Here is a 68,869-nt window from a genome sequence, read left to right on the forward strand (position 1 = left end):
CATCCCTTCACGAGTGCACATTTTCCACCACCAAAATACCCAGTATGCACCCCCTATCCAAACCTTCCCCTGCCTATGTGGCAGACAATCTCTCTACTTTGACTACATTCAGTATTTCAACACCAGTCCCACCATCATTATTTGGAGTTTTCCTGCCACCATTCAAAGCTGCCGAAAAGGCAATGCTAGGCAATTTGTTTTGTATTGCTTGTTATGAATAGCATATGATGTTGTGCGGCCACTCTCACTCCTGGAATTCTAAAATTTCAATTATAGGGTCTGGAGAGATCTCTGTAGCAAGCTATATGGTCCCAAGATTCATTTGTGTGTCTCTGGGATCATGGCAGTTAAGGAGCTTAATAAGTAGCCAGGAGCAGTTCATGGGTATCATCTCAGGATCCCATCAGAGTGGGGGACGAGAGGGACCAGCTCCTCCTCTATCCCGTGAGGCCTGGCATTTGCCATTACTGCTCCCGTGTACCTGGGCTTTTCACTGAGTTCTGGAAGCCTTCACAGAGGCTCTCCCAGTGGCCGCCGGGATTCCTAGGGGGCAGGTGGAGGGACAGCACCTGCTCCCATCTGGAGTAGCCCAGAGAAAGTGGCTTATTGCAAAGTCCACAGGCATCTCTGCAGCGAGCTACTGGGTTCCAAGATTCATTTGTGTGTCCCCATGTTCTCTCTTGAGCACATACTTCTCTTTGTCTCTCCTCCTCACTTCTTTATAAATAAGTTGTCATTAAAAACTACCTTATTTTGCAAAAATAAAAGAGGGCTTTAAAAAATAGACAATGTAACTGTATATCTCATGGTGATTCAATAAAAATATATATTAGCATATTCTTAGCATATCATATGATGATACATTCACATGTTGAAAGAAAAAAGACTATAAACTAAAATTTCTATTTAGCATAGCTGTCACTGTCATCCCATTGCTCATCAATTTGCTCAAAGGGGTACCAGTAATGTCTCCATTGTGAGACTTGTTGTCACTGTTTTGGCATATCAAATATTCCACAGGTAGCTTGCCAGGCTCTGCCATGTTGTAGCTTGTTGGGCTCTCCGAGAGGGACAGAGAAATCAAACCCAGGTCGGCTGCACGCAAGGCAAATGCCCTACCACTGTGCTATCGCTCCAGCCCCTACTTAAAAATTGAATTAAGATATCAAAATATAGAAAATTGGAATAAAGATTAAGAAATACATATGTATAAGCTAAAATGTCCACCTACCTGCATTTGAACCATCATGGAAGAGTGTCCGAAAGCAGGTACAACATAAAGGAACAGGTGACCTCATCAAACTTCTCCACCAAGGCGTCCAGCACAGCAGAACAGTAAAGGAAACTGGGAAAGGCAGGAAACAAGCCACAGAGACCTCCCCCAATGGGAAACCTTGGCTTTTGATCTCCAGATTCCCTGTGCATTGACTTTATATTCCATAATCTTTCTGTGTCATTTCAGAGGACCGAGGAGGTAGTTCACTGGAAGAGCACATCCCTCAGATGTGTGAGGCCCTCGCTCTGACCCTTAACACCACATACATACACACAAAAAACAAATTTTCAAAGTTTCCAATTAAATTTTATAACATTTTGTCCACTTTTCACAGTTACATGGACACACCAGCAAGAGGGGCCACAGAGGTTCTCCTGGTATCCCACTATTGGGGTCCATGGATCCTGTCTCAAAGCTGAAGGTCAAAGGTCCTCGGGGACTGGAGAGACAGCTCAGTGCCTGCTCTGTATGCAGGAGCTCCGGGTTCCAGGAGCTCCCAATCCCCTGAGCACCACCAGAAGCAGCCCCAAAGCAGGGAGCAGGGAGTAGACCCTGAATACTATCATGTATAGGAAAAAAAATATTTTTTTAATGGTACTGGGGAGGCTTCATAGTCATATAGTTGAATCCCAGCACCTCCGCACCAAGAAAGAAAATGCTGAGACAGAGCGTGGTGGGGAATATTGCAAGATTCTGGGAGTCATTTGGGGTTGATGCGAGAGGTGCAAGAAGGCACCAGAAGGTCTGAGGAATGGGGTGGCCCTGGTCCTGAATATATAAAAGTGGCCTAATTATAGGCACCACCTGGTCTCCCCTGCACCGCAGGGAGCAGCACCCCAGCCTCTCCTGTGGGTTTGGCTGCTGGCCAGGGCTGTAGTTTTATTGACAACTTATTGGAGTCCTTCACCCCCCCACCTCACGCTTTCATGGCAGGACTCAGCCAGAGTCGCAGATCATGGTCCTTCATCTGCCACCTCCAAGGCCATGATCACCGCTTATTATAATGCCATTCAGATGAAAAGTCCCACCTCAGGACAGTAAAACCAAATTTTCTTTGTTTTCTTCCAAAGCAATTAAAGAGGAAAGACTAAGTGGGTCCGGAGGCTGAATCACAGAGGCTGCAGAGGAAGACTCAAGGCTCAGCGCTGGCTGTCAGGGAAGTTTCTTTCTCCCTCTCCCTGGGCCTGGAGCAAACGGAGGGTCCGCAAGCTGGAGGGTGAACATCTGCTGCTAGGGAAGAGCACGGGCCTGCTCCCAAGTCCCAGCCTTCCAGCGATGAGCTGCTCCCTCATCCCGCCACCTTCCTCCCACTGGGGAGATTTGCCCGGGAGCATGGGCTCGAAGCCAGCAGGCAGCCTTCTCCAAGTTCTCCGCTCTGATCTACTAGCATGGCCGCAGGGAAGCTGTGGTCCAAGGACAAGGTCTAAAAGCGGGAAAATGCACGGAGTGGGGCCTCCAAAGAGTAGACACTGAATTAGCCTGCACAGCCCGTGACAAGGGTGAAGAGCAGCGAGCTGGAAACAGAAGAGAGGCGTTTGCAAAGAGAGAGAAGAACATGAAGTGATAAGAGAAGAAGGAAACCTCATGCATTCTCGGCATCAGGCAGAAACTAGCCCGTCTTCAAATAAGAAAGTCTGGAGGGAGCAAAACAGACCGGTCAGGGCAGCCTGAACTCCTGTGTGGACAGTGGCCTCCGGCTAAGTATCCTGGGAGAGTCAACAGAGATGCTCGGAAGAGATCCACAGCCCCAAGACCCGAGAAAGCAGTGACCCTGCTCCCAGCAAGCCAGGCCTGAACCTTCCCACCACCGTCTAGCCTGATGCTGGCATGTCAGAGGGTTTCTGGACTGCGCTCTGCCCAAGAGCGGGACTTGTGCTCCCCCATCCTACATGACTCTGGAAGTGAAGACAAAGGATTCCGGAGTCAGTTCTAGCTTCTAGACAGTCAACAACCACCAGGCAGATGTAGCTAAGAGGGAAAGTTGGGAGTCACGGGGACCCCTGAAGATTCCTTTCCTCCTGCCTGGCTGCCTGCAGATGATGCTACAGCGGAGAATCAAGGATGGAGACAGCGGACCAGGCACCGGGCAGGTAAGTGCACGCCTTCCCCTGTGTCGCTCAGGGCTCACCTCCCGGCTAGAAACTGGAGGTCATGTGCTGCTGGGGTGAGTGGTGAAGGGCACAGGCGGTGAGGGGCGAGGAGCAAGCCTCCCTGAGTCCTGATCTCATTTGTGGGTATGATTCTTTCTGAGAGAAAGCAAACAAGTCAAGGGCCCGTGAAACCCACATTCTGTGGCTGGTTGCCCATCCAAACCCACATTCTCTGGCCAGCTCCATTTTACTCATCTCTGGGCAGGGTGTGAGAGTAAACTGAAACTGGAGAATCCTAGTTCCAGTAGCAGGTGATCTTGTCATGGGCAATTCAGGCAAGCGCAGGTGCCAAAAATAACAAAAATAATGAGAAGGGAAGGAGTTGTTGAAAGATGTGAGATGCTTATGGGTGCTGATTGCCTGGAACCTAGATAGAAAGCTGCAGGGGGAGTGGGAGGATCATGGGGGGGAGGGGACTTAAGGGCAGCTGCTGTTTTATCTATCAAGTGCCTTGCGGAGCCCCAGGACTAGAAAATGGGGTACTGGAGTGATGGAATGGGCCCAGGAGACCCTTGTTTTCTCCAAACCCTCGGTCCTCCTTGACACACCGACCCCAACATTGGTGATATCATGGGGTGCTTCACCTCCTCATGTTCTCTTTCCCCCACCTCCACTTCTGCTCACGTCTTTTCCTGCCCCAAACTCCTGCCAGGCCATGTGTCCCCCACGCACGTTCCTAATCCAGGAGGTGAGGGATGGGACCATTCCAGACTCTTTACCTGAATCCCCCAGGAGATGTATGGGTGACGGCTGGGTGAAGATGAGTCAGAGGTAGGTGGCAAACCACTGATCTCATCCGAATCCTAATCCTCTGAGAAGCTGCCCTCCCAGAGGGGTTGGTAACTAGTTATTCGGGTATTTGGCTCCTGTTGCTTTGACTCCCATAGACAGGGATGGGGGCAAAGTTCTGTCTCCGGTCCCTGAGCCCCCCCCAACCCCTGTAAATAAGTTATAAGTAAATAAGAGCAAGTGAAGGAGGCTGCCAGGGGAACAGTCCAGAAGGTCAGGAAGAGCCAATGCTAAGATAATCAATGGTGAAGAAGGAGGAAGGAATGAGAATCAAGCGAGGGGACATGTGGGAGAGCCGAGCCCTGGGTATGGGCTCTCATAGATTGCTGTGAGTGACTGAGACTCAAGTTCTGAAGTTCCAATGCCAGGCAGGAGGAAGACAGAAGCCTGGCTGGGGTGAGGGGGGCCTCAACTGCAGGAGGCTGTGAATGTGATGAGGGAGATGGACTTTGCCTGGGTGAAGAGTCACCAGGATATCCACACCAGAGAGAGTCCCCGAACCCAGATGCCTCTGGGTGATCAAATGCCCCCCCTCCCGCAGGGACTCCTGCCCCAGTCTAGGAGAATGGATCTGAACATGGGGTCTCACCTACGTGTCCCTCCATAGAATCCCTAGAGGTTGGAGCTGGCTGGAAAGAGAAGAGGTGGGGCGAGGGGAGACCCTGGGGGTGGCGGGTATTCTCTCTGCTTTAGCTCCTACTGCAGAGTGGGTAGTGGGGAGAGAAACCTGTTCTGGTGCTCTCCGGGCTGGGGCAGGGGGATCCCCAGTGGAATGGCTCACACATATGGAATCCCTGCGCCCCACCATTTGTGAACAATGTAGCAGTGAGGAGGTATCAGGGGCACTGAGGTAAGGGGCTTTGTTATGGCACCAGGGAGATCCACTGTCCCAGACATGCAATTGCTGGGGTCCTCAGGCTAGTTGCAGATGCTGAGAACTTTCACTCTTTCCAGTGGCCTTCCAGGCCTGGATTCTCTAAGCATAGCATAAACACACTCTCCAGTGGAAATGGTGGGTAATTACGGTTCTGTCCCACTGCTGGCACAAATCTGAGACCTGGCCTGAGTGGTGACGAGCAGGGTTGCCGGAGACAGGCTGCCTGGATCTGCAACCAGGCTTCACCTCAAGCTGTGTGACGCAGGGCAAGTCACTTAACCCCTCTGAGACTTGGTTCCTCATCTGCAGTATATTTAGACCATATGGCCTATTTAGACACGTATCGCCTGGTGGAGAACTTAGCTCAGTGCCTGACTCAGAGTCAAAGCTCCACAACCACAAGCTTTAATGACAGCAATGTTTGTGAGGAGGATGAAGCTGATTTAATGGTGGTGATCGTCATTATAAGATTTCCATTTCCAGGGGATCCCCAAACCTCTCCCAAGCATAAAGACCCTGTCTACCCAGCACTTGCTTCCCAGGAGTCTAAATCACTTCACACATATACAAACACACACGCGCATGCACACACACACACACACACACACACACACACACACATAAATATCATCTCATCAAAGCTAATCTCTTTAATTATAAACGACAGCCAGGGCATTGGATGTGAACTTCAGAAACACAGGTCAGTCACCCCAGGGGCCCCACTGACTCACTCGGTGTCACCCGCAGAATCCTCAGCCACTGGCTGACGCACCTCCTTGCCTGCCCTTGAAAGGGAAGAGCAGCGTTGCCTACTCTGACGTGGTGCAAGAAGAAATGGGTTAATTTGGTTAGACAGCTTTGAACTTGTTGGATGAAAGAAGCTATTTAAGTACAAAGGAGGAGGCAAAGGTGTTTGGGTCAGGTGATCTAGACTGTGCTTTCCTACCAGAGTCACTCTGTCACTTGGGAAAGAGCAGAGGAACCACAAAGGGGAATGGATGTGGTGTGTCAGTCTTGACCCTTCTGGAAGGTTCTATGATGAGTCTCCTGTTGTCTTCCAGGTCTATCAATCCTATCTGTATTGAGAGGGGTCAGCAGGTGGGAGACTGGTGTGAAAGTGGCACAGCCTCCAGGTATGGGGACAAAGCTCTCTCCACTGGGGGTTGTTCAGAGATGTGGTCACTCCAGCTGAGGAGGAGTTAGACTCAGCCTCTCTTGGCTGAACTGTGTAAACTGTGTAAACTTGCGAGCAAGTGACTCTGATTCAGAGGGAATACCAGAACCCTGTCGGAGAGTGGACATGTTGGCTTTCCTTGAACACGTGTGGCTTCACAGGGAGTCATAGAATTGAGGGGCCAGAAGACCCTCTATTGCCATTGCATCCAACACCACCAGGTACCCAGAGTAGCTCCTCAACATCTTCGCTAAGAGGTTGTAAAAGTCCTGCTTGAATGTTCACAGAGACGGCGAGCTCACTGCCTGTTGTGAAAACTCTGGCATGGCTTACTACTGGTATGCATTCCCCGCCGTGGCTAATCTGGACACCCAAGAGTCCAGGCTGGGCAGCAATCAGAGGACTATCCATTGGAGGCTGGAATGGGATGGAGCAGGTGGGGGTAGTTGCACGAAATCTGTGTGGATGAATTTGACTTTCCTACACTGATTATTCCGAAGAGTGACTTTTAGACTTGAAGACAGTACAGGGGGTAAGGTGTATAACCTATATGCAGCTGCCAGGGTGACCCCAGTAATTCCAGCACCACAAGCCCTGAGCAACATCATGTGCTCTGTCCCCTACATGAACCATTGACCTAACTGGCCAAGAATCACCTCGAGTGGCTCTTGGGCCCCCCTAAGCACCTCTTATGAAACCCAAAACGAGAATAATTTATTGACCATATTTAGAGTTTCAGAACTGGAAGGAGAAGGAATCCTCACCCTGAGAGGGTAAGGCCAACCCTTTCTGCCAAGTGTCCAACCAATCAGGGGCTCACTCTCCAAATAAGCCCCCAACCCAGTGGTTCTCAAAGGCGCATGTGCAGGACTAGAGTTATAGCACAGTGGGTAGGGCATTTGCCTCATGTGCAGCTGGCCAACCCGGGTTCAATTCCCAGCATCTCATATGGTCTCCTAAGCACCATCAGGAGTAATTCCTGAGTGCAGAGCCAGGAGTAACCCCTGAGCATCCCTGGATGTAGCACCCCACCACCACCACCACCAAATAAAGCCAAAAAACAAAAGGTATGTGTGCATAAAATCTACTCGAAGTCTCCATAAACCTGATTGTCTGGGGTTAGAGAGATAGTAATAGGAGACAAGGCACTTGCCTGCCACCTTGCAAGACGCCCATCTGGTCTATCCCCAGCACTGCATAGGGTTCCCGGCACCACCAGGGGTCACTCCTGAGCACTGCAGAGTGTAGCCCATAAACCAACCCAAAACAAAAAATTACTGTCTGCTTCTGCAGAACCCTCTGGGGTGGGGCTCCAGAATTTGAGTTTCCCAAGAGTTCCCATGATGCCCCGGGTCTGACAGAAGCCCACACTCTGCTCTGCACAGCTGCCCTCCACCTCCGCACATGCCCTTGGTTTCACCTCCCAAGCTCTCCACGTCTGGGCCTTGGATCTAGTTCAAAGATATCGAGGCTTAAGTCTGAGAATAACAGCCACTCCCTCTTCGCAGGTTTTTATGGGGGTGCTGGGTCATGGCGCCCTGTTTGTGGGCATCTGATGAGTCTCTCTCATCATGTCCTGTGACCTGAGCTCTTCCTTGCACCAAGATCTGATGGACTCTCCCAGATAAAGGGGTGGGACTGCCTCGTGTCTGTCCTTTAAAATCTTCGTAAATCTGACCTGCACTCACTGACTTGCATTGAGAGTAGAGTGTCACTCGGGTGTACTGTTTTGCTGACATCCGTGGAAACCGTGGTCCTCTTCGAATTGCCATCTCCCAGAACCAATTCAAGTGAATGAGCCCCAGCCCCTGCGTCTGTGAGCATGGTTGGCTCAAGAAGCCCCCCGCTGTGCTCACTTGCACTCCTCGAAGCTCCCCGAACAGCAGGCTGGAGGGACTGAGTCCAGCCGGCTCAGGGACCCTAATGCAGCTGACGTGAAATTTATTAATAAAAATAAAAACAAGGTCCCCTGCCACATCTCAGAGCAGCCAGGAGGCCAGAGGAAGGACACTCTGAGGAGAGCAAGCACAAATCTGGGGCACAACCCACTGACCAAGAAGAATTCCTGGCTTTCCTGTCCATCAGGGTGGCCAAGGAACAATAGCCTGGGTGGCAGGCCTGGAAAGGGGTGCCCAGGAGACTGGAGATGCTTCCCCTTCCGCACCGAGATGATGGGCCCAACCCACAGGAAGCCATGGAGGCCCAGAGAGGCAGGGAGAGCAGGAGGTACAGGCTACAGGGGCTGCCTGGGGGTGCTGGAGGATGAGGTGGCACATGGGTTGCAGGGGAGCCTGTAGAGAGAAGTATAAGACAGTGGGTGAGAATGGCACCAAACAGCTGGAGGTGCCAAGGGGGTTTTCAACCTTAATGCCCCACTTCCCCTAGGCCTAAAAGGAGGCTGTGACATGCCTGAGTCCACAGCAGAGCTGAGACAGAGTTCCGGGTACCCCTGTGCAAAGCCCATGTTCCCCCCAACCCACCCACATGCAGAAGAGCTGGGTGGTGTGAAAGGCTGGCAGAGCCACCTCTTTATGGTGAGACAACACTTGGTTTCCATCCTCATTGCTTGAAAGATCCGGTCATCCAATGAGCCCTTTTCACAGTGCTACCAAGAGCCAGGCAGCAGTGCAGCAAATCTGTGGCAACATTTGTATGCACTGTGTGTGTGTAGAATCTCACACTCAGGTAGACAATGGAGCTGATCCTAATGGAAGTGATTTGCAACCTGGCACCTAGTGTGTATCTCTAAAAGTTCTCCTACACGCTCTCCTCTAAGTCCAGGTGGCTCACCAGCCAACAAGACAGTGCACTTGTCCCCAAAGATGTTTTCTGCAAGACCGGTCCCTTCTCGGACATTTCTACAGGTGCCTGCTTTGCACTTGATGTTGACACAAACATCAGGGCACCTACTTGCAGTCCTCACTCTCCAGAAGGTTCCGGTACGTGGCGATCTCCGACTCCAGCCGCGCCTTGACGTCCAGCAGCACCTGGTACTCCTGGTTCTGCCGCTCCAGGTCACTGCGGATCTCGGCCAGCTGCTCCTCCACGGTACTGATCAGACACTGCATCTGGGCCAGCTCCGTGCCAAAGCGGGCCTCGGCCTCACACAGGTTGTTCTGCAGACAGTCTTTCTGGAAGAGCATAGAGAGAGAGGAAATGGCAGGTTTAAAGCAGGGATCTTTGCCCTCGACCAGACCTTGACAGCCCCAAGGCCCTGCCAGCCCCAAAGAACAATGCAGCTCCTGCAAGCTGCCTCCAGCTGGACAAACTATCTCTGCACTACTTATATGCATCAGGGACCTTAGGACAAAATTCAAGCCTCTCCTCTGGCAAAATGTCCTCTCCCAGGGCCTCTACCTACTGCTATGAAAAAGTTCTTGAAAAGGGAAGGACATCAAGGAGTTGGTTCCTGCTCTGTTGAAGCCAGGCATAGCTGAGCTCAAGAGCTGCCCAGGGCAGTGGGTACTGCTCCCCAACCCCCCAGACTTGAGACTTGCTGCATGCACCAGCCTCACCAGGTCATGCTGGGCTTGAAGCTCCACCTCCAGGGCGTTCACTGTGCAGTGCAGCTCCAGGATCTCCGACTGGCAGCACTGCAGCTCCTCAGAGCACGACGTGGCCTGCAGGCTGATGCCCTCTGACTGCAGCACAATGACATAGAGATACCATCACCCCCTGCCCACAGGAAGTGGGGGGCTCACCTGCCCTGTGGTGCCCACCTCACCTGGGCCTGGAACCACTGCTCCACATCCTGGCGGTTGGTTTCCACCATGGTCTCGTACTGGCACCGCATCTGCGCCAACACCCTACCCAGGTCCACGGTGGGCTCCGTGTCCACCTCAATCCGCAGCCTGTCCCCCAGCTGGCATCTCAGAGTGTGGACTTCCTGTGGGCATAGGAAGAGGACACCCGATTCCTGGGGAACTCTGTTGCTCTCCACCCAAAGCTTCATCTCTTCCTGCCCTTCTACCCCCAGCAACTTCTCATTGCTCCCCCCAAGGAGGCTGCACTGCCTGAAACCTCCTGGAAGCTTTCAGAGATGGTGGGTTATGTGCAGGTGCCCCCCAGAAAGCCAAACAAAGAGAGCCTTTGTGATTTGTGAGATTTCTCCCACGACCAAGCCTGCAGAGCTTTGAGCTGGAAAAAGGGGCTCCCCACCCCAAGAACCCTGGGTCCACCCCTAGAGAAGTCTCCCCCCATCACCCAAAGGGCCACGCACCTGCTCGTGATTCTTCTTGAGGCAAAGCAGCTCCTCCTTCAGAGACTCTACTTGGGCCTCCAGGTCGCACTTGGCAAGCGTGAGGTCATCCAGTGCCCGGCGCAGCCCACACACATCCGCCTCCACCAGCTGGTGCAGCGAGTTCTCTGCCCGATACCTTCCCACAGGAGGACCAGCAGGGGGGTCAGAGCCACGGGGGGAGATTGAGGGGGGCCAGAGCACTCCCGAGTGAGATTAGCACTCTGGTCTTCCCTCTGCAAATGATTGTGAGCTCCCAATCCCTGTGCCCTGGGCTGAGCCCAGGAGGTGGCAGGGTGGCACCAGAGTGGCTGCTGAGGATACCAGAGTGGACATGTAGTCAGCACATGCCCTGGTAGGCTGAGGGCAAAGGCAAGGCTAGAGTAGACCATCCTCCTCCTTGCCCCCAATGCTGATGGGTTCTTTGATTAGAACCAAGGGGCCAGCACGAACGAAGGACCCGGCTTTCTTTAGCTCTTGGCAGAAGCTTCGGCCAAGCCTGGGGGAGAAACCAGGGACATGCAACTCCCCTGCCTGCTCTAGGACAGACTTTCTTTGCCCTGAGCCTTCTGACCCTCCCTGTGCTGCCTCAGACTGTGCCTGTGATTTGGTGAATGAAGTGCACAACGGGTGGCGCTGCACAGTGGAAACAGCCTTGCTGAGGGAGCAGCTGAGTTTTATGGGAATCCTTCTGAAGTCACTATGCCACCGTCACGTGACTTCTGGCAGGTCACATGACTTCTGGCAGGACATGTCTTGAGCTCCAGCACTCTCCAAAGACTCTGCTAAACCAGTTCCTAGGTTGGAATCAAACATCCGATGTCTCCTGAATCGCACTGTCAACTATGACAGCTAAACAAACGTGAAGAATAAGAGTTTCTGTTTCACACTGTGTTCACCTCATGAAACCAGTGTTTTGCAATATGGATCTGTTTCCTCTCTGGTGCCAATCACATCCCATAAGGGAAGTCCAGGTTTGGCCTCTGGCTCATCCCCCCACGATCCTCCCCGCAACTCACTTGGTCTGGAAGTCATCGGCAGCCAACTTGGCATTGTCTATTTGCACCACCAGCCTGTTGTTCTCAGATTTGATGCACAGGATCTGGGGAAAGAAAGGAAGCTTGAAGATTCTACTCCCAGAGCCCTCTGTGGCCTGGGTTACAGGAAGCTCCATGATCTGGAACATTCCCTAGGATAAGACAAACCCCCAACCAGGTAAGAGATCCATGAGCATAGTGGTGCGAGACGTGGTTGGCTAGGGGTGAAGGCACAGGCCTAAGAAAACATGGAAGAAAGCAGCAAACTCAACACAGAACAGACTTGATCATTTTTTGCCAACACTGAAGCTCAGTCTGATATCAACAAGAGTAGGAGTCTAGGCCACAGCATTAGTTGGTTATTAAAGTTCTAGGTGGGACCCACTCTTAAGAAGTCCCTCACATTAGGGGTCCAAGTCCCCCCCCACCAAGCTCTTCTCTGAAGCTAGTCAGGCTTCCATGGCCCCTATTCCAACATTCTGGATCATCTTGTCCCCAGAACTAAGATGTGGGCTCTTAAGAGCATTGCACTGATTACCAAAAGGGACCTCAGATACACCCTATAATAATTAAGCCTGCCTCGAAAAGGACCTCAGAACCTGTCTTCTGTACCCTGGCTTGCCTCCCAAAATTAAGCGGCAACTGATTCTGCAGCAACAACATAAGGATTGGGGACCTGAAATGAAAGGAACACAAACTCAGAATCCTGGAGTATCAAATCCTACCTCTCAACCTCTACTCCTGCCCATTCACCTCCATGCTAGAGAGTCTCTTTCCTCCTTCAAAAGCGTATTTCAGCTGTGGCTGTTTCCACTAACAACCCAGGTCCTGTGCCTGTAAGATTCAGGGAAATTTTTCAGTAAAAACTGGATGGCAAATATTTGGGGTTTTGCAAACTATGAGTCTCCATTCTAGCTCCTTGATCCAGCCCCGACAGCACAAAAGCAGCTCAGACAACCCATGATGACCGAGAGATGATCATAGTCCATGTGCCAGTGTGATGTCTTGACAAGGCTAGAGTCAGTTCAAGAGCCACAGCTTTTCAGGAATCACAAGGCCTCACCTTCTGCTGCAGCTCCTCCACGGTGCGGAAGTAGCTCTGGTAGTCAGGACACAGCGTGGACTCGTGGCACTTGCTCCACTCCTGGATCTTGCTCTCCAGCTCCGCGTTCTCACGCTCCAGCTGCCTCACCTTCTCCAGGTAGTTGGCCAGCCGGTCATTCAAGAACTGCATGGTCACCTTCTCGTGGCCATTCAGGGCACCTTCGCCATAGGGCCCACAGCTGCCAATATTGCCGGGGATGTTGCAGGTCCCTGGCAGGGGGCAGGCCGTGTGGCAGCTGGTGGGCACACAGCAGCTGGGTCTTCCCAGGGGTGTGGAGCCCACACGCACCTTGTTGGCATGTGCCACTGTGGCTGACAGGCACTGGGGGGCTTCCTTGGTCCCTGAAACCTTCCCACCCAGGAGAGCATGGCAGCTATTAGCAGGCATGATGCAGGAAGCCCAGGCCCCTGCGTTGTGCACAGCGGGGTCTGCTGAGGGTTGAAAGCGTCCCTCACTAGACCTTATATAGGCTCCTCGTGGGTGTGGGTGCAAGGAAACTGGCATTTTCCTCATTAATATTTATGTCAATTCTTATACAATCACTCTATTACTTGGTGATTTGTCTCCTATAAAGAGTTAACGAGCTTGTGAAAGAGGCCTTAACTCCCCCAGAAGGCTTCCCACCACGCAGGGTCCAAGGAAACCGGAAGTGAGGTCTTGGAGCTCTCGTGTCCTGTGGCTGGGAATGTCCCCCTCTGTAAATCCTGGCAGAGCATGGCAAGAACCAGAGGCTCCTCACATGACCTCAGGGTATCTAGTTTCTCCCTCGGAATGTTCCCTCCATGGCCCAAGCCACTCTCCTCTTCCCACTGGCCCATGGAGAAAAAGAAGAAATCTCAACTGGTTTGTGGGACACTCCTTGTTTGGAGGGAAGGGCTGGGCTTTAATAAGAGGAGTAAAAAGTAAATGATCTTGATATTAGAAAGGCAATAAAAGAAGGTGTTAAAAAAAAGAAAAGGAGCTGGGAGGTGACTCAAAATGGTAGCACAGCTGCTCTGCATGTGTGAGGTCCTGGGTTCCGATCCCCGGTGGTGCGTGGGCCCCAGCCCTGCAATCGTAGCCACCACAAAGAGCTCTGAAGGTTTTAAGTAGAAGAGAGACATTAAATTCAGAGATCAGTAGAAGACTGCATGGGACAGGAAATGGTTTGGGGAGTGGGAGGAGATTGCTGGTTTGGGGTTTTTGTGTTGGATACACACCCAGCAGTGCTCAGGATTTACTCCTGGCTCTGTGTTCTGATCATGCTGATCACTGCTAGTGGTGCTCAGGGGACTATATGTGGTGCCAGGGATTGAATTCTGGTTGGCTACATGCAAAGCAAGTGCCCTACCCCTGTATTTTTTTCTGGTCCTGGGAAACATTTTATATATTCATTCATTCATTCATTCATTCATTCATTCATTCATTCATTCTGTTTGGGGGGCACACCTGGCCATGCTCAAGGCTTACTCCTGGCTCTGCATTCAGGAATCACTTCTGGCAGTGCTCAGGAGACCATATGAGATGATGGGGGTTGAGCCTAGGTTGACCACAGGCAAGATAAGCACCCTATCCATTGTACTATCTCTCTCTAGCCCCTGGGAAACATTTTAAATGTACTTTGAAAGATGATTTCTGCAAGAGACGCCTCTGCCACAGACAGAAAAATAACTGATGCCAATGTGTTCAGGAAATGGAAAATAGTCTCCTAGTGTTGGCACTGATCAGAGGCAGTGTTTGCCAGCTCTGGAAAGTTGCCTTACGTGCAGTCTGTGAGAAGCCTGGAACGTCAGGACCGGCCCCTGTCTAGGCTCCGGGTAGAGATGAATCCACCAAGTGTCAGCCCTGGAGCTGATTCCCCTCCAAGACAAGAAAAGAAAAGGGTAGGAAAGAGACCAGAAGTTCTTGGATCCATGTCAGGGAGAAACACAAAACCAAACACCAGAATTCCAAAGGTACAGTGGTATTTGAAAGAAAAAAGTCTACTTTTTAATGAGTCAAAGAAGAAATCAAGTGAGAAAATATCTTGAACAGTTTTACGCAGTGGCAAGTAGGCTTATCCAAGGCACAATTATTGCTGATCGAAAACATCTTGAACTGAATGAAAATGAAAATACCATGTACCAAATTGATTTGGGCCATCAACACTTTCCCTGTGTGTGTCAAGCAGACAGCAGCAGGGGAGCCTCCGAAAGAACAATGGGTAATTTGTAATTACCAGGCATAGAACGACGGGCCTGTGTCTTGGGGTGTACAGCTCATTAGGGCTGGTGGTCATTAGAGCTTTATGGTGCCTGTTCTCAGGCTCCTCCCCGTCATACAGGGCACCTTCCCTCGGATCCCCTCCCTGAAAGAGTCCCTCCTCCGTAAGAAGATATGCATACTTGGAAACTTTGATCTTTCATCTTTTGAAAGTTCCTGCAGGTCTTTGAAACGACCTCCCTTGATTGTCCATTACTTAGGAGACTCTAGAATAAAATTTAAATTTCCTTAATCTTCAGACACACTCAGAGCTTCAGAAGCTTTTATGGCCTCCTCAGCCCCTAAAACAAACAATCCAGACAGAAGCCAGTTGTTCAATAAGCCCTGAAGAAGGGCAGACGCTCGCTTCCCATCTATGCTAACGAAGACAGATGCTCCCGTGACACCACTCCTAAGATGAATGAATCTCCCAGGAGGTCCTAGAGGTCACACTCCTGGCTCCCATTGCCTCTAAAACATAGAAATATGGACTCGCAAATTTGTATCCTCTTAAACATTAGATCTCTACAAATAACCTCCTTTTAACTAGTTGTCTGCTAGTCCACCATTCTCCAGAATAATCCATCTCCTCATTCTCCAATTTGGTACCAAGAGTTCAACATTTCCTTAGCTTTACTTTTTTTTTAAATAAAAAAAATTTATTTGGATGTTTTTAAGAAGGGAAAGGAGGTAAAGAAAGTGAAAGAGAGAATAACACACCTCAGATAGAACACTTACTTCTCCAAAGGCCAAGCGAACTCCTACACACACCCCAGCATTAGATATGGAAGCATGAAAGTACACATCTCAAGAGGAGAGATACGGGTGACACATGTGCTCAGGCACCACATGGGCACAAGTGGCACATAGGTTCGGGCAGCATATGTGCCAGCATTTCCTTAGCTTCATGCAAGGCAATGACATCTGGAAATGAAGCACAGCTCAGTGCCTCGTGGGTCTTGCAAGGGATTATTAAAATACTCTTCATACAGGGAAAAGAACTCCCCTTTGTGTTTTATCTGCCCATTGCTTCCATTTGTTTTTTCATTTATGTGACAGATACTTATTGAGTACCTGGAGCCCAAAAGGCACTAATGACAACTTAGCAAGCAGGTCAGAATTGGTCCTTTCATTTCATTTCATTTCATTTCATTTCATTTTTATATCTACCCATGAGGTTCCAGAGAAGAAGCACCTAATTGTTCTGCACTGAGCCAGGCTCTCTGTGACAGATATGCCACCTCTCTTCCCTGGATCTTTACTGAATGAGATTCTTTCGCATTTGCTCTGAATACCCGCCAGAGAGTCTTTATCACGCCTAACTGGAAGTTCATGAGGGAGCTGCTGGTGATCTTTCTTGGATTGAGAGCCTTCCAGCAGATGGCCTTAGCAAACCTTGCCAGCAGAAAACCTGGCATAATGGGAATAATGGCAGGGCCCACCAGCTTTCCACCCCAATCCCATTCTGGCTCCCATTCTGGATCTCACTCTGGCCCCAAGGTCAGCAAGCAAGAGCCAGAAGGATGCTGATACACTACTCTGTTAATTGCCGTTAGGTCACTAGGATACCTTGTCCCAGGGACCCACTGCAAATGGTTCCTTATGGATAAGTTCTAGTCACCACAAAGCCCCTCACAGTACCATGCAGGGCACATTGCAAATCAGGAAGCTGGAGCATTAAGGTCAATAGGACAGTCTCTCAGGAGGGGGCAGGCAAAAGGGTAGAAGTGGCAGAGGTGCTCCTAAGAGACTCTGATCCCGGAGACCTACTAACCACTTTTGGCACCCAGCGGCTTCTTACAGAATTGCATCTAGACTGTGAACTGAGCTACAACCTTATGCCGCCCTGGGAGGGCCTTTCTCTCTCGGCCTTTTCTTTTGGTGACTTCTGGCAGAAATCTCTCTGGACTTAATTACTAAAATATCAGAAATCCAAAACCGCGTGGCCGCTCTTGCAGCCATGCGAGCTCATATATTCTTCATTCTCAGCAATGGAAAACAAACTACCAAATGATGCCTTTTCAGCAGGTTTGATTGTTGGAGGAAAATTCCAAATAATAATAGTGAGTTTTCTGTTGGAATATTGAATGTATTCAAAGTGTAGAGAGAATAAAGTGAATATCATTAACCACACAGGTGGAGGGATGGTGAGAGGTGGGGTATACTGGGGTTGTTGGTGGTAGAACATGTGCACTGGTGATAGGATGGGGGTTTGATCATTGTATGACTCAGACTTAAACCTGAAAGCTTTGTAACTTATTTCATGGTGATTCAATTAAAAAATTTTAATTTTAAAAAATTTAAAAATAAATAAAAGAAGTGGCAATGGTGGGAGATGGGGAAGAAGGAGGGCATCAAAATGACATGGTCAGGGGCTGGAGCGATAGCACAGCGAGTAGAGTGTTTGTCTTGCACACGGCCAACCCGGGTTCGATTCCCAGCATTCCATATGGTCTCCTGAGCACCGCCAGGAGTAATTCCTGAGCGCAAAGCCAGGAGTAACCAGATGCATCACCAGATGTGACCTAAAAAGAAAAAAAATGACATGGTCAGACATGAGGAAGTGAGTAAGGCTAAGCTAGGCAGAGAGAGGAAGAATGGGTTTTTTTGAAGAAAAAATGAGCACATGCAAAAATAAAAATGCTATAGAAGCCTCAGAAATCTGAGTCTAGAGCCAGAAAGTTATACATTTGAATGACAGAAGAGCATAAACATAAAGAGTCAACCAGCATCTTTGTGGTATTATTTGAATTTATAGCTGAGGTAACATGGTTGAGGTCATGTTTAAGGTTCTACTTTTGGCCTACAAAGTTACTGCCCCTTCACCACCCCCAGAGTGCCTAAGACCCTACCCCACAGTCCTAAGGTCACTTCTAGTCTGCCCCCACCCTTGTCTTTTACATAATTTCTTTTCCTCGTAGAGGTGTATGTATCATAAAAACGTCCAAGATGGAAGGAGAGGAAGGGACATGAGGGAAACCCACCCAGAACTTGAGAAGCTGGTGGGAAGGAAGCCAGTTCTTGTGACTGGTATCTGCAGGGGACAGATGAAGCTGAGTGTACCATGTATGTAGCAGGGAATCTTGCTTGGTAATTAATGCCATCAGAATTCCTCCTGTCCCTTCTCTCCTCTGCCTCTGTGCCCGCTGTCACTACAGACACTCCCACACCCCATATATTCCAAGTTTTCAATGCTACCACATAACCTTATGGGACCATCTATTGCATATTACCCCGTAGAAGATGGCCCCATGTTACATGCTTTACTTTGGAACTCTCTTCATCCTTATCAGCACACTACAACACAGTTCCAAGCATCCTGCTATAGAATATGGAAAACCAGCTCATAGAGCTCAGGGGAACTTGCCTGAATTTACACCATTGGAGAGCACAGATACACCACACAGTTGGGGTCTGACTTTTAGTCCAAGTTCCTTCTGCCCCGTGGACATCCTTTGGATCTATCTCATTCCTTTAAGTCCGGACTCATACTCATCTAAATTGCTGAAGAGACAGCAGTGCACAGAACAGGCTGCTCAAAGCAGACAAGACAGACAATGAAGCTAACACTTGAGGAAAATCAATCAAACATCCGGGCTATAGCCAGGGTGGAAAGCTGAATCCCCCTTGGTATGTTCTCCAGAACTTTCTGCTGAGCTGGTAGAAAACAGGAGTTACCCCTGAGCACAGAGTCAGGAGTAATCCCCACGCATCACCAGCTCTGGCCCAAGCCACACCCTCAAACCCAAAAAGAAGGCAGGACAAGATTAGACCATTTGTTCTGTCAGAGGAGGACCTATAAGGGGAAGGACACCAAAAGTGCTGCGATAATGTGCTGGTATTTGTGTGTGTATGTGTGTTGTGGGAGTTGGGGGAAGGGTTCAGTGTCTAGAATGTCATGGCCAAGCTCTGGCTCATAAGGAAGAAGCCAGGCTCAAGTTGGCACTGGAGTGTAAATGCAGCTGAGATGGACTGCCCACTGGGCACAGAGATGAGAGTCTGGAGCTGGCAGGGAGCAGCCTGGGCTCCTTGGACCCACTGTGAACTGTTCTCCTGTGCTAAGATCCTCTGGACATGAAGGCGATGAAGCATCCTGCTGGGCTCTGGGTGCACACCTGAGCTAGAGTCACCTTCACATCCAAGGAACAGGCAGGCATGCCAACTACCTCGACTGCAGAGGTGATAGATATGCGTGTCCTTGTCCCTCCGCAGAAAACCCCACCTGAGATTGAGACCCAGACCACTGGCCCCTGGGACCCAGTCTCATCTATGTGCCCTCGAGATAGGTAGGAACTCCTCGCTGCTGGAGAAGGGACCAGTGTGAATCAGAGAGAAAACGTGGCAGTCTGCCCCACACAGTTCTCAACACTAGTCTCCTAACTAGATTGGAACTCGGCATTGTATACTTCTGCTCTTGAGCAGAATAGCAAAAGGACAAAGGGGCCGAAAGCATGATAGTGACAGGTTAGCTCTGAGCTGCTCTGAAGGAAGAATGCAAGTTTGACATGTCCATAGGCTCAACAGGCAAGGGAGCAGCACCCCAATGTCAACCAGAATCTAAAGCCCCAGAGGGCCTTGCACCTGCCTGTCGGCACCTGTGATCCCTGATGGTCCGTGAGGACCTCAGCTCTTCCCATGACATATACATAACAAAAACCAAAGAGACGGCAGGATAGAGGAAGCAAGTTTATTGACCACGAGGAACTGCAGGAACCCAATTATATTTTTAGAGCTTCTGGAGCACTTGGAGTAGAACCAAAGTCCCAAAAAAGAACCTAGGGAGGAACGAAAGCTTCAGTAGTGCTAAATCCTAACAGTACAGGTAAGGTACACACGGGGACCCGATGCTTAGATGATCTGTGCTCTTTATTCCATGAAAATGTATCCAGGGGGTTGGGACGTCTTGGAAAGGAGACACTGCAAGAGCGAGGTCACCCCAGCACCCCAGCTAGGCATCCTGCAGGAGTCTCAGCAGGGGCCAGCCACTGACGAAGGTCCGCAGGCAGGGGGTCCACAGCTTGGACAAAGGATACAGGACATGGGAGTGGAACAGGGATTGCAGGGAAGTCTATGGAGAGAGAGAGAGAGAGAGAGAGAGAGAGAGAGAGAGAGAGAGAGAGAGAAAAGGAAGAGTTAGACAATGTCTGAGCAATGGACCAATAGGATAAGAACAAAAGTCTGCCTCCAGCCAATCACACAGCTCAACCAAGTCTATATGACAGTACCCTTCCATTCACCCCGGATCCCAGTGCTGCTCTCTCTATAGGGCAGGCTGCACCCGTGGGTAGGGTCAAATGTTGCCAGCAACATGCACCAGAGGCTGGTTCTGCACGAGCTTCCTGCCCACACGCTGCAGCACCCTGAGCTTAGTCACCAGACAGTCCCCTAGGAGGGTGGCTTCCATCAAACCTACTTGCAATCCTCACTCTCCAGAAGGTTCCGGTACGTGGCGATCTCCGACTCCAGCCGCGCCTTGACATCCAGCAGCACCTGGTACTCCTGGTTCTGCCGCTCCAGGTCAGTGCGGATCTCAGCCAGCTGCTCCTCCACGGTGCTGATCAGGGTCTGCATCTGGGCCAGCTCCGTGCCGAAGCGGGCCTCGGCCTCACACAGGGAGTTCTGCAGACAGTCTTTCTGCAGTGGGGAAGAGTGGGTCAGTCACCTGGCTGTCCCCCCCCCCACAAATAGAGTGGTGAACATCTTGGCCAAACTCACCTGGCATTGGGCCTGGTCCCAAAAGTCATAGGTTATGACTTCCCTCAGTTCTAGAAGAATCTTTATCAGTGTGTCCTTGATGTTTGCCCAAAATATCTAACTACAGAAAGGGCATCCAGTTCAACCCTGCACCATCATTTTTGTACTTACATACAGGAAAGACCTGTGAAATCTACAACACCAAAAAACAGAACTCCTGCATGTTCTTCTAAAGGAAGTGAACTTGGCATGAACCATATTTGGGGAGAAAAGTCGCTCTGCCACAGAGGGAACAGGACCCTGTCTAATGACCATGCCCAGATCATTACTTTCTAAGAGATGGGGCTGTAGGAGTCATGGTTTACAGTCCTTGCAGCATTCTGGGGGCAAAGGAGGGGATGAAGAGGCACCCCTACCAGGTTGTGTTGGGCTTGGCGCTCCACCTCCAGGGCGTTCACCGTGCAGCGCAGCTCCAGGATCTCCGACTGGCAGCACTGCAGCTCCTGAGAGCATGAAGTGGCCTGCAGGCTGATGCCCTCTGACTGCAGCACAAAGACATAGGGACATCGTCACCCCCTGCCCACAGGAAGTGGGAGGCTCACTTGTCCTGCGGTGCCTGCCTCACCTGGGCCTGGAACCACTGCTCCACATCCTGGCGGTTGGTCTCCACCATGGTCTCATACTGGCATCGCATCTGCGCCAACACCCTACCCAGGTCCACGGTGGGCTCCGTGTCCACCTCAATCCGCAGCCTGTCCCCAAGCTGGGACTTCAGGATTCTCACTTCCTGCACAGGCAAAAGGATACATACCTTGGTGACAAAAGGGCTTTGGACATAGCAGGTGACCCAGACCCCCTCTGTGACCAACAGCTTCTGGGATCAACCCACTCACACACACTATGGTCAGCAAAGGGGAAAGTCCTCATAGGGACCTACCTAAAGTCACATGGTAACCCTAGGGGGCAAAAAGCCCCCCTCTGCCGCACCCACAGGCTCAGCCCAGCTCCCAGACCCAGATCCCCTCCATATCCCAGCACCAAGGGAGCCCAAGTAAAAGAGGCTCCCCTTTCTGCACCCCCTCCCTGCAAGTCTGGGGCCCTGGGCCCCCACCTGCTCGTGATTCTGCTTGAGACTGATCTGCTCCTCCTTCAGGGACTCCTGCTGGGCCTCCAGGTCAGCCTTGGCCAGGCTCAGGTCGTCCAGCAGCTTGTGCATGCCGCACATGTCCGCCTCCACCACCTGGCGCAGCGCATGCTCGCTCTCGAGCCTTCGGCAGGGGGGACATGAGGTCAGCATCGTCGCGGCCAGTCCAGTTCCCAGACCTCCTTCCCCCACCTCAGCTTCCCGGGCTCACGTGGTCAACATTCACCATTTAGAAGCTTATAACTAAGGGTTCCCACAGGGCAAGAACCACTATTCCCTTTAACTCGGTGAGAAATGGAAACTCAGAACCAGTGAGTGAATTGTCCAGGATTATAATTTTCTGTATAGCAAATGCATAGACTCAATATCAGTACTCAGGCTTTGAAAACAGTCCACTATACTGCCATAAAGGTGGAATAGAAAGGGCCAGAACAAAATGGAAGCATAAAAGTCAGCCTCTGGATCTCTAACTTACATGTGATCTCTTGGATTAATCACTGCACATTGCCTTCTACTTTGATTTGATCACAACTCTTAATGCCAAGGAGCTATAATGGCTGTTCTTCCCACTGAAGAAGTTGGCCAAGGGTCACTAAGTCTAACAGTGACCTATGAACTGAGACTTTATTCTTGCAATGGCTGCATTTTCCTTCATTGGGTTTTAACCCAACCCCCTCATAAGTTTAGGGAGAAAGTGGCAGAGCATCTAACCTACCAACACTCTACCACCTACTTTTTTTTTTAATGTTTCTACTTTCTTTCCCTCCTTACAATGACTGATTGGAGGATATTAGATCATGATATGGAGAGGAAAGAGATAAGTGATAAGTATGTGTTTATTGATTCATTCATTTCTATAATGATTCATTCATTTCTAATAAGAAGTGGTATCTGAACACCTGCTTTACGCTAATGTTGTGATGGGTCCTGGGAAATAGATCAGAAGAATGTTCCTTTGAGCCCCTAAATGTTACTCACTTGATTCTGAAGTCATCAGCTGCCAGCTTAGCATTGTCAATTTGGGTTACCAGCCTGGTATTTTCAGCCTTGCTGCACAGGATCTGGGGAAACAGAACATTTGTGGTATTTACTCTCCCTCCAGAGATTCCAAGGACCTAGAGCTCCTTGACCTTTAGGGGTCCGTGTCCTCTGCTTCCTCGGATCCACATCCCCCACCCGGGCCTCCCCAAAGCTCACCTTCTGCTGCAGCTCCTCCACTGTGCGAAAGTAGCTCTGGTAGTCAGGACACAGCGTGGACTCATGGCACTTGCTCCACTCCTGGATCTTGCTCTCCAGCTCCGCGTTCTCACGCTCCAGCTGCCTCACCTTCTCCAGGTAGTTGGCCAGCCGGTCATTCAGGAACTGCATGGTCACCTTCTCGTGGCCATTCAGGGCACCTTCGCCATAGGGCCCACAGCTGCCAACATTGCCGGGGATGTTGCAGGTCCCTGGCAGGGGGCAGGCCGTGTGGCAGCTGGTGGGCACACAGCAGCTGGGTCTTCCCAGGGGTGTGGAGCCCACACGCACCTTGTTGGCATGTGCCACCGTGGCTAACAGGCACATGGGGGGAACCTCAGGCCCAGGCAGCTCCATATGGTCCATAGGGGGGATGCAGAAACATCTGGCTCCGGGAAACTTGCTGCTCCCGTGGCAGGGGGATGAGCTGATGCAGGAGGAAGACATGGTGCTGAGCTGAGGGTGATGGGTGGTTCAGAGCAGGTGCCAAGGCCAAGCGTCTGAGTCTGACACCCCTCTTCCCTCCTCTCCTTTTATACCCTGTCCCGGTGGGTGTTGGCTTGGGGTTTTGACCTCACACCTTGATTCTCTGCTTAGTGCTGTGGGTCATCTGTTACTCAGCTCCTGAGTTACCACCAGCGTTCCCCGCCTCATTTGAAATGGTAATGAATTTGGGGTGCCTCTTGGCTTGTTGATATCTGGTTGAGTATTGATGCAGATCAAAGATTCCTATGTCTACCCACACTCACCTGCAATAATTCTGTCCCCAATGTTCTTCATGAAAAACAGGTGGTCTCATTCTATATCTGGCCACCATGAAGGATCACATCTTCTGGAGGTTTGTGTAACCAATGATATTCCATGCCTCAGGATTCTGTGAAAAGCTTTAAAGAGAAATTCTAATTCTCAAACTGCTAAGCCTATTGAAGCCTGATTCTGGGGCAACCCCTATTTTTCCTCCTTGCCCCTTGTCTACCCTTCACAGTCAACTTGGGAAGCAAAAAAAGAATCAGTGTCCCCTAAAACACTATGGCTAATGGAGTATTTATGAGCTAGCTTTCTTTCATTCACTTATTACCTATGTCTGGAACCCCATCCCAATCCTGGTTGGGCAGTGTGTTAGCCAAGGAACCTATGGGGGCCCTTTTCTCAGGAGGAACCAGCATGGCAGAAAACCAGGTTGTCTTCCACAATTTTGCTTGAGAACCACCAAGGCCAATGCATGTAAGCAAAAGACGAGAGATTCCTGGTCTTAATCAAGGTTGTATCTACATAATAGCTACTAAGAAGAAAAAAATCATATTTGAGCCAGAAAAGAAGGAATCGGGTGTAGAATTCAAGAGGTATTTGAGCAGAAGTTCAAGAACTAACATTTATTGGGAACATGAGCATAAGACCATTTTGTCAGTCTCCGGAGCTGGTCTGTGGGAATACTCGTCTCTGGTCTTTGGTTCTTGGAGGGACACAGTGGAGGGGCATAATTCAGTCTCCTGTCTGCAGAGTTGCATCATCTTCTTTCCTCTCTCACACCCAGAGTGAGACCAGTCTGTGCCATGTCATTGCTCAGGAGAGTCCCTAGATCTGGTGCAGGGTCCCTTGCCTGGCTCTGGAGTTCACAGAGGGGTGCTTTGGGGCTGCTGTTCTGTGCTTCTGCTGATGTTTTGTCACATAAGAACTGACAGCAGGTGGAAGGCATGAGTCCGGATGGAGAAGTCTTGGTTATAGGTCAAGAAATTGAAGTCAGAAAGTTATAAAGGATCCTTGGATTCCAGCAAAAGAAGAGAGTTGGCTACTGAGGTAGAGAAGACATTGAACTGTATGCGGGAGACCTTCCCTCAGTGGAGAAGAGTTTCCAAGAGAGGTCAGATTCCAGAAATTTCCAGCAGGGCTAAGACAAGGCAGCCCGCTGCAAAGGAGCCAGACACCAAAGCAGTGGAGGGAAATTAGGAGGTCCTAAAGACAGAAGGAGCCTAGGGATTTGAGCAAGGCCCTGGGAGAGTATAAATAAGCTTCTATTTTGCACTAAATGCGACAACAAGCAGTCCACAAAAACCAACCAAAAGGCAATAATAGCTGGGAATGTTAATGAAGCCCGGGTTCTTAGAATTCACTCAAGGAGGAATGAAGGATCCAGAATTCTTCCCCCGAAGCAAGACCCCTCTGGGTGCATGTTGACCCTGCTAGTTCCCCCAGCGTCACCCTGAATAACCCTTTACCAACACCATAATTAGAGCCATCAACAGCCCACCCCATCTTTCAGAGGCTTTGGGGTGCAATCTGCATATGTTCCATCTTCAAACACCCTCTTTGTTTCCCTCCGAAGGCCTCATCACACAGCATGACTCTAATCCAGAGAATTGGACCATTAAAATGGTCTCCTTTGATTTGCTAAATAAGCTCCAACTTTTGACCCTTTCTCAGGCCTCCCAGTGGAAGCTGTGCATCCAGGCCTCACACCCTCTCAAAAGCTTCCTCAGGCCCCTGTCTGGCTCTGAGAGGTCCAGATTGCAGCAGACACTGCACTGCCAGAGCTCTGTAGAGCTCTGGTTCTGCTGTGCTACAGGAACTGGAAACAAGTGGGAGACATAAAGCAGGAACTTGAGATGCTCTTGGCCCGTGGATGGGGAGGGGTCATCCTGGAGCCCCTAGATGGCCCACCTTTCTTTCCCTAAGTTTTAACCAAAACAAAGACTCCTGGTCCCCAGAATAACGGATGAGCCAGGTTGCATGAAAGACATGCTGGTGATGAGGAGTGAAGGAAGAGGTGCCACCGTGCCCCCCCCGCCCCGCCCTCATTCTCAGGGCCACCATCTTTCTCTCCTGGAGTGGAGAACTTCAAGCTGCAGTCCCTGCAAGGGGCAGTGGGACAGTGGGTCCAGATGGCGTCGGTCAGGGCCTGGAGAGCAGTTGGAGGGATGCTGCTCTGAGCCAAAGAGAAAGCAGAGCCCCTAAGTTTGGGGCTGATCTACAACCACCTTTTTCATCGCAGGGACAGATAGCACACATGTGTAAGGACCTAGAGCGGGCTGCATACCGCATCCACGGTGAGTGCTGTGTGACAGAGAAACCATGACAGGTAGTTCCTATCCCAGACACAGAGAGTGGGCAGGAGATAGTTGCAGGAAGGACAGGCTGAGGGGTTTATGATTCTAAAGTCCCCCGGAAGAGGCTTTGAAAAGCAAAGACGTGCTTGAACACTGTCGTTCCCACCAACTGGGCCTTTCTTATATTGCTGCCTAGGAAGCTTGAGGATGATTCTACAGACTGTGAGATGATGATTATTCAACGTTATTCTTTTTTTTTGGGGGGGGGGGCGGGAATCACAACCAGCAATGCACAGGGGTTACTTCTGGCTCTACACTCAGGAGTTACTCCTGACGGTACTTGGGGGACCATATGGGATGCCGGGGATTGAACCCAGGCAGGACGCATGCAAGGCAAATGCCCTCCCTGCTGTGCTATCGCTCCAGCCCCTCAAAGTTATTCTTGTACCCTATATCCATGTCATCAACAACCAAGTCAAAAATTTCCTGAGCTTATTTGGCAACCTCCTCCTTCCCAGAAAAAAATTTACTTGGTTCCCCCACCTGTAAATCCACCTTCCTTAAAAGAACAGAGAAGCCAGGGGCTGGAGAGATAGCACAGCCGGTAGGTCATTTGCCTTGCATGCGGCCGACCGGGTTCAAATCCCAGCATCCCATAGGGTCCCCTGAGCATGGCCAGGGGTAATTCCTGAGTGCAGAGCCAGGAGTAACTCCTGTGCATTGCCAGGTGTGACCCAAAAAGCAAAAAAAAAAGAAAAGAAAAAAAGAACAGAGAAGCCAGAGGAGGGTGGAGGGAGCTCACCTTGCATGCAGCTAACCCAGGTTCAATCCCAGATATTTCATACAGTCCCTTCAGCACTGCCAAGAGTAATTCCAATTCCTGAGTGAAAACCCAGAAGTAACCCCTGAGCATCGCTGCCTGTAACCCCAAAGTAGAAGCATGGTGTGGGGGGAGACAAGCATAAAGCCCCCACAATCCCACTCAAGGCTACTACTGCTCCCCTGGATTGTTCCAACCCAACCCCCTTCCCCCAGGATGGCATCACCCACTTTGGGAAACACCTGAATAAGTGATGAAGATTATTTCCTTCACTTTGTCTCCTGAAGTCAGATTCCTTTATTGTGTCACCCTAGGGGGGAACATTGGCCTGCTTCTTGTCTGTGAGGACCCATTCTCAAGTCCTTTAAAGCAACAGAGGTGGAGGAGTTAGGACTGAGAACTCCAGAACCAACCTGTCTACACTCAATTTCTGCCCCTACCATCCCTAAGCTGTATGACCTTGACCTGATGTCTTGACCTCTCTGTGCTATGATTTCTGCATATATGAATGTGGGCAATAAGAGCATCTCACTCAGATTTGCTTTAAGCAGTCAAGAAGTTGTTTTCTGACAGCGCCTAAAATAAAGGCACAGCACAGTAAAGAGTGTGTCTTTATTTTTAATGGCTAAATATACCATTTAACCATCAGGTTTGCTATTCTAAGTGCCCTTTAATTGTGAGTTCAAATGTCCACATTAGCATAATTCAAAATGCTTATTAAATTAGCATATTGTCCCTACCGAAGTTAGCAAAGATCAAAAAGGCAAATGTTGGGTCAGGAAAATAGCTCAAAGGTATAGAACACGTGTTTTGCATGTGGGAAGCCTACTTCGCTCCCCCAAGCAATGTGCCCCTGTGCACCATCAGGAGTAGCCCCGAAATGAAACAAAAAATAATAATAAAACAAGAGGTGAATGTCACTATGTTGGAAAGGCACCATCAGCACTGTGGGGTAAAGTCCTTTTGTTTTGTTTTGTTTTATTTTGTTTTGCTTTTTGGGTCACATCTGGCGATGCTCAGGGGTTACTCCTGGCTCTGCACTCAGGAATACTCCTGGCGGTGCTTGGGGGACCATATGGGATGCTAGGACTCGAACCCAGGTTGGCTGCATGAAAGGCAAATGCCCTATCTGCTGTGCTATCACTCCAGTCCCATGTGGGGTAAAGTCCTTAAAGGATCTTTCATGAGGCTGTTCCATCTAGGGTCCTATTCAAGGACCCTGTAGGACCCCTGCAGGAACATGTCATAGGCTCACTTACAAAGCCCTGCCTACCGGATGATGAGAATATCTACTGCAATCACTTGGGAATCAGGGCAGCCTAGGAGCAAAGCAAGTGGCACCAGCAAGAGCTGCCTGGTTGACGAACATTCTATGCAGCCATAGAGCTAAAGCTTGCAGCCGTGGCAAGTAATGAGGGAAAACTTTCTATACTAGCATCTGCTTACAATGACATCCAAGTGACACAACTGGGGTGAAGTAAAGAAAAGGCAAGTACATAACGAACTCCCCCAGAATACTATAGTATAGATACCCAGCGGGAATCTGTGTAAAATTACACTTGAGGGGCTGGAATGATAGCATAGCGAGTAGAGCGTTTGCCTTGCATGCAGCTGACCCAGGTTTGATTCCCAGCATCCCATATGTTCCCCTGAACACTGCCAGGGGTAATTCCTGAGTGCAGAGCCAGGAGTGACCCCTGTGCATTGCCAAGTGTGACCCAAAAAGCAAAAAAAAAAAATTACACTTAAGAGCAAGAACAAATCTAGACTATAAAGTCAGGGATAAAGTCTGTTCTTTTAGGCAGAACTTTACTTTCTCATGCTTGAATGAGATCATTCCTCTAATCTCCGTCCCTTCCTATACCCAGTAGCAGAAATGAATCTTTCTTCTGAAGGGCCCTTTCCAACAAGGTGCCCTGACCTCCCTTGACCTTGATCTTGAGGCCAGTGCCAACCCGAGGTCCCCCAGCCTAGTTCTCAGTTGTCAGAAAGCTCAGGTATACCTGGGTCATCCTAGCATCCCTGGAGCTCTGGAGTCACTCTTTATTTTATTCCTTACCTGTGGCTCTCTGATATGCACATTCATTCATCTCTGGGCCCCACGGTTCTCTCAGACCCTTCTGCCCAGACGACCCAAGAACCACTTCTCCCTGGGGGAATTGAGGTCTCTCTAGGCTCTGCCTGTAGAAGTACAGTCAGGTCCCCTCTGCCCCCTCTGAACCCCAAAGTAACTGTCTTGTCCTTTACTCTATGCCCTGGTCTAGGAGAGAGGGAAGAACCAGCCCCAAGTTTCCCTTTCCTCCCCTCCTCTCCTCCTTGTTCCCACTGTTCTTGATCCCATCAGAGAAGGCACATGGTCCTACTTCCTATTCGTGCCTGCTCTTGTCCACTCAGGTGCAGCCTTCAGAAGCTCAGAAACCTTTTTCCTGCCCTCTGATAGGCCTTCACGTCCCCAAATCACCAAACACTCTGGGCACATCTGTGAGAAGGGCCCCACTTTGAGCACTTCCCACACCCAAGTCTCCCCGTGCTTGCCTTCCTCTGGAGTGCCTTGCGGGGTTGCTCGCTGCGTGGACCTCTGTTCTGTATCATATTTTTGCAATATGGATGTTATGCTTGTATAATTTCTGTAAGCTAGTTGTGTTTTTAAAAGTCCCAAAAGGTCAGTGTCTGGGGAGAATTTGGTCATCTTGTCCTCTGTGTCCCCTTATAGAAGTCTATGACTTCCCCACTGAGCCAAATGGCTTCTTCTGACCTATGTTCACAGTTCCTTTGCACTCGTGTGCTCTCTCTCTTTCTTTCTCTCTCTTTCCCTCTCTTTTTCTTTCTCTCTCTTTCTCTGTCTCTCTCTCTCTGTCTACCTCTGTCACTCTCTATGTCTCTCTTTCTCACACATGCACACACACACACACACACACACACACACACACTCACACACAACCTCCTCTTGGAGTTATGACTGGCTCATGGTCCCTGGATGTTGTAGCAGGAGTCTCTTCTTCTGTCCTGGCTTTATCATTTGAGTCCATTCCTCTAAGTGGTTTGGGGCCATTTCCAGCTAATGAAGTTGAATGTAGAGGGTATGAAATGGAAAGAAGGCAAGTACTGCTGTAGAAACTCACAAAGGGGGTGCGGACTAGGACAGTGGGGAACACTGAAGTCTGAGGCAGATCACAGGAGTCCCGCAGACACTATGTTGTCTATTTTTCTGACCTGCATTACAGATTGGGTGCAATGGAAACATGAAAATATGGGGCTGGGAGATAACATGAACCAGGCTCCACATGACCCCCCCTACCCACCCCCTCCCCCCACCCTGCCACACAAGCGTAACCACATGCAGCCCTGGAGACCTCCAAGTAATGCTGGGCTGGCATGAGTATCCCTACCACAGGGCCCTAGTAGAACCCATCCTTGGTCTTTGCATGAACTGCAGGTCTGGTTGGCCCAGAATTGCCAGTAAGATCCCCGGCTGCTGAATATAACTTGAGAGACTCAAAGCGAAGAGGGACAAGGAAAGACTGGCCATTTGCATCCTTTAGCACAGTAAGAATCCAACATTCAGTGCCCCGATTCTGAGACTTTCTGAAGGCCAAAGCTATCCCTGCAACTCTATTTCTAAGCTGCACAGAAAGCTCCCTTCCACCTTAGACATTCAGTCCCTTCCTCTTTTCCACTCACACTGAACTTGTAATTTATGTGGAAGGTAGCCCTTACCATAGTGTGCTATCTTGCTGGTTTACTTGGAAGAAACTTGGAAGCAGGGAGTTTTGTCTTATTACTTTGGCTCTGTCATCTCTATGCTTCTCAACATGGGAAGTGCTCAACCGATGTAAATCTGAAAGCAATGACTCCATGAGCTCAGTAGGGGAGCAAAGCATGGTCAGTACTGCTCTTCACATTGACCAGTATATGGTGATGTTCAATAAATGTGAGTCAGATGAATGAATGAGTGAATGAATGCACTGTAGCACTGTCATCCCATAGTTCATCGATTTGCTCAAGCGGGCACCAGTAACATCACCATTGTGAGACTTCTTGTTACTGTTTTTGGCACATCAAAATACGCCATAGGTAGCATGCCAGGCTCTGCCGTGCAGGCGGGATACTCTCGGTAGCTTGCTGTGCTCTCTGAGAGAGACGGAGGAATAGAACCCTGGTCAGCCACATGCAAGGCAAATGCCCTACACACTGTGCTATCTCTCCGGTGTGAATGAATACAGTATGAAATAAAACAACAGCTATGGCACCTAAGGTGACATAAGACATCTTTGACTTTGAAGTCCTGAAGTCCTAAATGAATGAACATAAGGAGATTTGCTTTCATTGGATATCACACTGAAAATGAAAGGTCCTACAGAGTCTTCAAAAGTGCTCATATTCCTTGTCTTCTTATGAAAAGAATAGAATCGTTTAATGGTAGATGAGATTGGTTTGGCTTGGCATCACCAAGGAGAGCCCTTCTTGACTACAGGTGTGTTCTCCCCTGAAGAATCCCCATTTCCCCCATCTCAGATCCTGCTATTGACCCCTGATGTGCTCAATTCAGGTCACAAGTGTAGCAAATGGACAATAGGATGGCAGTGAACTGGGATAGGCTAGTACAGAAATGGTCTCCTGTCCTCCGTGTCGTGCTAAATGCATCATGGTCCAGACTCATTCCAAATCATGCTGCAGGCCAGGACCCTTGCCTGTGAGAACCAGTAATAACTGGTGATCATGGCGCAGTTCAGAGTCACTGGATCCCATGGAATTCATGTCTATTCCTCAAGGGAGAAGATGAGCATTTGAGCTCAGAGTCTAAGATTCAAAACTATCCAACATTTTCTTCTTTTTTTTTTTTGCTTTTTTGGGTCACACCCAGCGATGCACAGGGGTTACTCCTGGCTCATGCACTCAGGAATCACCCCTGTTGGTGCTCAGGGGACCATATGGGATGCTGGGATTTGAACCCAGTTCGGCCTCGTGCAAGGCAAACGCCCTACCCGCTGTGCTATCACTCCAGCCCCCTATCCAACATTTTCTATAAAGAGTCTCATTCCTGCCCCTGACATAGCCTGGTCCATCAAGTTCAGGCAAAATCAAAAGATTTTATGTCATGAGGTGTCTTTTTGTTTGGTTGTTGTTTGGGAGCCACACACAGTGGCGCTCGGGGCTTACTCCTGCTTTGCACACTCAGAAGTCACTCCCTGTGGTGCTCAGGGAATCATGTGGGATGCTGGGGATCACAAGACAAGCTCCCTACCAGCCCCATCTCGAGAGGTTCTTTAAGAAGGAGTCATTAACCCCTGGCCCACAATCAGCCCTGGAAGATGCAGACCTCAATGCCAGCAGGCAGCTCCCGCCCAGGAAGACAAAGCTGGTGCACAGCAGGCAACTTTTACTCCGACCCTGGGGATCTGTCACCCTTCATTTCTCCATGGAGCTTTTTTTTTTCTCTTATAAAGCCACGAAGTACGGCCAGCAGTGAGATGAAGTGAGTTCCTTATCCCTCCAGCCGGAAAGCACCTTGGGAAACTCAGGGCACAAATAAGCCTCATTGTGTCCCTGTCCTCACCCCAGAAATAAAGTCCCAAAGGATGGTCTTGGGGTTGCTGAGGCCTACCTGAGTGTGTTCTCCACCCTCCCCCAAATACACACCCGCTTTCACATTGGCGAACCCCAAGGGAACATCTAGAAGAAAAGAGATCCAGCCATAAAATCAATTGCTCTCTCCTCAGATGGACCCATGACAGGAAGTTGCTGAAAAGAGATTCTGCTCTCAAGGCTGAGTGCCCTGGTCCTTTATACTTAGGCAAATACCCCAGTACAATTTTCTGGAAATGCAAGCTATGGAGAGCACACCATTGGATTCCTGGTTGAATTTAGAAGTGAGAGAAAATTCATTTCAGTTGCTGAAAGAAAAGTGCCTTCACCAAGGATGGGCCTTAAACCTGACCAGCCCAGCCTCACACCCACACGCCTGTGCACCCTATGATACTGGTTCTGGGTGAACTTTGTGATCAGTGAAAAATCTCAAGCCAAAGTAATAAACTGGAGATAAATCCAGGCCAGGAGGCATTCAGTATTTTCACAGATGTTTATTAAGCATCTACTTCATAAACAGGGAGGCTCTGGGAAGGCCGTGGTTGACAAGCGTTCTTCCTTTCCAATGAGGAACAGAGGAAAAGCAAACCAATGTGGTGGTTCAGAGAAAACCATGGTGAACGGGACACAGTGGAGGCGTGACCTTTCAGCTGTGACCCACAGAGCAAGAAAGCTGTGCACAAGCTTCCAGAGAGACAGAGAGCAAGGGGCACCCAGGCAGAGCTGTGGTGACGGAGGGAGACAGCCTTGGCTGCTGAGAAGGTTCAGTGTTTTAGCAAGGATGGTTCCATCACCCTTATTATCACCATACCCCTTCCAGACCCAGAACCCACAAGTACCAGTGACAATGGAGACACTGTTGGAATTGTACGGCAAAATTGAATGGAGAGAAAGTGTGGTAGGAGGGTGGCAAGAGATCAACCAAGCCCTTTGTCCAAGAAAGCACTGAGTAGAAGAACTAAGAGTTTGTGCCAGGGATGCTCCCCCACCTAGAGAGGAAGCAGAACCAAGCCTGAGAGAATGAGCAGGAAGAACAGAGAGAGAGGAGGAAGCGTCAGACGGCAGTTTCTAGTTCCAGCCCTGCTTTCCTGCACTCCAGTTCTCAGGAACTGGAGGCGTTAGATGGGTAAAATAGCAGCAAAGGAGAGATTTTTTTCAAGTTAAAACTACTGTCCTGGAGATGCAAATGTCAGGACCAGTCCTCGCCCCAGAGCCCTAAACTGTAGACAGCCTGAGCCACCCATTGGGGGTCAGGTCCCATCCCAATGGGGGATGGGGCTTGTCAGGAAAAGTGAGGAGCTAGGAAAGAAGGGGCCCCTCTGAGAGCCCCGTTTCTGCCTCTCCCTGACTTTGCAAGGACCCTGCAGCCAGAGAGTGAGGTGCTGTGAGAAGGCAGGTACATGACCCTAGATGTCTCCTCACCCTCCCCAGCCCCGCTGGTCCACGGGCCTTCAGAATCGACCCCCCGTGCCAACTCCACAGACTGAACCGGGCCCACAGGTGGTGCGGGGGGCACAGCCTGGACGGGGAGCACATGGGGGTGCCACACAGGATGGTGGAGTGGAGCACGGGTTGCAGGGCAGTCTGCAGAGAGAGAGAAGAGGTGAGTGAGGTTAAGGGCGGAAGGGAAGGGCTGGAGGCTCCAGTGACAGGCCTGGGCAATGCACCCCCACCCCGACCACTCTGAAACAACAGGACAGGCCCCCAGGGGGCCCCTGGCCATTGATGCCTCCTGTGTGTCCCCAGAGTCAGCTGAGGCCTTGCAGACTTAAGTTCTCCACAGCAAGTCAGGTTTTATCCCACCGAAGCTGCTAGAAAGGCTGTAAGGAAGAAAAGGAGATCCCGAACCTGCTGATGTTTACAGTTTCCTGTTTGAGGAGCGCCCACGGCCACTTCCTCTGGTTCAGAGCTCCCTGGAGCCCTGGAGAGTGCCCACTGCCCAGTGCTCAGTCATTCCCTCCATTTCCCCTCCACAGTGTGACCCTGCGAAACCCAGAGCAAAGAGCTGGCCAGCCAGCACATGGCTGGAACTACCGACCACAAGCACGCCAGCACCCCGAGGATGGCGTGAGGCTCCCTACTCTATCTCTCCAGGAAGTGCCTCGGTCACACCTACTTGCAGTCCTCGCTCTCCAGGAGGTTCCGGTACGTGGCAATCTCCGACTCCAGCCGCGCCTTCACGTCCAGCAGCACCTGGTACTCCTGGTTCTGCCGCTCCAGGTCACTGCGGATCTCAGCCAGCTGCTCCTCCACGGTGCTGATCAGACACTGCATCTGGGCCAGCTCTGTGCCGAAGCGGGCCTCAGCCTCACACAGGGAGTTCTGCAGGCAGTCTTTCTGCCGTGGGGAAGAGCGGGTCAGGGACCATGGCCTCAGAGAACTCCAGACACACTCATCTTAGCGGACATGTCTCATCCTCTTCAGGGCCACCTCAACATGAACACCCAGCTCAGGAGTTCCCCCCTGGGAGCTCGCCACCAAAACAATGGCAGTGAGCAAGACTTGAGACAGGATTGCATGGTTCCCAAAGCTGAAGCTTCCTCCCCCTGTCTCAGTACCTAACAGAAGGCCACCGTGCCCTGCAATGTTGTATAATGAATGCCCAACTCAATCTTCTTTTGAAAATGAGAGATTAGCGTTTCAAAGTGTGTTTCTGGGCTTGACTTGAGCTTGACCATAAATAGACAAAGGAACGGAGAGTTGGTGAGGAAGGAGATGGAAAGACTGAGCGAGCCGAGAGGACTGAAATGAAGCATTACAAGGTATGGGCTGTGCCTCACAACTTGGGTGCGGGGGGAGGGGGCAATGTGGGGGCGCCCCTACCAGGTTGTGTTGGGCTTGGCGCTCCACCTCCAGGGCATTCACTGTGCAGCGCAGCTCCAGGATCTCCGACTGGCAGCACTGCAGCTCCTGAGAGCATGACGTGGCCTGCAGGCTGATGCCCTCTGACTGCAGCACAATGACATAGGGACACCGTCACCCCCTGCCCACAGGAAGTGGGGGACTCACCTGCCCTGCGGTGCCCACCTCACCTGGGCCTGGAACCACTGCTCCACATCCTGGCGGTTGGTCTCTACCATGGTCTCGTACTGGCACCGCATCTGCGCCAGCACCCTGGCCAGGTCCACAGTGGGCTCCGTGTCCACCTCGATCCGCAGCCTGTCCCCAAGCTGGGACTTCAGGATTCTCACTTCCTGCATGGGCAGAAGGACACATACCCTGGTGACACAAGGGCTTTGGACAGAGCAGGTGACCCAGACCCCCTCTGTGACCAACAGCTTCTGGGATCAACCTATACACGAACCCTGGTCAGCAAAGTCTGGCCCAGGACTGTGGGGGAAAAACCTTATAGGGACCTACTCAAAGTCACATGGCAAGCCTAAGGGGCAAAAAGCCCCCCTCTGCTGCACCCCACAGGCTCAGCCAGTGCCCAGAGCCAGAACCCTTCCATATCCCAGCACCAAGGGAGCCCAGGTAAAAGAGGCCCCCCTTTCCGTACCCCCTCCCTGCAAGTCTGGGGCCCTGGCCCCCACCTGCTCGTGATTCTGCTTGAGACTGAGCTGCTCCTCCTTCAGGGACTCCTGCTGGGCTTCCAGGTCGGCCTTGGCCAGGCTCAGGTCGTCCAGCAGCTTGTGCATGCCGCACATGTCCGCCTCCACCACCTGGCGCAGCGCATGCTCACTCTCGAGCCTTCAGCAGGGAGGACATGAGGTCAGCATCGTCATGGCCAGCCCTACTCAGCGCCCTCACTCTTGAAACCCCTCGTCCTCCTCAACCTCCCAGGCTCACTGAGCTCAGAGCTGGTTTTCCAACGAAATAGGCTCAGACCCTTCTGTGCAACTGCCCATGGCCGAGTGACACAGTCACAGCAAGGATCAATTTATTGGTGAGTGTTGAGGCAGCATCGGGCCAGGGAGATGAAGAGACGGGGATGCGCCTGTATCCCAGGGTTCACGCCATTCAAGAGCTCTCGGAAGTGAAGGAGAGCAATGTTGGCTGCTATAAGACCTGCTCTCGGTCCTTGTATTGGGCTGCTTTTCTATCTCTCCCCGGTCTAACATGGGAGCACCTGAGAGCAGAGCTCTCCAAGGGGAGAACTGGACATTAGACTATTGCCAAGGGACTCCAAATTCACAAGTGCATGCTGGGTTTATTCTGAAGCTACTTGATTTCGCTCCTGGTGAGTGAATCCAGGCTCATTGTCGAAACCCTTTTACAAAGACAAACGAAGATCTCACAACAGCACTCCCCCGGCTTGATTTCATCCGCATTCTCTCTTCTACTTTCTACCCAGTGGAGTTGTAGCACACAAATCATTTGGGAGGAGAGCGGGGAATTTAGGAAGGAAAGGGAAGCAGAAGAGCCACTCCTGCACTCGGCAAGCATTTGGATCCCGAGATGTGGAACCAGAGGAAAGCATCATTCTTCAAGGTTACTCACTTGATTCTGAAGTCATCAGCTGCCAGCTTGGCATTGTCGATTTGGATTATCAGCCTGGTATTCTCAGCCTTGCTGCACAGGATCTGGGGAAACAGAACATTTGTGGTATTTACTCTCCCTCCAGAGATTCCAGGACCTAGAGCTCCTTGCCCTTCAGGGGTCCATGTCCTCTACTTCCTTCAGATCCACATCCCCCACCCTGGGCCACCCCAAAGCTCACCTTCTGCTGCAGCTCCTCCACGGTGCGGAAGTAGCTCTGGTAGTCGGGACACAGCGTGGACTCGTGGCACTTGCTCCACTCCTGGATCTTGCTCTCCAGCTCCGCGTTCTCACGCTCCAGCTGCCTCACCTTCTCCAGGTAGTTGGCCAGCCGGTCATTCAGGAACTGCATGGTCACCTTCTCGTGGCCATTCAGGGCACCTTCGCCATAGGGCCCACAGCTGCCAATATTGCCAGGGATGTTGCAGGTCCCTGGCAGGGGGCAGGCCGTGTGGCAGCTGGCGGGCACACAGCAGCTGGGTCTTCCCAGGGGTGTGGAGCCCACACGCACCTTGTTGGCATGTGCCACCGTGGCTGACAGGCACATGGGGGGAACCTCAGGCCCAGGCAGCTCCATATGGTCCATAGGGGGGATGCAGAAACGTCTGACTCCGGGAAACTTGGTGCTGCCCTGGCAGGGGGATGAGCTGATGCAGGAGGAAGACATGGTGCTGAGCTGAGGGTGATGGGTGGTTCAGAGCAGGTGCCAAGGCCAAGCGTCTGAGTCTGACACCCCTCTTCCCTCCTCTCCTTTTATACCCCATCCCGGTGGGTGTTGGCTCGGGGCTTTGACCTCACACCTTGATTCTCTGCTTAGTGCTGTGGGTCATCTGTTACTCAGCTCCTGAGTTACCACCAGCGTTCCCCGCCTCATTAAAAGAACGGTGATGAATGAGGTACCTCTTGGCTCTTTGATATCAGGTTGGCTGCTGGTGGGGGATCAGAAGCTTCTCATCATTTTTCAAAGAACATGAGTCCTTTGACCCATCCGATGCTGGCACCTTGACTTGGGTGAACTGGCCTCCTGGTGGCTGTACCTGCACCCCACTGGACCCTTTCAGCTGCCCATGGCATTTTGCAAGAAAGACCAGAGTCCAGAAACATTCTCCGGAGTTCAGACTCAACCAGGCTTCCCTGTAAAAGGACAGAATTGGCTCATGGCAGCTGTCCCGTGTTTTGATTAGCATGAGGCCCTACATTTCCTTACATCAGTTGTTGGCTGTTTTAACTCCCTTGAAGAAACAATGGCACCAAATAAGTTTATTTATTCAACAGGCACTTTCCGGAGCATCCTCTCTGCCTGCACTGAGGTGCACACATGCAGGTGGCTACGTAGACACGATGGCTACAGCTGTCCATCGGACATAACCACACTTAGGCAGCCCAGGGGCGCAACAGGAACTCTGAGATGGTCATCAATATCAGGGTGACCCTGAGGACCATGCCTGACCCAGAGCCTGAAAACTGAGCTTAAGAAGCCAGTGATGGGGCTGGGGTGATAGCACAGTGGGTAGGGCATTTGCCTTGCACACAGCCGACCCTGGTTCAATTCCCAGCATCCCCTATGGTCTCCTGAGCATCACCAGGAGTAATTCCTGAGTGCATGAGCCCGGAGTAACCCCTGTGCAATGCCAGGTGTGACCCAAAAGCAAAAAAAAAAAAGAAGAAGCCAGTGACCCCAAAAGAAAGGAGAGAGAGAGAGAGAGAGAGAGAGAGAGAGAGAGAGAGCCTGCCATAGAGGCTGGCAGGGGTGAGAGCAGAGGAGAAACTGGGGGTATTGGTGGTTGTGGGAAATATCCACTGGTGAAGGGATGGGGTGTTAGAACATTATAGGACTGAAACCCAATCAGGAACAGCTTTGTAACTGTGTATCTCACTGTAGTTCAATTTTTAAAAAATTAATTAAATTTTTAAAGCCAGCAACAGATGAATCTCAAATAAACTAGTTAAGGAACACAGAAGACCCTGAGTAACCAAAGCATGCCTTCTTTCCATGACTGAATGTCAGCGACAGAGCCCTGGCCACGTGTGAGCCATACCACTGTCAGATCGTTCCTACCATCCTGGAAGTTGGGTGGTCTCAGCTTAACTTCATCAAAGAAAGAAGGTGCTGAGAGCCAGAGATGTGAAGTCCTTCTTCTAAGCTTAACCCCATTGTGATGTGGCCAGGCCTGTTCTCATTATCTGGTTCTCTTCTCCTGGACACCCCCAACCACCTCTAAGAGCATCACTGAGTCATTGCCAAAGGAAAAAAAAAAAGAATTTAAAAGGTGTCAAAAATGGCCATGAATTTGAAATTTAAAAAAAAAATAGAAATTTGGGGGGCCAGAACGTTAGTGTAGTGGGGAAGGTGTTTACTTTGCATGTAGCGAACTTGAGTTCAATCTCCAGTACCCCATATGGTCCTCTAAGACTGCCAGAAATGATCCCTGGGTGCAGAATCAGGAGTAAGCCTCATGTACTGTCAAAAGAAGAAGGAAGGAAGGAAGGAAGGAAGGAAGGAAGGAAGGAAGGAAGGAAGGAAGGAAGGAAGGAAGGAAGGAAGGAAGGAAGGAAGGAAGGAAGGAAGGAAGGAAGGAAGGAAGGGAGGAAGGAAGGAAGGAAGGAAGGAAGGAAAGAAGGAAGGAAGGAAGGAAGGAAGGAAGGGAGGAAGGAAGGAAGGAAGGAAGGAAGGAAGGAAGGAAAGAAGGAAGGAAGGAAGGAAGGAAGGAAGGAAGGAAGGAAGGAAGGAAGGAAGGAGGGAAGGAGGGAGGGAGAGAGGGAGGGAGGGAGGGAGGAATCCTTTCTCCAAAACATTGATTATTGGGGTCCTAAATTGATAGGGCCGGGTTTCTCCAAAGACCACACATATGGAGCTACCAAAGAGAACTCTCTCTCTCTCTCTCTCTCTCTCTCTCTCTCTCTCTCTCTCTCTCTCTCTCTCTCTCTCTCTCTCTCTCTCCCTCTAAAATGGCCCTGTTATGCTCCCTATTCGCACTGCCAGGGAACCGAGACAGACAACTGCTAACAGCTAATAGACAAAATGTTTTCTCTCTAACCTCGATCACTGGGTACTTGGGCCCAGGAGAGACCTGGTATAGACCTTTGAGAAAATGAGGACTTGCCAGTGCTCTGCACATGGATCGAAAGTCAAACAGACCACACGCTCTGGGGAGCAGATATATGGAGGCTTGGCACATGCTTTGGGGTTCTGTGAAGGAGAACAGAGACACGGTGAATTCTGTGCAGATGGGGTTTCCCAGGAAAGGCACAGTAGTGGCCGGCTCTGACCAAAGGGTTACTCAGAGCTCCCCAATGAATTATCCTTTCAGACACCATAATTAGGAGCCAGCACCGGACCCAGGCCACCCCATCCTTCAGAAGCTTCAGGTTGCAATCTGCATAGGTGCCACCTTCAAACACCCCTTTGTTATACTCCTCCACCTCCTCATGCAGCAACGAGCTTCTCTATAAAGCCGAAAGCTCGACTTTCAAAGTCTTTCCTTTTGACGGGCTAGCTAGAGTCCAGCCTGTGACCTTATTTTCCTGCGGGATTCATTCCATTGCCTAAATAAAAACTGTGATGTCTTCCAGCTCAAAACACATTCTGTGCTTTATTATCTCCAGACTCCGCGGGTTTCTCTGAAGAAAACGTCAGTCCAGGCCCTTCCCTGGCTGGTACCCAGGATGTTGCTTTGTAGGATGACATTGATTTGCTGACTCTGCCTTTGTATAGTAGCTTGATTGCTCTGATTTGCATTTTTCTCAAAGGAGGTCAGCATGGGGTGGGGTGAGGATTCCGGCCCTCCTATCTAAGAGGGGCCTCCCTCCCAGAGTCTTTAATAGGAGTCCCTGTGGTCCTCAGTGACTAAAGGAGAACCAAGGTCCAGGTTAACATCTGGAACAGCAGAGAGGAAGCTTGCCATCCTCCAGCCACCTGCATGCACCAAGGGCCCTGCACAGATTCTTACGTGGAAAAGGCCAGCCAGCCTCTAGGAAAGGCATCTGCTGCAGACAGACTTGGGAGGTGAGGTGTGAGAAGGCTCTTCACAAGCATGCGGTGAAGGTGTGGCATGGCAAGCCTGCACCTGGAAATTGTGCCTGCGCCCCTGCAGACCTTTCTAGGTGGGGGAGCCCACTGAGGAAGCCGAACAACTGTGACCAGTTGATTTCTCAGTGTAGCCCCGAATCTGTGAAGTCAGCCTCCTGGGTTCACCTATCTCGTCTCTTCCCCCATTTCTTAAAGATGTTCTGGGGAGTTCTGGGGTCAGCTATTAAAAGGCACAGTCCTTGTCTGGAAGGGAGAGCCATTTGTGACAAGGTTCCATTCTATGGGGCTATGGCTGGGGGCCCACTCACTCTGGTGCCTAGACCTTTCCTTCTTCCTCTTGCCCTGTGGGTGGCCCAAAGAGAGGGTCAAAGGAGATACAGTTGAGAAAACCACGTGTGTCTTTTTCGTTAGTTTCTCATTCACTATCTCCTCCACATAGCAGATGTTCGGGCTTTCCACACCTTGAACAATTGTCTGCCCCACCTAAGTGTCTGAGAATGTCCTTCTGTGCTGGCCCCACCCACCATTCCTTTGCCATCGCATACTGTGAGGGTTCTGCCCCACAAGACTGCCCCACTCAAGATGCATGGAAGGAGATTTTTTTTTTAATTTATTCTTTTATTGAATCACCATGTGGAAAGTTACAAAGCTTTCAGGTTTAAGCCTCAGTTATACAATGCTCGAACATCCATCCCTTCACCAGTGCACATATTCCACCACCAAGAATCACAGTATACCTCTTCCCCATCCCCCCACCTCCTCAGCCCCCCACCCCACCTGTGTAACTGATAAATTTCACTTTACTTTCACTTTACTTTGACTACACTCAATATTTCAAGATTTAGTCTTGTGTTCAAGATTTAGTCTTGAACTTGTGGGTTCTTGAAAATTCGATGAAAGATTTGCATACAAAACTCAGATGTTAAAGAAGTTGAGGCTGATTCTACAGTTGAAGTTGATGGACCCAGGTCCCTCCCCCAATGCCCAGGCCTCTCCTTTTGTCTGTGTGTGATGTCACTCATCCTGTCCCTTGATGCCCGGTCCAGATTACAATGTCCTGCCCCTGACATTCTGCTCAACTCCAGGTATGATGACTGATCTTGTCCCTATGCTATTCTCTGTCCAGTGTCTGACCTGGAATCCCAGGCACCTTGAGCCCACTTGCTGGGCTCCCCAGACTGTTCCCTGGCAGTTTCCTGTCCCCTTGGCTTTCCTGTCCCTTTGACTCTGGCCCCAGGCATATAGGTACAGCCCTCTGTTGTCTAGCCATCTGTCTAGGCTTGGGTGAGAGGGCAAAGACCCAAGGGGCTTCCTTTAAGCTGCTGGATCCCACCTCCAGCCATCCCATGACCTATTTTGACTGGAGATCTTTTTGGCAGGTGAGATTCAAAATGACCAGTTTCAGGGGCTAGAGCGATAGCACAGCGAGTAGGGCACTTGCCTTGCGCGCGGCCGACCTGGCTTCGATTCCCAGCATCCCACATGGTCCCCCAAGCACCGCCAGGGGTAATTCCTGAGTGCATAGCCAGGAGTAACCCCTGTGCATCGCCGGGTGTGACCCAAAAAGCAAAAAGCAAACAAACAAAATGGCCAATTTCATCAACTCGTTCACCTGGTACTCTTCCCCTCCACTTTGACATGGGAAATCACACCTGAACTTTTTGAATGTGTGCCCTGTTATGAAATGTGTGGCTTGCATTTACTCACTTTCTAACCTGTACTGCAATATATGTTCTGTATCCTCATCCCCTCCCCACTCCGTCCCCACCCAATTCTGCCACAGCTAACCCTGGAGCTCCAGCTCCCCATGGTTGCCATAGCTACCTGCTGTTAACCCTAAACTTTAAAGTCTTCCAGTTCGATTCAGTGAGATAAGTCTCTGCCACCTTTAACCCCTTATTTGCTGTTAGCCCTACCTTACACATTTTCCCTTATCACTTCCTCATTATCAGTTCCAATGGCAGAGTTCAAGTTCTGGTTGTCAGTTATAGTTCTGATGCACCTGCTTTGCCTTGGAGGGGGAGTCCCAGGGACCTGGGATTTTGGTCATTTGTTGGATTGACTCCCAGAAAGCAGGCACATAAGCTGCTTTTGGTGTTTGATTAGACAGAATATAATAAAGGACACAGATAACTACCAGAGGCAGACAGGGGACCTTGGCATGTAGGTGGGAAGGGTGCAGAGAACCCATTCCCCCTCTCTCCTAATGCCTCAGCATGTCAGCCAACCCAGCAGTTCTCCAAATCCTTCGAACTGGGTTTTTATGGTAGCCATATCACACGGGCGTTGATGGATCATTGACTCAGCTTCCGGCCCCTCTCTCCTCCCAGGACAGAATACCTGAGCTTCTGGTTTGAGAACTTCCATTATACAGAGGCCAACCACTGAAGACAAACTCGAGGGGGACTCCTAGATTGGGGAGTCAGAGGGCTGGGGTGAGAGAGGATATCCTCCAGGTGGGCCCCAGCTCGAAGCCTCAGACCCTAGATTGCCCACATGACCAAGTCTTTGTGGCCTGGAACTAAATCTGTCCACATGTTCTAACCTAGGAGCAGAGCAGAGAGTCTCCGAGGGGCTCGGATGCCAATGCGGTCACTGCAGCAACTCTTCTTTCTGGAACCCGGACTCCCAGATTCTCAGAAAAGTCACATTGGACTCAGCCACCACCATCTTTGGAAGCAAGCAAAAGACAGGGGGCTTGTGGCCATAGCAAATTTCCTGGGCCAACATTTCTGGAGCACTTAGAACCTGCCAGCCACAGTGAGATGTGTGAATCCACGCTGTCCCCAACCCTGTGATGAAGGGGAACCACGCTCACCTCCAAAGGGGAGAAGGAGAATTGGGTGCACAGAGGGCAGGAAGTAGGTAGTGGGGATGGGATAGAGGTGAGGGGGTCCCACCCAGGTGCTACAAGACCAAAGCCACCAATCATTTTCTATTGGGGAAAAACATGTACGGGAAAACTTGATTACTGATTTGTGGAGTAGAAAGAGAGCTATTTAGAAATAGAAATTTTTATCTTGGCTAATTGTTTAAAAAATAAAATAAAGGACTTTCTGTTGAACAAAACTGAGGTCCTTCTTGCATTCATGTACTCCAGTTAACAAACCCAAAGAGCTTTGTTACTGATTTTTTTTTTTCTTCAGTTATCACCTGCTGCATTCTTCTTTGATCTGACTGTAAAAGTGTGCCTCATAGAACAGAGAGCGGAAGACCCAACCCTCCTCCCAGGAAGTGTCACCCCCCTGCCTTCTCACTCACCATCGCCCTCTAGCTGAGCGTCCCTGAACAACACTTCAACACTTACACACACACACACACACACACACACACACACACACACACACACACACACACACACACAGGTCTGCCCCTAGGGTATTAAGGTCCAAAAGGCCTCCGTGTGAAAGTTGATGTATCTGAAATACTGTCTATCTTTCCCAACCCTAACGAGGGAGGATCCTGATATCTGTGGGAGTTTCTCCCAAACATCAAATAGGCTCGAGGTTTTATTGCTTTAGAGCACCTCAATTTTCCTATAAACAGGAGCTAATTAAATCCAAACGCTTTATGTGGAGGATCCTCACATTAATGCACTGGTCCCAGTTTCCAAGAGGTCCTGGTGCAGGTGGACAGAAATGCTTCTCATATCAACACCTCTTTGGGCCCTCAGGAGCGAGGCAAGGCATTTTCAGTGGGGAGGCACCATCCACTGTTGGATATCATTGGTTTGTCCTGTTCCCCTTGCCACAAGGAGCTTAGGTTTATCAGTCACACCCATCAAAGTGTTCCCGAGTCACTCCCATTCCTTTGTTTATCTGTAACCACTTCTACCAGTTTATCTGCTCTTCCTCTAATCAAACTGTTAACTTGTAAGGTCAGACCTTGCTAAGACAGTGAACTTGTATTGTAAGTTAATATTGTCTTTCTCCTCTCTTATGTCTTTTGAATAGTTTACTTTAAAACAATATCCTTTTTGTATGGACAAAGAAAGACATTTATTAATATGCTTTGGTAACATGGGATTTAATTGGCTTCAAATATTATTCATTCCCGGGCATATGCTTTCTTAACTTAAGCCTCAGCTGGCCTTACTTCCTAGCACCCTCAAAAGCAGGGTCCCAACAAGGGACGGGACGGACCAAGGGCAAGCGGTGAGTTGTGTGCTACCCTGGCATCGAGATGGGCCTGGCCAAAGTGCCTAATGCTTAACTATATGTTAAGAGCTTGGTCATGGACATGTCATGTCATGATCCAAAAGCAACGACGAGACTAGGGCCCTGCTAGGGCTAGGAAAGACTAATCTGGCCTGAGCACTGTAGTCTGAGATCGAGGTGACCCCCGGAGAGCAATTCTATAAGCTTAATGCGTCTCTTGCTATGTCCATACAAAATGATTTATAATATGAATACTTATATGCTAGTCAGACAAAGAGAGGAGAAACACACCCATGGGATTCCGCTCTTGGGCGGATGTCCCGCTGAGAGAGATTCTGTCCTAGTGAAAGCATCCCCTAAGGGATAGAATTTTACCCCCTATGGATTGTAACCACACCTACGCATAAGCCCCGACCCCCCCCCCCCCCCGCCGCATCCAGAGCGGATGTGGGGGATTTAAGGTAACTGTATGAGGGGGCTGGGGGCGAGTTCCAGAGGAGCAGAGAAGGAGAATGAAGTAGGGTGGGGAGAAAGAAGCAGGAGGAGAATCAGAGGAGAATGGAGATGGGAATGGAATAAACTTCGGTGAGACCAACCATCTTGGCTCCGTTCCTCCCTTCGCCTGCCTCGCCGCCCTTTTTGTGTTTTTTACACAATCCACCAAGAAAAATGGCGGCCACAGGTGTCCCGGAGAGGTGCGTGTTATGAGCCTGGGACTAAGTTTCATCTAGAAAATTTGAATAGACATTAGGGGCCTAGGGAGTGAGCAGGGAGGGGTCAGACAGGTCTTGGCAAATCAGAATGACACACAGCTGTGGAAACCAGCCCCCAGTTGAACTGAACCATATCTGCTGGGCACAGGAACTTGTAGAAATTCCCAAAGAGTCCAGGACTGCCAGCCTGAGGCTCCAGGCTGATTGCTCTGAGGTTCAGGCTCCTCCTATTCCATGTCAAGTGTTTCAAGGATGAGGACGTCTTGAATCTGGCAGTTGTTCGTTGTTTTCAACAGAAGAACTCTAGTCCCAGGAAAGAGCTCCAGTGTCTCAGAGAAAAGAGTCTATTCTTAGAGACGTGGAAGAAGGGGAACGGGAAAACATGTATCTGCCTAAAATAATAATAAAACCTGGAGAATGAATAAGGAGTGCAGAGACCTGCTAGACTTGGCTGCAGCGCCCACCAGTCGGCTGTGTGTCTCTGAATATATCTTTCCAGTCTCCTGAGCCCGAGGCTCTTGTCTGCACAGGAAAGAGGCTGGACCAGGTCCTTGCAAAGCTCCACATGATGCTGACAGCACGGCACCAGCCAACAGAGGCATGATGGAAGTCGTCTATAGTCTCACCATCTAGGGCGGGACCACAGGTGAAGAAATCAACTACTATCACTAATGGCTGTCAGATTGTACCAGAGAACAAAGATTCAGTTCCATTCTCTGTATGACATTTACCAGACTAAGCCCAAGACAGACAAATGCTACAGAAGGATGCAGAGAAGGACGATGGTTTGCACTCGGTTATTAAAACAGGTGATGTGCTGGAACCCTCTCCCAAGGCCAAGCAGCCCCGCCCCGGCTGGCTGCAGGGTGAGGTCTCATCATCCACGTGCTATGTGCCTGCAAGACAGGCAGCTTCGGGACCCAGTCCATCCCTGACTTTTCTTGGCACGTGCCGATCCCTAAAAGAACCCCTGTTCCCTCCTAAAGGAAGAAACATAAATTTGGAGCGTGACATTCAGAAAGGGGTTGGAGATTCCTGTTCCTGGCTCTCTCCTCTGTCTGCCACCGCCAATGTTTAGCCACCCCAAAAGCCCACACGCTCCTTCAAGACCATCCCTTTTTCGAATGCATTCATTTGTGGAGTATAGAATAACATCACATGAAGCTGACACCCAAGGACTGTAGATACAAGGGCCAGGGGGATTGCCCCATAGCTGGAAGACTGCTTCATGAGCGGAGGGGAGAAGGCAGATAGAATAGAAAAGGGATCACTAAGAAAATGATGGCTGGAGGAATCAGTCGGGATGGGAGATGCGTGCCGAAAGTAGATAATGGACCAAACATGATGACCTCTCAGTGTCTGTGTTGCAAGCCATAATGCCCAAAAAGAGAGAGAGAGAGTATGGGGAATATTGTCTGTCTTAGAGGCAGGGGGAGGGTGGGAAAGGGGGGGATAATACCCGGGATATTGGTGGATATTGGTGGTGGAGTGTGCACTGGTGGAGCGATGGGTGTTTGATCATTATGTGATTGTAACCCAAACATGAAAGCTTGTAACTATCTCACGGTGATTCAATAAAATTAAAAAAAAAAAAGACCATCCCTTTTTCATCCCCACAAACAGTGCCCTGGTTGAGTTTGTGTTACCACACGCTAGCCCCCCCCCCCCCCCCGCTATCCTGTTTATCCTCCTTGGGGGAACCTTCTCTAATTCTGCTCTACTCAGGCCAGGCTTGGTGTGAGGGCTGCGGCAGCCCTTAGAGTCAGGAGTCAGAGACTTTGTAAGGAATCCCCCATAGACAGACACCTCCAAACCCTTTGGGCTTCATGCCCCCCTGTCTTTCACAGGTTCCTGCTGCTCCCCACAGCACCCCCCCACACCCGGGGCCTGCTGAATAGGACTCTGCTTCCCTGCAGACCAGACCAGCCTCCCACCCCAACCCTGTCCCCATGGGAGCTTCTGGAAAGGCCAGCAGCAGGCCACAGCAAGAATGCCGCAGTGGTGGAGTGAAATCTTTGTTCTTGCCGGTCACTTGGGCCCCCTGATTCAGGCCCTCTCCATACATCCATTTGTACCCCTGACACCACCCTGAACCCAATGGGCCCTACAGGGAGGCTGTGAAAACCACTGTTGTTGTTTGGCACTAATGCACGCCCAGAAGGGTCAGTGGCAGTAACGGGGGTGTCTGAAGTCGCTGTTGTTAGGTGACCCTGACTGAGGATGGACAGGGCCCACACACACACTTCACTCCCCTCTATGGACGTGTGTCCAGATGTTGGGGGTCGCTTGCATGGTTTGGTATCCCCAGCAGGAGTCGGATGTCTTGGGCATCGCTGAAGCTAAAGGACTAGCTTTGAGTCCTGGGTCCACCTCTTCCAAGCTGTGCTTCCTTGGATAAGTTTCTTCATCTCTTAGAACCTCAGGTTCCTCATTTATAAAGGGTAGCTTTATTTTTTTTTTAATTTTTAAATTTTTATTGAACCACCATGAGATAGTTACAAGCTTTCATGTTTGGGTTACAATCACACAATGATCAAACACCCATCCCTCCACCAGTGCACATTCCCCACCACCAATATCCCAGGTATACCCCCCTTTCCCACCCTCCCCCTGCCTCTATGGCAGACAATATTCCCCATACTCTCTCTCTCCTTTTAGGCATTATAGCTTGCAACACAGACACTGAGAGGTCATCATGTTTGGTCCATTATCTACTTTCGGCATGCATCTCCCATCCCAACTGGTTCCTCTAGCCATCATTTTGTTAGTGATCCCTTCTCTATTTCATCTGCCTTCTCCCCTCTGTTCATGAAGTAGTCTTTCAGCTATGGGGCAGTCCCCCTGGCCCTTGTATCTACTGTCCGTTGGTGGCAACCTCATGTGATGCTACCCTAGACTCCACAAATGAGTGCAGTCATAAAGGGTAGCTTTATAATGGCATCTTTTTTTATAGATTTGGGTTTTTGCAAGTTTCAATGAGACATTATTAACCAAGTGGCTTGGGAGCTGTCATCTGGGTCAGCCAGCCCCAAATGCAGAGCCTGTGCTCAGCAGGTTGTCGGTGAAACTAGAGAATGAATGATCCCATTGTACCAGCTATAATGAGGTGGAGGGTGGGGTGTTACAGAATTATTCTCAATTACAGTTGTCTGGCCTTGGCTTCTAAGCATAATTATCTCCCTCCTTCTCTCTTTTATATCTCTTCTTTTATATCTTGGCTGTGGACCAACTCCCTGGTTTTACATAGTTTCAAGATTTTTTTTTTTTTTTTTTTTTTTTTTTTTTAGCAAATGCCTCTCAGAGAAGCTCCACGGAAGCTGGTGGGGCCTAAGGAATTAAGGACAGAATCTGGCCACATTCATCTAGAGCCCAGCTGAGTGAAACTGAGAGAGAATAGAGAAAGAGGAGTTAGCAGAGCCACTGAATGAGGCTTTTATTAACTCAGTCAAATCAGCACTCGAACCCGTCAAGGCAACGAGACAGAAGCTTCAGCAGAGAACAAGTTGCCTCTGGAAATGAGAGGCAGTTTCCAAGAGATGGGGGCTAGGGCTCCCCTTGCTGTAGCAGAGCACATTGCAGATGGGCCCCATCCAGTTACCCCCAAGCTCCTCCTCCTGGCAGGGGGCTCCCCCAAGGACTGGGTGGCCCCTACACTGTGGTCAGGCTGGTCCTGCGGAGGCCCCTCGGGCCTGCTCCAGTCCTGCAGGGTTTCAGTAGCGGCCCTGGGGGCAGGGCATGCAGGGGACAAGGACAGTGCGAGGCACGCAGGGGGAGGGTGCACATGGGGGACAGGAGGGAGTGGAGCACGGGTTACAGGGCAGCCTGTGGAGAAAGGCACAGGGGTGGGGTTAGAGGAGAAGGACACCAGGGCAACAGATCCACCACTTCCCACCCAGCATCCAGCAGGGCCCATCTCCACCTGTCTTCCCAGGACCCCGATCACATCTAACAGGAGTCCTCCCACCCCAACGGACCACTCTAGCCTGCCCACCACCAACTCTATAGTCAGAGCAATCTTCTAGAAACACAAATCATGCCTCTCCCCAGCCTAGAACCTCCCATGGTTCCACCTTGGTGTTCACGGTGAAGAAGAGCTTCCAGCTCCCCTCCACATCAAATCCCCAGATAGGACGAGTGGTCGTGACCTTCTCCCCTTAGGCCTGAGTCCAGCTGGGATGTGTGTGTGTGTCTGTGTGTGTGTGTCTGTGTGTCTGTGTGTGTCCGTTTGCATGTGCACACATACCCCGTACCCCACACCTGGCACAGAGCAGGCATTTGGTGAGAATGTGGGAGACAGGCCAGGGAGATTGCTGGCACATGCTTTGCATGCTGGAGGGTCTGAGTCTGATCCCCTGAGCACTGATGGGATTGATGCCAGAGCTGAACCAGGAGTAGCCCCTGAGGACCACAAGGGGTGGCCCCGAAACAAAACAAAAAAGAATGTGGTGAATAAGAGGAACTCATTGACAAGTACGGAAGGAATATAGGAATATACCGCAAAGGCCAAAGGAGGCAATCTCAGAGTCTGGCAGAGTGGCTCAAACCCAAAGCCAGCACACGGGACAGGGGGTGGATCCCAGCCCGAACAGGACCATGTGCTTCCCTGACCCTTACACTCTTTGTTGTTGTTGTCGAAAACATTCAAAAATCAGGAAAATTCAACATCTAAAACGAATCCGATTCCAGGTTCCCCCAGAACCATCCCCAGCATGCTGGGCCTGCGCCTCTTGTGTAGAAATGGTCCAAGGGAGCAGCACCACCCACCGCAATGGACAAGGACTGGGTCCCCCACTCCCCATTCTCTAGCCCATAACAGACATAGCTTTCCAGACAAGATCCCGAAGGACAGAAAAGCAGAAGGAAGGAAGGGAGGGAGAGAAGGAAGGAAGGGAGGGAGAGAAGGAAGGAAGGAAGGAAGGAAGGAAGGAAGGAAGGAAGGAAGGAAGGAAGGAAGGAAGGAAGGAAGGAAGGAAGGAAGGAAGGAAGGAAGGAAGGAAGGAGGGAGGGAGGAAGGAGGGAGGGAGGAAGGAAGGAAGGAAGGACTGCCCATCTACCACCGGGTCTCCACTGCCCTGACCCAGCCCCTTCCTTCCTCAGCTTAACCCAACCATGACCAGGGCCTCCTGCCCAGCTTCCCTCCTCCCTCCACTCTGTCCTTCCTGCATCCACCTGCACCTTCTTCCTGTCCCTGACTCCATGGAGAAGGCACCAACGTGCCAGGACAGGAGTTAACATACTTTCTACTGTCTCTGAATCCTGGGTGTTTACCATCTAGTGCTGGAGACAGGCACTTAAGCCAGTTCTTACTCTCTCCTCAAAAAAAAAAGGAATATTCCTCCCTCCCCTGCAGCCCATCAAGGATCTCAGTGACGGGCTAAAACAGCGCCTTCATCCTCCCTCCCGCCTCCCTGTCTCAGCTCTGTGCACTGCCTGCCTGAACGCCAGCTGACTATCTGCCCGGCTCCCAAAGCCAGTGGAAATAACTTGAGAGCAGCTGCCTTGTCACCATCTCTCAGTAACCACGCACCCCGCCCCGGTGCCTGGCACAGGATGGCACAGGAGAGGAGTCTACAGACTCGGAGAGGAACTGGGCCGCCTCCATGGGCTGGGTTAGAGCAGGCGCCATGACTCCCTGCCCAGCTATCTGTGATCATACCCACTTCCTAGCGCCTCCATCGTGACAGCGTTCTTATTCTTCTGTCTTACGAGGAGACCCATTTGCAACCACCCCCAGCCCCACCAGGCCACCACTTACTTGCAGTCCTCGCTCTCCAGCAGGCCCCGGTACGTGTTGATCTCGCACTCCAGCCGCGCCTTGACGTCCAGCAACACCTTGTACTCCAGGTTCTGCCGCTCCAGGTCGCAGCGGATGTCGGCCAGCTGCGCCTCCACGTTGGTGATCATGCACTGCATCTGGCCCAGCTGTGAGCTGTAGCGGGCCTCCGTCTCGGTCAGCGTGTTCTCCAGGGAGTCCCTCTGTGGCCCGGGACAAACAAGGTTACTGAGAGCAGTTAGCCAGGGAACATGACCTGATTCCAAAAGAACTGAGCCAGGGCTGGGGAAATGGCACAGCGGGGGGGGGGGGGGGGGGAGGTTGCCTTGCACACGACTGACTCAGTTAGATCCTGGCACCACAGACAGTCTCCCGAGCGCTGCTGGGAGTGATCCCTGAGCATAACCGGGTGTGGCCCCAAAAATCAAACTGAGATAAGAAAAGGCCAAGGAGAGTTAAGTGTCTCGGGCCCTCCCTCCCAAATCTGGGGAAAATGAGGCCCAGGAAAGGTTAATGGCTTGTGCAAGTTCTTAGTAGCTGGTCACACACCAAGCTGGGGTTTGAACCCAGACCCGAGAGGTCGTGAATGCCTTTTTCCTCCTCTTAAGCTCAAGCTTGGGAGATAGGGGTCTCGGTGTCCCTCCCTGCCGGCCTCGTCAAAACAGTGGTCACCAAGGCTGGCTGCTGAGCCCCGGGGAGAGTCTTGTAAAACATTCAGATCCCAACATGGAAAGTATCATGTTGAGTGAAATGAGTCAGAAAGAAAGAGACAGACATAGAAAGATTGCACTCATATGTGGAATATAATGTAACTGAGAAGTACAAGTTGGCAACGATGCAACTTCTGGCAGATATCTCTCTGGACTTAGTTACTAAAATACTAAATTACAGAAACCCAAAACTGAGAGGCCGCTAAGTGTGGTCACTCGACCTCATACTTCTTCATCCTCAGCAATGGAAAACAAATTATCTAATGCTTCCTTTTCAGCAGGTCTGACTTTAGGGGAGAGACTCTCCAAACAATAATAGTGAGTTTTGTTGAAATATTGTATGCAATCAAAGTGAAAGTAAAGTGAAATTTATTAGTTACACAGGCAGGGGGGCTTAGGGGGGGCTAGGGGTGTGGGGGGGGTTGGGGTGTGAGGGGGCGGGGTGGAGCTATACTGGGATTCTTGGTGGTGGAATATGAGCACTGGTGAAGGGATGGGTATTCGAGCATTGTATAACTGAGATTTAAACCTGAAAACTTTGTAACTTTGTAACTTTCCACAATAAAAAATTAAAAAATAAAAAAAAAAACATTCAGATCCCCGGGGGCTCTTATGGAGACTGGTTCAGGCCCCGAAAGCTACAACAGGAACTAAGGCAGCCAGCCCTGGTTGGATCGCTAACACCGGATATGGTCCCCCAAGCCCTGCCAGGAGCGATCCCTGGGCACAGAGTCAGGAGAAAGCCCTGAGTACAGCCCCCAAGCCCAAAAACAAGCCCAAACAAAAACATCAAAGAGGGGCTAAACAGTCCCTCTGGTGAGGAACGTGGCATAGGTGCCCACAGCAGGACAGAGGCACACAGGGTCACTCAGCAGACAGGGAGGGGGCCTCGGAGAAAACTCCCTCCAGGGGCCTCAGCAGGGGCAGAGGCGGGGGAGGGCAAGGGTATGGCTGCATCAGGCCCCCTCCCCACTTCCTCCCTGCCCTGGGAGCAGAGCTGGGGAGCCCTCACCAGGCTGTGCTGGGCCTGCAGCTCAATCTCCAGTGTGTTGACGGTGCGTCGCAGGTCGATGATGTCTGACTGGTAGCTCTGCAGCTGCTCCGAGCTCGAGGCCACCTGCTGGTTCAGCTCCTCCATCTGCCGGTGGGGGAGCAGAGAGGGGGGCTGGTGCTCTCCGGGGACCCGGCGGGGGGGTGGGGGAGTGCTCCCACGCTCTGCCCAGCCCCGAGAGGAGGCCCACCTGCATGTTGAACCACTGCTCCACATCCCGGTGGTTGCTCTCCACCATGGTCTCGTACTGACACCGCATCTCCTCCAGCATCCTGTTCAGGTCCACTGGGGGCGCGGCATCCACCTCAATGTTAAGGCGGTCCCCAAGCTGGCAGCGGAGCGCCCCGACCTCCTGCAAAGGCATGAGAGTCCCGGGCAAGTGGGAGGACACGGAATGCCAACTCAGAGGGGTGGCGGGAGGTGCTCCCCAACACAGCACTTCCTGTCCCCCTTGACAGAAGATGAGTTGGTTTGTCAGACGGGGCCAAATCCAGCTGTTGCCAGCCTCCCTCCAGATAGCAGGATCTGGCTTCCCCAGGTCCAAGGCCTGACTTGGAGCAGGCTCTGCTTAAAGACAGAAAGTTGTTACAGAGGCTGATCATGCCTCATCATTCTTGGTGGGGTTCCCAGATCTCCATGGTCTGAGTCAGGGGCCTCTGGGCATGGGGAGCAGCTGTAACTGGCTGTTAGTTTACACTGAAGGAAGCACAGCCAGAATGGTGGGCACCTCCTTGATCCAATCCCAAGGCCCAGAGACATAGTACAGGTAAGGCACTTTCCTTGCACGAGTCCAAACCCCAGTTCTATCCCCAGCACCGTATATGGGCCTCCAAGCCCCACCAGGAGTAATCCCTGAGCACAGAACCAGGAGTTAAGCCTGAGCACCACTGGGTATGACCTCCAAAATTAAAAAAGCACAAAGTCAAAGGGTTGCAAGTCAAGCCAGGGAAAAGGGGGGTGTGTTCATAGCTCAGGTGGGTCCTGCCCAAGCAGGTGTGGGGTGCGGGGGGCAGGGAGAGAGGAGCTAATTTCCCAGAGCTGTCAAAGACAAGTTAAAAATCAGAGGGTTTAGGGTTGGCCAGTGGCTTTTGGATAACGTGTTTCAGAAGTTAACTGCCAGGCAAGGTTAACAGTTTGCCTTGCATGCTGTCAACCTAGGTTCAATTCCCGGTATTCCATATGGTCCTCCAAGCACCATCAGAAGTAATTCCTGAGTGCAGAGTCAGGAGTAAGGGGCTGGAGCAATAGCACAGTGGGTAGCACATTTGCCTTGTACGTAGCCAACCCGGATTCGATTCCCGTCATCCCATATGGTTCCCTGAGCACCGCCAGGGGTAATTCCTGAGTGCAGAGCCAGAAGTAACCCCTGAGCATAGCTGGGTGTGACTCAAAAACAAACAAACAAAAAAAAACATAGTCAGGAGTAACCTCTGAGAATTACCAGGTGTGGCCCAAAAACAAACCAAAAAAGAAGTTAACTGCAGAGAGAAGGGAGAATGAGACAAGGGACAGAAAAGAGAAAATCACTGAAGCATCAGTCTCCATAGACACACGGGCCACCCTGCCATGTGGTCTCAAAGGGACAGGCCACTGCAGAGGGCCCCCAGACACCAGCAGTTGACTCTCAGAGAATGAAGGCCACTCCGAGACCTTTAGAAACACTGGACCGAGACTTCGGAAGGCTGCTGGTGTTCCCAGGGACCAGCTGGGTCCATCCTGCACAGCCCCCACTTGACCTCAGGGCTCACCTCCTCGTGGTTCTTCTTGAGGCACAGCAGCTCCTCCTTCAGGGACTCCACCTGGGCCTCCAGGTCGGCCTTGCACAGGGTCAGCTCGTCCAGCACTCGGCGCAGGCCATTGGTGTCGGCCTCCACCAGCTGCCGCATGGCCGCCTCGGTCTCGTACCTGGACAGGGCCGGGGTCAGCAACCAAGTGGGAAAAAGGAAGGCACACAGACCCGGGACCCACCTGGAAGTGCTGGTATTGGGTTGCCGCCAAGAAACAAATAGAACGCTGACCCCCTCCCCACCGATGTCCCTGAAGATGAGGTGTCCCTGTCCCTGGCCACACTCACTTGGTCCTGAAGTCATCGGCAGCCAGCTTGGCGTTGTCAATGTGCACAACCATCCGGGCATTCTCTGCCTTGGTGCACAGAACCTGGGAGCCAAAACACATGTAAAGGGGTGGGCAAGGTTAACAGTTTGCCTTGCATGCTGTCAACCTAGGTTCAATTCCCGCCCAGCCCGCAAATGCACGGACAGCACATCCCTCACCTTCTGCTAAGTCTAGGACGAGAGGAGAGAAAAGGCCCCAGTGGGGATCAGGTGGGGTGCCCCCCTCCTGCAGAACCGCACTTCCCACAAATGCAGGGGGATATTTGGAGCATGCTGGTCGTTGGAGAACAGGAGATTGGTAACTGAAGCCCTCTCAGCCCAGATGCCCCAACTTGGGTGCCGTGCCCAGCATGGAGGATTCGTGTTTAGCCAGAAATCAATCATAGGACTTCTGAGAGTAGCTGACTGACAATTCCCTGAGCACGAGAGCTGGGCAACTTCATGCCTGCAGCAACTCAAAGATCCCTCCTAAGTGACCTCTGAAGAAGGACCATTTACTGTGCCCATTGCACAGAATAGAAACAGAAGCTTAGGGAAGAAAAGTGGCTCTCCAAGGCATGCAGTGAGTCAACAGCGGAGCAAAGACTGAAGGGATGATCCCGGACCTCTTTCACCACGAAGAAATCTGGCCGAGCGCTCAAATGATGATGCATCAACCCAACGCCCTGGGGAAGTGTCTTTCCCCTGGACCTCACGACTCTGTGGAGTGAGATCCACACCGGAGTCCCCATATGGCAGTCGCCCAGCCCGCAAATGCACGGACAGCACATCCCTCACCTTCTGCTGTAGCTCCTCGATGGTCCTGAAGTAAGACTGGTAGTCGGGACACATGGTGGGCACCTGGGACTGGCAGGCCTCTTGGATCTTGCTCTCCAGGGTGGCATTCTCCTGCTCCAGCTGCCGCACTTTCTCCAGGTAGTTGGCCAGGCGGTCATTGAGAACCTGCATGGTCTCCTTCTCACTGCTGTTGAAGGTCCCTTCGCAGGCCCAGCTGCAGACACCCATAGTGCTGGTGGGCCGGCAGCTGGTGGGCCGGCAGCAGCTGGAGAGGTAGGCCTTGGGGAGGCAGCTGGCCTGCCGGTAGGTGGGGGGCATGCAGACGGAAGGCACGCAGGTCATGGGCTGGCAGACGTAGCCCAGGCACAGCTCGGGCCGGAAACTCAGGCTGCTGGAGCAGACAGAGGCGGGCCGGGGGCAGCTCTTGACAGAGGTTGGCGAGCAGCTGGATGGCATGCTGGGTAGGTCGTTCTCCTCCACACAGCTCCCTGGAGGCCCAGTTTCTGCCATGGCCGGCCTGCAGACGGCCTTTTATAGCCACACAGTGGGGGGGGGGGGGGGGGGGGTTGTGCTAGAAAGTCAGCAGGGGGGTGTTGATGAGGCTCCACAGCCCCACAGGAAGCTGCTAATTAATTCATAATTTGGTTTCCAATAAGGAGTTCCTTTCCTCATAAAAGGGACCAAGCGTGTCATTTGGTGAATGCAGGACTCTGGGGTCCTATCATTGATTTCCCCTGGGGAAAGCTTCGTGACACAACTTCAAAGCTTCTGCTCCAGGCCTGGGCCCTCATTACTCGGGTGGGGCTGCCAGAACACCACCCCTGCGCCCTATAGCCCCGCTGCCACCCTGAGAAAGTCTCCCACCTTTAACAAGCGAGTGGGCAGTAGTCTGGCCCCTGAAGAAGGAAATGTGTGGGTGACTGAAGCTACAGCACAGCTGGCAGATGTATAAATCCCGGGGACAGGCAAGCAACCACGTGGTCCTCTTCTGCAGCCTCTCCCTGCCACGGGGGAGAGAGGAAGGGGCCAGAGAAAGAGTGACGCTAAGTGATGGGCAGGAAGTCTAAGAGGCAGGGACAGTCCTGAGAATGATGGAAGGACCCCATGCTTGGGAAAGGAGAACCATGTCATGACAGGTGCCATCCGGCAGGCCCAGGGCACCGGCCATTCCAGTCTGCAGGGGTGGGAAGATTGAAAAAAAAAAAAAAACACTGGTTCTGCCTTGGTTATAACTGCTGGTCTATAGACCAAGCCGTGATAACCAGACAAAGGTTGAAGGACGCTGCTCTGTAAGTGACCATCTCTTGAACCTCCTCGTCAAGATCACTGCTCCGTAGATTACGTTGTTGCGGGGTCAATGATTGTCCGACATTATTCAATGATTATCTGAGGTTGGACAGGCCGTGGGGAGAGCCTGATATAGGACTAACCCTTGAGGTTGGACAAGCCAAGGTTGGGCAGGCTGACGTTGGATAGGCAGGGGTGGGACAGGCCCAGATAGGCTCTACTGTTGCTTTCGGCAAAGGCTGACCCACTGAAGCCCTGGAAACAAAGCAGCTGTTTCCAGGACGGGAGCCTTAGACCTTCCTCACAGGGCACCACGCAAGCCCAGGGCTGCTGTCCTGCCTGCAGGACAGAGGGCTCCCAGGCCTCATGGCTCATTTTTTTCTCATTCATCTTCTCTCTATAATGCTGTAGTAAATGAGCTTGTCTAACTTTTCAAGTGTTTGTAGAAATTTCAGCTCCTGGGTGGGGAAGGGGAAATGCCACCTGGTACTATTCCCTAAAGTTCTGTGCTTAAAGAAGTCAGGATAGGGGCCGGAGCCAAAGTAGAGTACAGAGGGAGTTTGCTTTGCACATGGCTGACCCGGGTTCGATCTCTGGCATCCTATATGGTCCCCCAAGCACTGCCAGGAGTAATTTCTGAGTGCAGAGCCAGGAGTAAACCCTGAGCATCACTGGGTGTGACTCAAAAAGCCAAAAAAAGAAGTCAAGATAGGTCCACATCCCACTGCTGCCACCATGTAAGCTCATCTACTGGCCTTGTTCCAAAGACTCATAAATAAATCTCAAAAGTGAACAACTAGCCGCAAAAATTTCTTAGTCTCACCTGTTCCCAGCTGAGACTTCTGGGGTGATATCAGAGGGGGCCGGCTAGTTCCTACCCCAACAAAGCCCCAGTAGCCATTCCCACACCCCAAAGCTGCTGCCATGTCTCTGGCCGAATTGCCCCATCAAATATTCTGGATTTTCTAGAGCATAGGGCTGCATTCTGTATGATGTCTCCAAATTCTACAGTAACAATAGCCCAGTAGTTGCATGCCAGACTGGTTGGGATGTAACACAGAAACCAACCAGTCATTTTTTCTTTTCATCGCTGGGTGTGACCCAAAAAGAAAAAAAATTTTAATAAAGTTGCTTATGATGATTTGTTACTCTCAATATTCCAACACCAATCCCACCACCATTGCACCTTCCTGCCACCATTAGTTCCATTTTCCCAACAACTCCTCAAGCCTGACCCTGTTGCAGGCCCTATAAAACTAATTTTATATTGCTTGTTATAAATAATTTGTTTAAAATGATTTTTTTAAGTTTCTTTGGAAGAAAGTGTGTGAAGACTGTTGTATCTCACCATGGAGCCCTTAAACCCTTATATAAGAGATTATTAACATGTTGTTAGAGGTTAGTTAAGACTTGTGTGTGTATATCTTATTAATCGAGATTGGTTGCCTCCTATTTTACATCCCATCCAGTATGGTGTGCTACTCCTGGTTTATCAGTGATGTAGAGTTTGAGATGTTGTAAGGCTGCATTCGCAACCACATGCTCCAGGAATTCAAAAGTTTAGAATGGGGTGATACAGCAGGAGTTAAATTTTACTGTACTGTGACATTGGGTGCCCTAGAAGACTCAGCCTGGTGTGTGGTCTGGAGGTATCTCTGCAACTTGTTAATTTCTTTCAATATTTATATGAGTCTCTGCATCATGGCTAGTTAATGAACTTATTTGACACAGTGACAGTTCATGGGTGTGACTGCCAGTCTTCCAGAACAGGAAGATAGAAAAGGAAGAAATAAAACTCTCACTATTCGCAGACGATATGATACTATATCTAGAGAAGCCTAAAGCCTCTACCAAGAAACTCTTAGAAACAATAGGCTTGTACAGTAAAGTCGCAGGCTATAAAATCAATACCCAAAAGTCCATGGCATTCTTATATGCAAATAATGTGGCAGAGGAAAGTGACATGAAAAAAGCAATTCACAACTGTGCCCCCAGAAAATTTCTTCCTTTTCTATCTGGATGCCCTTAAAATCTTTTTTCTTGCCTAACCGCTATCGCAAGTACTTTCAGTACTATATTGAACAGAAGTGGTAAGAGTGGGCATCCTTGTCTTGTCCCTGATCTTAGAGGAAAGGTCCTTAGTTTTTCTGTTGGGGACTTTTTAATGGGGAGGAACCTCCCAAATAGTGCTTGGGATGCTAGTGACCCTTCCTAGTAATTTTCATCCAACACTGCCTGGGTTTCAATGTGAGGGCCTAAACATGCAGTCCTGCTTAAGTAGCTGACTGGAGTACATAGGCTACCCCAGTGGTACTCGGGGGCCCTCTAGGATTGCACCCAGTGATGTTCAGAGGACTATTGTGTGCCTGGGATTTAGCAAGATCTGTCACATTCGAGTCATGTGTTGTCTCTCTGGCCCCAACAAATGCAATTCTTCTCCATAATCAAAGTTATAGGAAAACAGCCAAAGAAAACACAACTTGATATTACACAATATGCATAATTTTTTCTCAGAGACAATATGGATTTGTAGTCAAAATGAGTCCTATTTCAGCACTGTTCACAATCTCCAGAATCTGGAAACAACACAACTGCCCGAGAACAGATGACTGGTTATAGAAACTTTGGTACGTCTACACAACCACTACTATGCGGCAGTTAGGAAAGATTAAGTCATGAAATTTGGTTATAAGTGAATGGACATGGAGAGTATCATGCTAAGTGAAATGAGTCAGAAGTAGAGGGACAGACATAGAATGACTATACTCATTTGTGGAATATAAAATAACATAATATGAGACTAACACCCAAGGACAGTAAAGACAAGGGCCAGGAAGATTGCTCCACAGTTGGAAGCCTGCCTTATGAGCTGGGGGAGAAGACAGCTGAAATAAAGAAGGGATCACTAAGTCAATGATGGTTGGAAGGATCGCTCCAGATGGGAGATGTGTATTGAAAGTAGATAAAGGACCAAACATGATGGCCTCTCAGTATCTGTATAGCAATCCATAATGCCCCCAAATTATAATGAGAGTAAAGAGGGAAATTGTCTGCCATAGACACAGGGGGAGGGGCTGGGTTGGGGGTGGATACTGGGGACATTGGTGGTGGAAAATGTACACTGGTGGAGGGATGGGTGGTCTATCATTGTATGACTGAAACTCAAACATGAAAGCTTTGTAATTGTATCTCATGTTAATTCAATTTTTAAAAAATAAAGGGAAAAAAATGAGCCGCAACCCATGACTATAGAATGAATGTTAGATTAGCAGGCATGGAAGCAGCATCCAGCTGTTGAAAGCATTCAGACACCTGAATGTCTTCATCCCAGCCCTTGGGGAACCACATACATTATCCCAAGCTCAGCAGTATTTTGGGGAAAAGTCGTTTTTGTGGTTGATGATGTTGTTGTGGTTTTCAGTTATCGGCCCCAAGGGTGGGCTTTAAATATTCAGTAAGCCATGTGATATATGGATGAGCTGCCCTCCAGGCTTTGCTGTTCCACTCGTAGAACATAAGCAGAGCAATGTGACACCATTCTTAGGCGCCTAAGATTTCCTGAATGGCAAGTGGACATGGACTCCAACTGAAAGTAAGCAGCTTTGTTGGTCCCCAACCAGAGAGTCGTCTGTCTAGAAAGTTTGGAAGACAGACACTGACTTCTCTCCAGCTCTCAGACACCTTCTTCAATCAAAGAAGGTTCATCAACTTTGAAACTCTGCTGTTTCGCACTGACCATGCAAGTGGAAGCAAACATAAACGAATGGGACTACATCAATCTAAGATGCTTCTGCACTTCAAAATAAACAGTGACCAAAATACAGAAAGAGCCCACAGAATGGGAAAGAACATTTACCCAATACCCATCTGATAAGGGATTAATATCAAGGATATACAAGACACTAGTAGAATTGTATAAGAAAAAAAACCTCCAACCCCATCAAAAAATGAGAAGAAATAAACAGAAGTTTCCTCAAAAAAGAAATACAAATGGTCAAAAGGCACATGAAAAAAATGCTTCACATTACTAGTCATCAGGGAGATGCTAATCAAACAGCAATGAGAGATCATCTCACACCGCAGAGACTGGCACAAATTCAAAAGAACAAAAGCAACCAGTGCTGGTGTGGATATGGGGAAAAAGGGATGCTCCTTCAGTGTTGGTGGGAATGCTGACTGGTCCAGCCTTTCTGAAAAACAATATGGACAGTCCTTCAAAAACTAGAAACTGAGTTTCCATATGACCCTGCAATACCACTTCTGGGAATATATCCCGAGAATGTAAAAAAGCACAGTAGAAATGACATCTGTACCTATATATTCATTACAGCACCGTTCACAATAGCCAAAACATGAAAACAACCCGAGTGCCGTAAAACAGATACTGGTTAAAGAAACTTTGGTACATCTACACAATAAAATACTGTGCTGCTGTTAAGAGAGATGAAGTCATGAAATTTGCTTATAAGTGGATAGACATGGAGAGTATCATGCTAAGTGAAATGAGTCAGAAAGAGAGGGACAGACATAGAGGGACTGCACTCATTTGTGGAGTATAGAATAACATCACATGAGGCTGACACCCAAGGACAGTAGATACAAGGGCCAGGGGGATTGGCCCATAGCTGGGAGACTGTTTCATGAGTGGAGGGGAGAAGGCAGATGGAATAGAAAAGGGATCACTAAGAAAATGATGGCTGAAGAAACCAGTTGGGATGGGAGATGCATGCCGAAAGTAGATAATGGACCAAACATGATGACCTCTCAGTGTCTGTGTTGCAAGCCATAAGGCCCAAAAGGAGAGAGAGAGTATGGGGAATATTGTCTGCCATAGAGGCAGGGGGAGGGTGGGAAAGGGGGGGTATACCCAGGATATTGGTGGTGGGGAATGTGTACTGGTGGAGGGATGGGTGTTTGATCATTGTGAGATTGTAACCTAAACATGAAAGCTTGTAACTATCTCACGGTGATTCAATAATTTTTTTAAAAAAAGAAAAATTTTTTAAAAAAGAAAAGAAACTCTGCTGCTTCTGTCATCACCTTCACTGATTCTCTGAGCTAGACCCTGGGAAACATTTGCTGCAGCTTCTCCATCTGTCCTTCTGCATTACTTCTCTTTGATGTGACAATGACGCTGCTTTCCTTAATACTCATAAGTCAACCTCTGCTGGCTTCAGGTTTTCTTCTGCAGCTTCTTTGCCTTGCTCAATCTTCATAGAATTAGACAAAGAGGGTCTTGTTCTGCATGAGGCCTTGGCTTAAGGGAATGTTGTGGCTTCTACCCAAACCGCTAAAACTTTCTCCATATCAGCAGTAAATCTGGACAACTAACTTTCTATCCTATGTTCACTGAAGCAGCACTTTCCATTTCTCTCAAGACTTTGGCCTTTGCCTTCATAACTTGGCCAATGGGTAGAAGAGACTGATCTTTGGGCTCTCTCCACTTTTGATATACCTTTCTCTCTCAGCTTAGTCAGGCCTGTCTAGTTTTTGGTATATAGTGAGTCCTCTCACTTGCATACTTAGAGGCCACTGAAGGGTTCATTGGCCTCATTGTGCTATGTCTTGTGGAATAGGGAGGCACAAGAAAAGTGGGAAAGCCAAGGAATGGATCTTTGGTAGAGGAGGTGAAACATACACATTTACTAGCAAAGTTCAATCTCTTTTAGAGGTGTTGTTCATGGCACCTCAAAATTAGTACAAAAGTTATATCAAAAAGCATTGATCATGGATGAGAGACACATGAGAAAATGTTCAATATCACTAATCATCAGGGAGATGCAGATCAAAACAACAATGAGATATCATCTCACACCACAGAGACTGGCACACATCCCAAAAAACAAAAGCAACCAGTGTTGGTGTGGATGTGGGGAGAAAGGAATTCACCTTCACTGCTGGTGGGAATGCCGACTGGTTCAGCCCTTTTGGAAAACAATATGGACGATTCTCAAAAAATTAGAAATTAAGCTTCCATTTGATCCAGCAATACCACTCCTGGGAATATATCCCAGAGAGGCAAAAAGGTATAGTAGAAATGACATCTGCATTTCTATGTTCATTGCAGCACTGTTTACAATAGCCACAGTCTGGAAAAAACCAGAGTGCCCAAAAACAGACGACTGGTTAAAGAAACCTTGGTACATCTACACAATGGAATACTATGCAGCTGTCAGAAAAGATGAAGTCATGAAATTTGCATATAAGTGGATCAACATGGTAAGTATCATGTTGAGTGAAATGAGTCAGAAAGAGAGAGACAGACATAGAAAGATTGCACTCATATTCATATGTGGAATATAAAGTAGCAGAGAGGTACAAGCTTGCAATGATGCAATTTCTGGCAGAAATTTCTCTGGACTTGGTTACTAAAATACTAAAATACAGAAATCCAAAACCGTGCAGCTGCTAGTGCAGCCACTCGACCTCATATCTCTTCATTCCCAGCAATGGAAAACAAATTATCAAATGCTTCCTTTTCAGCAGGTCCGACTTTGGGGGGAGAAACTCCAAACAATAATAGTGAGTTGAAATATTGAATGTAATTAAAGTAAAGTGAAAGTAAAGTGAAATTTATCAGTTATACAGGCGGGGTGGGGGGCTGGGAAGGTGGGGGGTTCGGGGGGAGGTTTATTATGATTCTTGGTGGTGGAATATGTGCACTGGTGAAAGGATGGGTTGTATAACTGAGACTTAAACCTGAAAACTTTGTAACTTTCCACATGGTGATTCAACAAAAAAATATATTTACACATACAAAAAAATTGATCACAGATCACCATGATAGATATAATATTAGAGGGTGACAAATAATGTACAAAATATATTACAGGGACATAAAATGAGTCCATGTTGCTGGGAAAGTGGTACCAATCAACTTTCTTTTTTTTTTTAAATTTTATTGAATCACCCTGAGATAGTTACAAGCTTTCATGTTTGGGTTATAATCACACAATGATCAAACACCCATCCCTCCACCAGTACACATTCCCCACCACCAATATCCCGGGTATAACCCCCCTTTCCCACCCTCCCCCTGCCTCCATGGCAGACAATATTCCCCATACTCTCTCTCTACTTTGGGGCATTATGGCTTGCAACACAGACACTGAGAGGTCATCATGTTTGGTCCATTATCTACTTTCGGCACACAACTCCCATCCTGACTGATTCCTCCAGCCATCATTTTGTTAGTGATCCCTTTTCTATTCCATCTGCCTTCTCCCCTCCGCTCATGAAGCAGTTTTCCAGCTATGGGGCAATCCTCCTGGCCCTTGTAACTATTGTCTTTGGGTGTCAGTCTCATGTTATGTTATTCTTCATTTGGAGTTGTCACAATCTTTCTTTTTTTCCCCCAAGCACTATCTGCAAAGTCTAGAAAAGCAAAGTACAGGATGAGGGTGTGACTTAGTGGCAGACCTAACATGTGTGAGGTCGTAACTGTGGTCCCTGGCACCTCAGTAGCACTGTAGCACTGTCGTCCTGTTGTTCATCGATTTGCTCAAGCAGGCACCAGCAACATCTCCATTGTGAGACTTGTTGTTTCTGTTTTTGGCATATTGAGTATGCCACGGGTAGCTTGCCAGGCTCTGCCATGTGGGCGGGATATTCTCAGTAGCTTGCCGGGCTCTCTAAGAGGGGCGGAGGAATCGAACCCAGGTCAGCCATGTGCAAGGTAAATGCCCTACCCACTGTACTATCGCTCCAGCCTCAGTAAGCAAACAATTATAGCAAAGCCCTATAAATAAAGTCTGCCTGTACTAGCTACAAATATGCAAAATTTTAATAACCTCAGAGATCACTATCACAGTTGTAGCCTTTAAACAAAAGCTGGGTATTATGAAAGAAGAACAGAGAACAAAAATAGCTCTTTGGAACTAAGTGTACGATTAAATGAATTGAAATGAACAACTCAATGACTTAAATGAACCATTCAGTTCAAATGTTTGAATTAAAAAGAGTAAGGGAAAAGGGCAAAACTGGAATAGAAAAACATATAATGTAGGCATCACTTAAGTTCTGCCTCATCACAGTCTGGAGTCCCGGGGACCCAGCTTCCTTGTCCTCCACCTAATAAGGGAGTTCTTGCCTTTGCTGTACACCTGAGTGACTAGGAGAACCTTTAAATTCCACAGTTCCTGGGGCCAGAGTGATAGCACAGTGGGCAATGCATTTGCCTGGCATGTGATCAACCTGGGTTTGGTCCCTACCATCCCATGATGTGACCCAAAAGCAAACAAACAAAAAAACTTTAACTAAAAAAAAAACCCACAGTGCCTGGTCACTCCCAAATGTCATCGAGATTTCTGGAGACAGACCAGAAATGTGTCTATCATTTTTAATGCATTCCGGGTACTTCCTGTACACTAAGGCTGAGTGCCTCTGACTCTTGGGAAATAGCATTTAACTCTAAAGCTCATACAAATGAAGTAAATCTAATTTAGGCAGGGCTGCCCAGGTCCTGGTCAGCTCCCTCTGAGGGAGGTAGATAGACTTGGAAGGATTCAAAGGGAATGTGGAGTGTGGAGTTTGAGCAGAAACACTGACAACGCCATGGCCTCCCCACCCCCACCCCACCGGGCTGGGAATCAGATGCCCATCATAAGTCACATTACTAGATAGCCACTCTGGCCCACCCTGGTTTAACTTTCATTTCTGAAGAAATGAAATTCTTTGGGTTTTTTTTTTTTTTTTTTTTTTTTTTTGCTTTTTGGGTCTCGCCCGGCGATGCACAGGAGTTACTCCTGGCTTTGCACTCAGGAGTTACTCCTGGTGGTGCTCAGGGGATCATATGGGATGCTCGGGATCAAACCCGGGTCAACTGCATGCAAGGCAAACGCCCTACCCGCTGTTCTATCGCTTCAGCCCACAGAAATGAAATTCTTGGCAGGAAAAAGGTGGGTGCTGGCTCCAGGGAGGCATGACTGACTGGGTTTCCCAGGACAAGACCCTCTAGATTGCCAGGCACTGTATAAGATATCCTCACTGTGATGGAGTGTGGGGGACCTGGGAAGGGGATCGGGCTTCAAAGGGTGTGTAGAAGGCTGCACCAGAAGGGGCAATGTAAATACTAGCTCCCGAAATGCCCCAAATCTGGGACCTTAGCTGGTTGCTCTTACAAGGCCTATAACATGGGGTGAACGTGTGGCTTCCTGCTCCCCATCACTCTTGTCCTGCCTCCAGGATCCTCCAGGAGGGTATGTTCAGATGGGTAATAAGAGGGATCTGGGAATATCAGTCGCCCCATGACAAAAGGAAAATGAAACACACACACACACACACACTGCACACACACATACACACTGCAGGCCCCGTGCTGCAGGGCCAGAGCTGGTCCAAACCCCATTCACCTGCCCTGCAGTCACACCTGTTGCCCCAGCAGACACCAACCGTGACCAGAAGGTGGAGTTCCGCAAAGAAAGCCCAGCACATGATTTTTTTATTGTTCAGCCCCAGCACCCATGGGCGCAGCATTCAGAAAAAGATCAACCTAGGAGGCACTGGGCACTCCAAGGCAGAAGCTGGCTTCAGGCTTTGGGAACCTGAGAGTCAGGGAGGGAGTGGGGGCAGTGATCCCTCTCGGGGTTGGCTTGGCAGGGACAGAGGGAATCAGAATTTGATGGTAGGGTTAAGTGGAGGCCAAGGCCAGACCCTTGGAGACAGCGACCTTGGCTTTTGAGTCAGAGCCTCTCAGAACCGCCCCCCTGGACAGGGCACACAGAGGGGACGGGGGCTGCAGGAGGTACGGCCTGCACTAGGGGCACAGGTGGCCGCCGGGAGACAGGGCAGGCAGGACTTGGAGGACGACAGGTCAGGGGTACACGAGAGCCTGGGAGAAAGAAAAAGGTCAGGTTAGTATCGTTTAATCCATTGCTGCCGCCAGTTACTCAGAGCACCTCAAAAATCATCAGGAGAGAGCTCAGCAGTCAGGGAGGGAGGCCTTGCACTTGCCAAGACTCTGGTTCGATTCCTGGTACTGCGTGGTCCTTGAGCACAGGGCTTGGGCCTTGGACTGTTGCCTGTACCCAATCAACCAAGTATCACTGTGATTGCTAGTGCTTAGTAACTAAAATGAACCATTCCATTTGAAGGTTTGAATTAAAGGAGTTGGGGAAAAGGGGCAAAACTAGAATAGTCGGGGCTGGAGCAATGGCACAGCGGGTAGGGCATTTGCCTTGCATGCGGCCAACCCGGGTTCGATTCCTAGCATCCCATATGATCCCCCAAGCACTGCCAGGGGTAATTCCTGAGTGCAGAGCCAGGATATGACCCAAAAAACAAACAAACACACACACAAAAAAAAAAAACTGGAATAGTCAGACATCTAATACAGGCAGCAGTTAAGTTCTGCCTCATCACAGCCTAGAGGCCCTGAGCCCCATCTGCCTCGTCCTCCACCTAATGAGGGGTCCTTGCCTCTGCTGCACACCTGAGTGACTAGGGGAGCCTTTAAATTCCACAGTACCCAGGGCTGGAGTAATAGCACAGTGGGAAGGGCACTTGACTTGCTTGTGTCCCCTGAGAATGGCTTGGGACTACCCTCAATTTAAAATCATCCAGTATTTGTTTCAGTAACAGGGACACAAAGACCCACTGAGAAAAGAAACTTGCCAAGGGCACATAAGCAAGACCAGAACCACCCCGAGGCTCCTGACTCAGAATCTGAGTCTCTTCCCAGACACCAGGCTGCTGCCCCAGAACTCTGCAGGTTGCGTTCAGCCAACCGGCCCCTGGAGACACTCACTTGCAGTCCTCGCCCTCCAGCAGGCCCCGGTACGTGTTGATCTCGCACTCCAGCCGGGCCCGCACGTCCAGCAGCACCTGGTACTCCTGGTTCTGCCGCTCCAGGTCGCTGCGGATCTCAGCCAGCTGCGACTCCACGTTGGTGATCATGCACTGCATCTGGCCCAGCTGCGAGCTGTAGCGGGCCTCGGTCTCAGCCAGCGTGGATTCCAAAGCGTCTCTCTGTGAAGACAAGGACAGGGCAGGGAAGAAGGTCAGCTTTCCATCCGAGACTCGGTGAGGATTCAGAACCCAAGAACAGAAAGAGGCTCAAAGAATCCCAGTGAACCGCCTCATGCCAGGACAAGGTGCACAGTCAAATAGCTCATGTGAAAGGAGCCCGTTTGCCCCTCCAGCTTCTGAGAACATTTCCGCTCTCAGTGATGATCGCTCAGATGTGTCTGTAGCTGCGACAGCAGCAGCTGCAGCCAGGACAGGCTGGTCGCTACTGGCCTGTCTTTGTCTTTCTCGCCCTCGAGACATTGATGAGTGGGGAGCTGGGTTCACACTCCCTCTTTCTGGCACAGGAAATTCCAGAGGCTCAGATCCTGCCTTGGTGGGGAGGTGAGGGGGGCCAGAGCCTGGGATCAGGGGCTCAGGGCGGCCG

General features: G+C 50.2%; 5 protein-coding genes across 5 annotated transcripts in view; all 5 read right to left on the reverse strand.

Moving 5' to 3' along the window:
* Positions 1–8,499: 8,499 nt before the first annotated feature.
* On the reverse strand, positions 8,500–13,032 carry LOC101553869 (keratin, type I cuticular Ha8-like). The gene is made up of 7 exons (XM_055131991.1): positions 12,604–13,032; positions 11,523–11,605; positions 10,486–10,642; positions 9,991–10,152; positions 9,782–9,907; positions 9,177–9,397; positions 8,500–8,557 (listed from the first exon to the last, which is right to left on the reverse strand). The coding sequence occupies exons 1-7, from the start codon at positions 13,030–13,032 to the stop codon at positions 8,500–8,502; spliced, it is 1,236 nt and encodes a 411-aa protein (XP_054987966.1).
* Positions 13,033–19,833: 6,801 nt separating this feature from the next.
* LOC101554131 (keratin, type I cuticular Ha8-like) lies at positions 19,834–23,266 on the reverse strand. Its single transcript, XM_055132255.1, has 7 exons — positions 22,901–23,266; positions 22,682–22,764; positions 21,671–21,827; positions 21,185–21,346; positions 20,976–21,101; positions 20,279–20,499; positions 19,834–19,933 (listed from the first exon to the last, which is right to left on the reverse strand). The coding sequence occupies exons 1-7, from the start codon at positions 23,264–23,266 to the stop codon at positions 19,834–19,836; spliced, it is 1,215 nt and encodes a 404-aa protein (XP_054988230.1).
* Positions 23,267–33,840: 10,574 nt separating this feature from the next.
* Positions 33,841–37,415, reverse strand: LOC129403530 (keratin, type I cuticular Ha8-like). The gene is made up of 7 exons (XM_055132256.1): positions 37,050–37,415; positions 36,830–36,912; positions 35,923–36,079; positions 35,422–35,583; positions 35,213–35,338; positions 34,506–34,726; positions 33,841–33,973 (listed from the first exon to the last, which is right to left on the reverse strand). Exons 1-7 carry the CDS (start codon positions 37,413–37,415, stop codon positions 33,841–33,843), a joined length of 1,248 nt encoding a protein of 415 aa, XP_054988231.1.
* Positions 37,416–49,357: 11,942 nt separating this feature from the next.
* On the reverse strand, positions 49,358–56,649 carry KRT32 (keratin 32). Its single transcript, XM_055132474.1, has 7 exons — positions 56,194–56,649; positions 55,377–55,459; positions 55,051–55,207; positions 53,493–53,654; positions 53,264–53,389; positions 51,524–51,744; positions 49,358–49,590 (listed from the first exon to the last, which is right to left on the reverse strand). The coding sequence occupies exons 1-7, from the start codon at positions 56,647–56,649 to the stop codon at positions 49,479–49,481; spliced, it is 1,317 nt and encodes a 438-aa protein (XP_054988449.1). The 3' UTR covers positions 49,358–49,478.
* Positions 56,650–67,170: 10,521 nt separating this feature from the next.
* The window catches only part of KRT35 (keratin 35), a 4,727-nt gene continuing 3,028 nt past the window's right edge, over positions 67,171–68,869 (reverse strand). Inside the window, exons 6-7 of the mRNA XM_055132041.1 lie at positions 68,225–68,445; positions 67,171–67,309 (exon numbers count right to left, since the gene is read on the reverse strand). Of these exons, the coding sequence (XP_054988016.1) occupies positions 67,171–67,309; positions 68,225–68,445 (360 nt within the window). The remainder of the gene's footprint in view (positions 67,310–68,224; positions 68,446–68,869) is intronic.

Source organism: Sorex araneus, chromosome 3 (assembly GCF_027595985.1).
Source record: "Sorex araneus isolate mSorAra2 chromosome 3, mSorAra2.pri, whole genome shotgun sequence".
NCBI lineage: Eukaryota > Metazoa > Chordata > Mammalia > Eulipotyphla > Soricidae > Sorex > Sorex araneus.

What these genes read in the sequence shown, in the direction of transcription:
- KRT32 (XM_055132474.1), bottom strand. Translation starts at nt 56,649, where the DNA reads ATGCCATCCAGCTGCTCGCCAACCTCTGTCAAGAGCTGCCCCCGGCCC. An exon ending in TCGAGGAGCTACAGCAGAAG is followed by an intron (nt 55,460 to 56,193) that starts GTGAGGGATGTG and finishes TTTGGCTCCCAG; the next exon opens with GTTCTGTGCACCAAGGCAGA. An exon ending in TGCAGGCCCAGCACAGCCTG is followed by an intron (nt 51,745 to 53,263) that starts GTGAGGGCTCCC and finishes CCCGGGCCACAG; the next exon opens with AGGGACTCCCTGGAGAACAC.
- LOC129403530 (XM_055132256.1), bottom strand. Translation starts at nt 37,415, where the DNA reads ATGTGCCTGTCAGCCACGGTGGCACATGCCAACAAGGTGCGTGTGGGC. An exon ending in GCTGATGACTTCAGAATCAA is followed by an intron (nt 36,080 to 36,829) that starts GTGAGTAACCTT and finishes TCCCTGCTGAAG; the next exon opens with GCTCGAGAGTGAGCATGCGC. An exon ending in GCCAAGCCCAACACAACCTG is followed by an intron (nt 34,727 to 35,212) that starts GTAGGGGCGCCC and finishes TCCCCACGGCAG; the next exon opens with AAAGACTGCCTGCAGAACTC.
- LOC101554131 (XM_055132255.1), bottom strand. Translation starts at nt 23,266, where the DNA reads ATGTGCCTGTTAGCCACGGTGGCACATGCCAACAAGGTGCGTGTGGGC. An exon ending in TCAAGCAGAATCACGAGCAG is followed by an intron (nt 21,347 to 21,670) that starts GTGGGGGCCCAG and finishes TTGCCTGTGCAG; the next exon opens with GAAGTGAGAATCCTGAAGTC. An exon ending in CTGGAGAGTGAGGATTGCAA is followed by an intron (nt 19,934 to 20,278) that starts GTAGGTTTGATG and finishes CTCTCTCCATAG; the next exon opens with ACTTCCCTGCAATCCCTGTT.
- LOC101553869 (XM_055131991.1), bottom strand. Translation starts at nt 13,032, where the DNA reads ATGCCTGCTAATAGCTGCCATGCTCTCCTGGGTGGGAAGGTTTCAGGG. An exon ending in AGCAGTGGTTCCAGGCCCAG is followed by an intron (nt 9,908 to 9,990) that starts GTGAGGTGGGCA and finishes ATTGTGCTGCAG; the next exon opens with TCAGAGGGCATCAGCCTGCA. An exon ending in CTGGAGAGTGAGGACTGCAA is followed by an intron (nt 8,558 to 9,176) that starts GTAGGTGCCCTG and finishes TTCTCTCTACAG; the next exon opens with GCTCCCCTGCAACCCATGTG.